General features: G+C 37.4%; 1 protein-coding gene, 1 non-coding gene and 1 pseudogene across 3 annotated transcripts; all 3 read right to left on the bottom strand.

Moving 5' to 3' along the window:
• Window positions 1-7,699: 7,699 nt before the first annotated feature.
• Window positions 7,700-7,771, bottom strand: TRNAW-CCA. Its single transcript has one exon. It is a non-coding gene; the product is annotated as a tRNA-Trp (tRNA).
• A 6,789-nt stretch (window positions 7,772-14,560) lies between these two features.
• SLC9B1 (solute carrier family 9 member B1) lies at window positions 14,561-59,526 on the bottom strand. 2 transcript variants are annotated; one of them, XM_040237763.1, is made up of 12 exons: window positions 59,453-59,526; window positions 58,821-58,890; window positions 56,062-56,200; window positions 41,108-41,278; window positions 39,592-39,734; window positions 38,371-38,498; window positions 31,528-31,703; window positions 26,062-26,168; window positions 25,063-25,212; window positions 17,271-17,379; window positions 16,597-16,733; window positions 14,561-14,601 (listed from the first exon to the last, which is right to left on the bottom strand). In XM_040237763.1, exons 2-12 carry the CDS (start codon window positions 58,887-58,889, stop codon window positions 14,593-14,595), a joined length of 1,338 nt encoding a protein of 445 aa, XP_040093697.1. In that variant the 5' UTR covers window position 58,890; window positions 59,453-59,526; the 3' UTR covers window positions 14,561-14,592. The 2 variants fall into 2 exon arrangements, with proteins under 2 accessions (XP_040093697.1, XP_040093695.1); XM_040237761.1 differs by lacking the exon at window positions 14,561-14,601 and adding an exon at window positions 15,029-15,369.
• Window positions 48,914-49,942, bottom strand: LOC120861877 (annotated as a pseudogene).
• Window positions 59,527-61,329: the final 1,803 nt, after the last annotated feature.

Raw genomic sequence — 61,329 nt, 5'->3', positions numbered from 1 at the left:
TCTTGGACTGCAAGAGTCAAGAGTCCAAACAGTCAATCCTAAAGGAAATCGGTCCTGAATATTCTTTGGATGGACTGATGTTGAAGGTGAAGCTCCAATACTTTGGCCACCTGATGCCAAATGCCTGATAGAAAAGACCCTGATCCTGGGAAAGATTGAAGGTGGGAGGATAAGGGGATGACAGAGGATGAGATGGTTGGATGGCATCACTGACTCAATGGACATGAGTTTGAGTAAGCTCCGGGAGTTGGTGATGGACAGGGAAGCCTGGTGTGCTATAGTCCATGGTGTGGCAAAGAGTTGGACACGACTGAGCTACTGAACTGAACTTCACTTTCGTGGGAAGGACAACAGCTCACACTGACAGTCTGTCCAGTCTATATTGGCTTTTCTACTCTATATCATAAATTAATCCAAAGAAACCTGGGCCATCTGGACATTCTATAGAATATCATATATGTTCGCTTATTGATCAGTTCAAACAGTCTAACTAAGAAGTAGTAAGTAGGCTGGACACCTGTGACATATACATCCCTGAGAATAAGAAAAAACTCTTTAAAGATTAAGGGACCTGCCACATCAGTAACAATTTTAGGTGGATCCAATAGTCTGGAGTAGGTTTAAACTAAAGGACAAATTATTGCATGTCACATTCCCAGCACAAAGAAGGAAGTACAATACCTCACAGGCCTCTTTGGTTTTGGGAGGCAGCATATTCCATAGTTAGAAATACTGTAGGGAGTGCCCTCAGACAAAAGAAACTATGTGGTCCAAATTATACTCCACCCAGAGGGCAGTACATATCCAATGACTACTTGACTGGAATTCAGATTAATTGTTGCCAACAGAATTTTCAGTAATATGCTGTTAGGGAAAGAAAAATAAAACTTGGAGACAAGCAGATACAGAGTGAAGGCTGTTGGTGAGAGGACAGAAAACCCTGATGATGCCGCCACTGAGGGCCACTGAAGGTCAGAGGGTTATCTGAGTAGAAAGCAGCTGAGAGAGCTGGATCTGAGGCCCAGACTGGGGCGCTGGCGCTAATGATATATCTGGACTTCAGTTTTTCCATCTGGAAGAGGAATGAGGTCAGACAAAACGATCATCACATGTCTTCCAGTTCCTGTACTCTGTCATTCTAAAGGCCTCTGTGAAACATACATACAGCCCTGAGGGACAGTGCTTTAAACCTGCAACTGGCTTACTAATGGAAGATTATTCAGTGCTACATACAATTATCATAACCTAGAGAGTCCTACATGGTAAATAATTCTTATCTGTAAATCTCAGTTCACAGTAACTCATATGAATAAGCACAGCACAAACTTAATATTTAGCTTGTATTAAAAAATAATATGGCATTAACAACAATGCTCTTACCAATGGAGTATAATGTATAAATTAACACAGTAGCAATAGTATTAAATGTAATAGTCATTCCTTCTCTAATACAACTGAACATCACCTCGTCCATTCCTTCATGAAAAGCATTTGTTTTCCTTGATCCACACACTCCTTCCATATGTCTTTCCTTCTGCAGTGGATGTTGGATTGAGTAGTATACACTGCTACACTCAAGATGCAAGCAAAGTAACATGCCAGAGTTATGTTCTGGATCTAAACAGTTCATCTCAAAATTCACAAGGAAAATAATCAAGTAAAGTACTAGGGGAAAAATGGCACTGAGGGTACCTGGCTCAACCAGATAATAAAACATACTATACCTACGATAATTAAACAATACATTAAAAAGACATACACCATGATCAACTGGGATTTATTCCAGGGATGAGAGGATGGTTCAATATCTGCAAATCAATCAAGGTGATATACCACATTAACAAACTAAAGAATAAAAATTATACAATCATCTCAATAAATGCAGAAAAGGGTTTTGACAAAACTCAATATTTAAGATAAAACTCTCCAAAGGGACAATAGAGGAAACATAACTCAATATTAAAAATGCCATATATGAGAGGAACCTGGCAGGCCAAGTCCACAGAGTTGCAAAGAGTCAGACATGACTTAGTGACTAAACAACAACAACAATGATAAATCCATAGCTAATATCATACTTAAGAATGAAAAGTTGAGTTTTTGGGAATAGCAACAAACAGTACTACATATAAAACAGATAAACAACAAGGATCTAATAAATAGCACAGGGAACTATAATCATAGTATTGTAGTTAATAATCTCATAGGCTATTTTATAATAACCTATAAGGGAAATAAATGTATATACATATATATATACATTCTTATATAGTAAATATATATACACACACATGCATGTATGCTAAGTTGCTTCAGTCATGTCTGACTCTGTGAGACTGCAGCCTGCCAGACTTCTCTGTACTTTCTTAAATATAATAAATAAATAAATATATATATTATTTTCCCTTACAGGTTATTATAAAATATTGATTGTAGTTAAATAAATATAAACAGGACCTGAAGCTGAATGTGGCTCAGATCATGAGCTCCTTATTGTAAAATTCAGGCTTAAACTGCGGCCAGTAGGGAAAACCACTAGGCTATTCAGGTATGACCTAAGTCAAATCCCTTATGATTATACAGTGGAGGTGAGGAATAGTTTCAAGGGATTAGATCTGGTAGACATAGTCCCTGAAGAATTATGGATGAAGGTTCATAACATTGTACAGGAGGCAATGACCAAAACCATCCCCAAGAAAAGAAATGTGAGAAGGCAAAGTGTTTGTCTGAGGAGGCCTTACAAATAGCTGAGGAAAGAAGAGAAGCAAAAGGCAAAGGAGAAAAGGAAAGATAAACCCAACTGAATGCAGAATTCCAGAGAGTTACAAGGAGAGATAAGAAGGCCTTCTTAAATGAACAATGCAAAGAAATAGAGGGAAACAACAGGATAGGAAAGACTAGAGATCTCTTTAAGAAAACCGGAGATAACAAGGGAACATTTCATGCAAGGATGGGCACAATAAAGGACAAAAATGGTAAGGAAGAAGTAACAGAAGCAGAAGAGATTAAGAAGAGGTGGCAAGAATACATAGACAAACTATACAAAAAGGTCTTTAATGACCTGGATAACCATGATGGTGCGGTTACTCACCTAGAGCCAGACTTTCTGGAATGTGAAGTCAAGTGGGCCTTTGGAAGCATTACTATGAACTAAACTAGTAGAGGTGATAGAATTCCAGCTGAGCTATTTCAGATCCTAAAACATGATGCTGTGAAAGTGCTGCATTCAATATGTCGGCAAATTTGGAAGACTCAGCAGTGGCCACAGGACTGGAAAAGGTCAACTTTCATTCCAATCCCAAATAATGGCAGTGCCAAACATTGTTCAAACTGCTGGACAATTTTGCTCATTTTGCATGCTAGTAAGGTTATGCTCAAAATCCTTCAAGCTAGGCTCCAGCTGTACATAAACTGAGAAGTTCCAGATGTACTGGGTTTTGAAAAGGCAGAGGACCAGAGATCAAATTGCCAACATTCTTTGGCTCATAGAGAAAGCAAGAGAATTTCAGAAAAATATATAGTTTTGCTTCATTGACTATTCTAAAGCCTTGACTGTGTGGATCACAACAAACTGGAAAATTCTTGAAGAGATGGGAATACTAGGCCACCTTACCTGTCTCCTAAGAAACCTGTGTGAGAGTCAAGAAGCAACAGTTAGAATCTTACATGGAACAACAGACTGGTTCAAAATTGGGAAAGGAGTACATCAAGGCTGTATATTGTCACCCTGCTTGTTTAATTTACATGCAGAGTACATCATGAAAAATGCCCGGCTGGATGAAACTGGAATGAAGATTGCCAGGGAAATATCAGCAAACTCAGACATGCAAATGATATCACTCTAACGGCAGAAAGTGAAGAGGAATCTTTTGATGATGGTAAACAAGGAGAATGAAAACGTGGCTTGAAACTCAACATTTAAGAAACTAAGTTCATGGCATCTAGTGACATCACTTCATGGCAAATAGAAGCAGAAAATGTTGACGCAGTGACTGATTTTACTTTCTTGGGCTCCAAAATCACTGTAGACGGTGTCTGCAGCCATGAAATTAAAGACACTCCTTGGAAGGAAAGCTATGACAAATCTAGACAGAATATTAAAAAGCAGAGACATCACTTTGCCGACAAAGGTCTGTATAGTCAAAGCTATGTTTTTTCCCAGGAGTCATGTACAGATGTGAGAGCTGGACTGAAAATAAGGCTGAGCACTAAGAATTTATGCTTTCGAATTGTGGTGCTGGAGGAGACTCTTGAGAGTCCCTTGGACGGCAAGATCAAACCAGTCAATCCTAAAGGAGATCAATGGGCATGAATCTGAACAAACTCCAAGAGACAGGAGGACAGGGGAGCCTGGCGTGCTGCAGTCCATGGGGTTGCAAAGAGTCTGACACGTCAGAATTAGTGACTGAACAACAGCTATATGTATAAATATACATATGTAAATAAAACAGAATTATTTTGCTATATACATAAAACACAATATTGTAAGTTAACTATATTTGTATTGTAAAACAGTGGTGCCAGGAAAACTGGACAGTTACATTACTTTGCTGACTAAGGTCCATCTAGTCAAGGCTATGGTTTTTCCTGTGGTCATGTATGGATGTGAGAGTTGGACTGTGAAGAAGGCTGAGCGCTGAAGAATTGATTCTTTTGAACTGTGGTGTTGGAGAAGACTCTTGAGAGTCCCTTGGACTGCAAGGAGATCCAACCAGTCCATTCTGAAGGAGATCAGCCCTGGGATTTCTTTGGAAGGAATGATGCTAAAGCTGAAGCTCCAGTACTTTGGCCATCTCATGCGAAGAGTTGACTCATTGGAAAAGACTGTGATGCTGGGAGGGATTGGGGGCAGAAGAAGAAGGGGACAACAGAGAATGAGATGGCTGGATGGCATCACGGACTCGATGGACGTGAGTCTGAGTGAAGTCTGGGAGATGGTGATGGACAGGGAGGCGTGGCGTGCTGCGATTCATGGGGTCGCAAAGAGTCGGACACGACTGAGCAACTGAACTGAACTGAACATGTAAAAAAATGAAATTAGAATATTTTCGCACAGCATGTACACAATAAATGAAAACTGATTAAAGACCTAAATGTAAGCCAGAACTATAAAACCCCTAGAGGAAAACATAGGTAGAACATTCTTAACATAAATTGTAGACGTACTTTTCTGGATCTGTCTCCTATGGCAAAGGAAGCAAAAGCAAAAATAAATAAATAGGACCTAACTGAAAAGCTTTTGCACAGCAAAGGAAACGATTGATTAAACAAAAAGACAACCTACTGACTGGGAGAAAATACTTGCAAATGATATGACTGATAAGGGGTTAATATTAAAAATACATAAACAGCTCATGCAACTTGTGGGCAGGAGACCTAAACAGACATTTTTCCAAAGATGTAGATGTAGATGGCCAAAAGGCACATGAAAATATGGTCAACATAACTAATCACCAGAGAAATGCAAATCAAAACCACAGTGAAATATTACCTCATACATGTCAGAACAGCTATCATAATAAAGACCACAAATAACACATGTTGAATAGGATATGGAGAAAAGAGAATGGATGTACATGGTTGGTGGGAAGGTAAATTGGTGCAGCCACTGTGGAAAACAGTATGGAGGCCCCTCAAAAATCTAAAAATAGAGCTATAGTACATATAACCCAGCAATTCCACTCCTGCGTATATACCTGAAGAAAATGAAAACACTAACTTGAACACTACCCCAGTGTTATTTATAACAGCCAAGATACAGAAGCAACCTAAGTGTCTACCAACAGATGAGATAAAGAAAATGTACATACATGCAATGGGGTACTACTCAGCCATGAAAGAATGAAAAATTTCCACTTGCAACAACATGGATGGTCCTGGATGGTATTATGCTAAGAAGTCAGGCAGAGAAAGACAAATACGGTACATTATCATGTATATATGGAATTAAAAAAATAAACTAGTGAATATAACAAGAAAGTAAGTAACAGACTCACAAAGAGCACAAACTAGTGGTTATCAGTGGGGAGAAGAAAGCAGAGAGGAGCAACATAGGAATATGGGATTAAGAGGTTCAAACAACTATGTATAAAAAAATGTGCTACAAGGATTATTGTACAGCACAGTGAATATAGCCAAAATTTTATAATCATTATAAATGGAGTGTTAGCTTTAAAGTTTTGAATCGCTATGCTGTATATCTGAAACAAATACTATAAATCAACTGTGCCTGAATAATAAAAAAAAGAAATGCTGGAAAACTATATTCCAAAGAAAAGAAAATGTAATATCTCTTAAAAACTCATTTTAATTTTTGTCCCTTTTCTTTTAAGACACTAAAGCTAACACCCTATCCATGGGATGTATGTAGGAATTTAGGGAGGCTACCCTTGGCAGTGGAAACAGTGTCAGACTTTATTTTTTTGGGCTCCAAAATCACTGCAGATGGTGATTGCAGCCATGAAATTAAGACACTTACTCCTTGGAAGGAAAGTTATGACCAACCTAGATAGCATATTAAAAAGCAGAGATATTACTTTGGCAACAAAGGTCCGTCTAGTCAAGGCTATGGTTTTTCCAGAGGTCATGTATGGATATGAGAGTTGGACTGTGAAGAAAGCTGAGCGCCGCAGAATTGATGCTTTTGAACTGTGGTGTTGGAGAAGACTCTTGAGAGTCCCGTGGACTGCAAGGAGATCCAACCAGTCCATCCTAAAGGAAATCAGTCCTGAATATTCATTGGAAGGACTGATGCTGAAGATGAAACTCCAATACTTTGGCCACCTCATCTGAAGAGTTGACTCACTGGAAAAGACTCTTATGCTGGGAGGGGTTGGGGGCAGGAGAAGAAGGGGACGACAGAGGGTGAGATGGCTGAATGGTATCACCAACTTGATGGACATGAGTTTGAGTGAACTCCGAGAGTTGGTGATGCACAGGGAGGCCTGGCGTGCTGTGATTCATGGGGTCACAAAGAGTCGGACACGACTGAGTGACTGAACTGAACCCTTGGCAGAGTGGTGGGAGAATATTTCAGACAGCCCTCAGGATGTCAGGAGGAAATAAAAGCAACTCCTAGGGTCAAGAAGAGATAGAACAGGGCCCCCAAGGAGAGAAAGGAGGGAAGAATGCTTCTTACAAGGTTAGAATTCAATGTATGATGCAGTCCCAGCTCAGAACTATGGCAAAGACACTACCTGTGTCTCCTGTTTGACACAGAACTGTTTCCTCCACAAGCATACATTTGAGTCAGAACAGATGTGTCTTGCCTCAGAGTCTTGCCCAGCAATGACCCAGCCATCATATTAAGGGGAACCTGCACGGTCAGTGCTCTGAGCCTTCACGTGTCAAACTGTTTGGTCTCTAGGAAAGATGATATCAAATCCCAAGTCCCACAGGTGGTGCCTAAGGAGACCACTAGGCACCAGAGGGATTGCCTGAGAGAAGGCCCCTGCACTGGAACTTTGGGGCTGAACTGGGGCACTCTACAGTACCTGGAACTGGGGACAGAGGGAAGCAAACATCTTTGTTATGAAAGAGACCAAGGTGAGGTGAGGTGAGGTGAGGTGGAGTCGCTCAGTCGTGTCCAACTCTTTGCGACCCCGTGGACTGTGACCTACTAGGCTTCTCTGTCCGTGGACGATGGGATTCTCCAGGCAAGAATACTGGAGTGGGTTGCCATTTCCTTCTCCAGGGGATCTTCCCAACCCAGGGATCGAACCTGGGTCTCCCGCATTGGAGGCAGACGCTTTAACCTCTGAGCCACCAGGGAAGCCCGAAAGAGACCAAACTGATATCAAAGGTCTTCATTACACATGGAAAACTAGGATTAAAAAAATTCATGAAGTGAAGCCATATAAGAAGATGGAAAGAAATGAATATTTGTTATCTTTATATTTAAAAAGAAATGACAAATTATGAAAAAGTTTGTTTTAGCTTATATTTAGATTAGGCTGCAAATGCAACTCTTTTTAAACCCTTTGAACAAAGAATAAATCAAATGTTAAGTTGGCAGGCATAATTTTACTGAATAGATTGTTTAATTGTGTGATATAACACCTTTGATTTTGCTTTTGACTTTCATGGCACAATCATTAAGAGGACATTTTTGCAAAAAAAAAAAGGGCTATAAAACTACTAAAAATATTCTGGCATTAGTAGATAAACAAATAAATCAATGGAGTAGAATAAAACTTCAGAAAAAGACTCATGTATATATGGAAATTTAACATTAATATATGATAAAAAAGAAGATATCCCAAGTCACAGGCAGAAAGGGGTATTTTAATAAGTGGTACTTATTATGGTTGAATTGTGTCCCCCCAAGAGATGTGTTAAATCCTAACCCTCAGTGTCTCAGAACATGACCTTATTTGGAAACAGGGTTATGGCAAATAAGAAAAGATTCATATATTCAACTGTATGAAAGAAAACTCTTTTGCTTAACAACAACAAAATGCACCATTAGCAAAAGATAAAAAAAAAAAACCTGGAAAAATATCTGTAATTTATATCACAGACAGTTGGTTATTTTCTCCATGTAAAGATCTTTTAAAATAGAAAAGAGCATTTTCTCAGAGTCTGATGAATGGACACAGGAAATGAACAGATAGTTTACCAAAAAAAGAAAGGCAAACAGCTTTTGAACCTATGAAATGATGCCCATTCATAACCAGAGACTTAAAGTTATACTGAAATACCATCTGTCATTTATCAGATTGGCAAAAATCTCAAAGTTTGAAAATAAATGCGCTTGGTATGACGCCAGAAAAGATTGCCCAAGTGTGCGCGCACACACACACACACACACACACACACACACACACACACACGTATATATGCTTATATTCATTCATTGTGGGATTATTTATAATAGCAAAAAACTGGAAAGAACTACCATCAGTAGAGGGCTCCTTAAACCAATTATGACCAAGTCACAGTGCAGTTCTATTTAGCGGTAAATAGAAATGAGGATAATTTCTATGTACTTATGTGGGACAGAAAAGTATGCTGCCATTTGTATAATAAGAGGGGGATATATTTCAAAGATTAATACATATTTGTTTATATTTGATGAAATACTGGAAGAAGAAACTAAAAACTAAATAAATGAAATATAGTGGAATTCTTAAGGATAGGAAAAGAAGCAAGAGTTCTCCCAAAAAGCCTATTTAGACAGTTTTGACTTTTTAAACCATATATTCCAAAACTGTATTTAAATTTTGTTTAAAAGGACATCTTAGAACAGGAAGCGAATGGAAATAAATGAATCAAAGTGTGTATATATATATATATGCCTATACATACACTTTCTTTCGGAGAAGGCGATGGCACCCCACTCTTTAGGAATTACATCAAATGATTTTAAAATACAGTACTCTTACTGAATATCTTTGATGAGATATAGTCCAGGAAAGGAACAAAATAAACTACAAAATATCTTAAACTTCATTCATGATTTTATTGTAAGTAATAATACTGGTATTGTAATTTTGAAAAATTTTAATAAGATGAAACTAATTAATATTATGTTAATATTATTAAAAATCAAGATATTCAGTATAAGAGAAAAAAGATAAGTTAGGCAAAAGCCCTTATAAAGGTACATTTGAATTAGAAATATCAAACTGATCTCTTTTATAGCTTTATTTTTTTTTAATGATTTGAAACTATGATGACAGGAAACATTAACATATCTAGTCATCTTATGGGACCTATGTCCTATGTATGCTAGCCACATGTGCAGGCATGCTAAGTCACTTCAGTCATGTCTGATTCTTTGCGACCCTATGGACTGTAGCCTACCAGGCTCCTCTGTCCATGGGATTCTCCAGGCAAGAAAACTGGGTTGCCATGCCCTCTTCCAGGGAATCTTCCCGATCCAGCAATAGAAGCTGAGTCTCTTGCACTGAAGGCAGATTCTTTACCATCTGAGCCATGCTTGACTCAGGTATATGTCCTAGAATTATATATATTTTTTTAATTTTTATTTTTACTTTATTTTACTTTACAATACTGTATTGGTTTTGCCATACATTGACATGAATCCACCACGGGTGTACATGAGTTCCCAATCATGAACCCCTCTCCCACCTCCCACCCCATATCATCTCTCTGGATCATCCCCATGCACCAGTCCCAAGCATCCTATATCCTGTATCAAACATAGACTGGTGATTCGTTTCTTACATGATAGTATACATGTTTCAGTGCCATTCTCCCAAATCATCCCACCCTCTCCCTCTCCCTCAGAGTCCAAAAGTCTGTTCTACACATGTGTGTGCTGTCTCGCATACAGGGTCATCATTACCATCTTTCTAAATTCCATTAACCAGTATTGAAAGGATTTTGACTAAATATAACCAGTGCTATGAACTATATTCTAAAATCATCAATAATATTAAAAAAACACTTTTATTCTATAGTTCATATTAAAAGTATAATGATTTCTAAAACATATATTCCTTAGCATTGTTTACTGTAGAGGTCTAGATACAATGATACTCTAGCAATAGTGAACATCTTTGGTCTTCAGATTTTGTTTTTCAACATACCCATCCTCATGGAAAGATACCAGTGTCTTTTGGAGAATAGTTGATTCCAGGTCTGGGTAGGGAAAATGCAATATAAATCTAGACAGATTGTTATGCCTGAAAGGAAGAAAGCATTCAGACATTATGGTACCATGTCTTAAGAATGCAGAAACCAGTGTGAAGGGACCCAAGGACCATTATTTGGGACAATTTGAAAATAAAAATATAATGATGGGGTGAATGAAACACACTGCATATTTAAAAATTGTAAGTTGACATGAAAAGAATACAGGGGACTTCTGGCTCTAGCGATGATGATATAGCAGCAAGTGCTAAACAATCATCAGCCACAACCTGCATCAAAAGGAAATCCAGAAAAGAGAGGACATACACATCCGTACAGCTTAAGGTCCGTCTAGTCAAGGCTGTGGGTTTTCCAGTGGTCATGTATGGATGTGAGAGTTGGACTGTGAAGAAAGCTGAGCACCAAAGAATTGATGCTTTTGAACTGTGGTGTTGGAGAAGACTCTTGAGAGTCCCTTGGACTGCAAGGAGATCCAAGCAGTCCATCCTAAAGGAGATCAGTCCTGAGTGTTCACTGGAAGGACTGATGTTGAAGTTGAAACTCCAATACTTTGGCCACCTGATGCGAAGAGCTGACTCATTGGAAAAGACTCTGGTACTGGGAAAGATTGAGGGCAGGTGGAGAAGGGGACAACAGAAGATGAGATGGTTGGATGGCATCACTGACTCAATGGACATGGGTTTGGGTGGACTCCGGGAGTTGGTGATGGACAGGGAGGTCTGGCATGCTGTGGTTCATGGGGTCGCAAAGAGTCGGACACAACTGAGTGACTGAACTGAACTGAACAGCTGATTCACTTTGCTGTACAAGCTAACACACATTGTAAATGTTATCATTGGACATCCCAATAAAAATTAAAACAAAAACAACAAAACTCCCCAAACACTCATCAGCCACAAACACACACAAAACTGGGAAAGAAATTAGCAAAATATAAAAACAAGTGAACGTTCTATAAAACCGTGGGAGAAATAATTTTCAGCAAAACACAAAATTTTAAGCATTCCTCTAATTTTATAATTTTTTACTGTGAAATAGTTGCTTCTGTTTTAAATAACAGAATTGATGATGAAGCAAGGAAATGTAATTTGGATGAAAAAATTCTTTAAATTTAATAAAAATTCCTTAAACAGCAAAAAAAAAATTAAGGAATAAACAAAAATACTGTAAATCTATAAGGAACAATATTCTTATATTTATTTATATAAACAATAATGTGTACATGGTTAACTGGTTGCAACTTTTAAATAACATTAATAAAGTCAATTTTTATTTTTCTAAATAGAAAATTTTAAATTCAAATTATATATGCATATCAGCAAGATTGTCTTAAAAAGTAGAATGTTTTGGTCTAATGAACACATAAAACACATGATACACTAAATCTATAGAAAAACCTATAAATCAAAAAATGACAGTTTTCCCCTTAATTAAAAACATGTCCTCATTCTGAAAATGGTTTATTATATCTTTGTTTTTTACTAAGGTCAACTTTCTATTTTAAAGCCTAATTTTCATATAAATATAAAATACTATCTTATGGATATATTTTCATTTTCTTACTAGTAAAAATGATATGCCCTCATGATTTAAACATTAATCAAAATACTGGTGCAGTTTACATTTTTAAAATGTTACTACTAGAATTACTTCCCTGGTGGCTCAGATGGTAAAGCGTCTGCCTACAATGCAGGAGACCTGGGTTCAATCCCTGGGTCGGGAAGATCTCCTGGAGAAGGAAATGGCAACCCACTCCAGTACTCTTGCCTGGAAAATCCCATGGACGGAGGAGCCTGGGAAGCTACAGTCCATGGGGTTACAAAGAGTCGGACACGACTGAGCAACTTCACTTCACTTCTTCACTAGAATTAAAATAGTTAAAAATGAGGCATGGAGTCATAAGTGTTCTAACATGCCAAAGTATAGAAGATGCTACTAGAATAGTAGCTATTATCTTCTCCCAAAATTATCTGGGCGTGTTTCCACTTTGGGCAGCTTTAGTGATATATTTTATGAAAAGTCTTAGTAGGAACAGATACATAGTTTTGGTTGCCTTAAATTACAGTTGCTTCACTTTGTAAATTTATGGGTAAATTTCATATTCTGTACTATTTAATACCTTGCTTATATAGATGAGGGAGGAGGGAAACCAAAGTAATGTTTAGTCCCTATATTTGGCTTTTGCCAAAGAAATGTGAACAATTTCTTAAAGGTTATTTATAAAGGCTGTTTGAGAAGATTTTACATGATCCTTTAAATTTTTAAACGGAAAACCTTGAAAATCAATTGAAACTGTATGTTGATTGTGATGGGTTCTCTATATAGCACACTTCATTAGTTGCTACAGTTGAAAGATTATTCTGTATTACTGATGAAAAGAAAATCTCATGTGAAGAATGGTCCACTAATCTTTCATTTCTGCAGGCTGACCTCAATTTCTACATTGTTTACACTAACCGAAAAATCAACAGTTTATTTCCATTAGGATTTAATTTTATATCTGTAAATAAGTATTACACACAGTGTTTCATTTAAAAACTATTAAAACAGACTGTCGTTTTATGGGTCAGTTCAGTTTAGTCGGGCTTCCGTGATAGCTCAGTTGGTAAAGAATCCGCCTGCAATGCGGGAGACCTGGGTTCGATCACTGGGTTGGGAAGATCCCCTGGAGAAGGGAACGGCTACCTGCTCCAGTATTCTGGCCTGGAAAATTCCATGGACTGTATAGTCCGTGGGGTCGCAAAGAGTCGGACACAACTGAGCCACTTTCACTTTCAGTTTAGTCACTCAGTCGTGTCTAACTCTCTGCAGCCCCATGGATTGCAGCACACCAGGTTTCCCTGTCCATCACCAACTCCCGGAGCTTCCTCAAACTCATGTCCATTGAGTCGGTGGTGCCATCCAACCATCTTGTCCTCGGTCATCCACTTCTCTTCCTGCCTTCAATCGTTCCCCACATCAGGGTCTCTTCTAATAAGTTAATTACCACAGTTCAAAAGCATCAATTCTTCCGCACTCAGCTTTCATTATAGTCTGACTCTAACATCCATACATGACTACTGGAAAAACCATAGTTTTGACTACATGGACCTTTGTTGGCAATGTCTCTACTTTTTAATATGCTGTCTATGTTGGTCATAGCTTTTCTTCCAGGGAGCAAGTGTCTTCTAATTTCATGGCTGGGGTCACTATCTGCAGTGATTTTGGGGCCCAAGAAAATAAAGTCTGTCACTGTTTCCATTGTTTCCCCATTTATTTGCCATGAAGTGATGGGACCGAATGCCATAATCTTAGTTTTTGGAATGTTGAATTTTAAGTCAGCTTTTTCACTCTTCTCTTTTACCTTCATCAAGATGTTCTTTAGTTCCTCTTCACTTTCTGCCTTAAGGGTGGTTCATCTGCATATCTGAGGTTATTGATATTTCTTGTTGCAATCTTGATTCCAGTTTGTGCTTCATTCAGCCTGGCATTTTGCATGATGTACTCTGCACAGACATTAAATCAGTAGGGTGACAACATACAGCCTTGATGTATTCCTTTTCCAGTTTGGAACCAGTCCATTGTTCCATGTCTAATTCTAACTGCTACTTCTTGACCTGCGTACAGGCCAGGAGGCAGGTAAGGTGGTCTGGTATTCTCATCTCTTTAAGAATTTTCCACAATTTGTTGTGATCCACACAGTCAAAGGCTTTGGCGTAGTCAGTGAAGAAGAAGTAGATGTTTTTCTGGAATTCTCTTGCTTTTTCAATGATCCAACAGATGTTGGCAATTTGATCTCTGGTTCTTCTGCCTTTTCTAAATCCAGCTTGAACATCTGGAAGTTCCCAGTTCACGTACTGTTGAAGCCTAGCTTGGAGAATTTTGAGCATTACTTTGTAGTGCATGAGATGAGTGCAATTGTCCATTTGTTTGAACTTTCTTTGGCTTTGACTTTCTCTGGGATTGGAATGAAAACTGACCTTTTCCCGGGTCATTTTAAGGGTACTGCAGAAGAAATGTAAGAGTATTGCAGAAGAAATGTAAGTCTAACTTTGATTCTTTTATTAATTCAATCAGTCACTAAAACTAGAAATTAAAATTCATTTAGTTGACCCACTTAAAGTTGCTTTGTTTTATTTTTGTCAATTCTTTTTCCTTTTTCTGGTAATCTTTTCTAACTGAATTACTAACCTGATGAAGAGTTCTCCTATTTAGAGACTTATGCTATCTTATCTTTCTTACATTAGGTTCATTTAATTTTTGATTGTTTTTAGTTTGTATTATGACAGTAAATCCAACTTGACAGATTTCTTTAACTTTCCTAGGGTATTTATGCTTTGTTCTTGAAATACATAAATACTAAGAAGGTATTTCTATTTTATATTATCTTTATTAAATTAACTTTGGGATAAAAAATCATAGGAATCTTCTGTAGTCAAATCATATATTTATTAAAGCTTTGCTTCTATGTACATTCTTCACATATGTGTACCTTTTAATTTTTCTCTTATGTAAGAGAATTCATTAAGAGAAGCAGGCAAGTGATGGCAAATCAACTTTTTAATGAAGTTCTAATCCTGATAACTCCATTTTCACTTTGCTTTTATCATAGCGAGTGAGTACTTTAGGTCCCAGAATGCCAATAATTAGAGCTCCATTTGGAGCTGTGATCAAGATGGCTAAAAAGGCTACTGTCATCACATCCTTCGAATATGATTCCAAATGGGGTGCACTCATTCTTGCTTTTTCAAGAGCCAGAGGACCTAATACAGCCTATATTTAGAGGAGAAAAAGATGAGGCATAAAGAAAAATGCTAAATGGAGTTAACATATAGTAAAAATAAAGAGCTCTGTTAAAACAAATACTACCTAGTACTAGACTACTAGAAAAGAGACAAATGTTAAGGAATTTTGGTAAATGACTCATCAGTTCTATGTTCTTCTTAGCAAATATATCTGGAAGGAAAGTGAAGTAGTGACAAACAGCTGATTTTGTGTTCTTATCATCTCAGCTTTCCCCTAAGTATCTTTTTTGAGTGCTCACAATACTTTTGGAATCTTAGGAGTTCAGATGAACCAGAGTTTTGCATATTTGCCTTTACCATGAACCACTAGGTTCCTGGCTACAAAAAGACAATATAAAATGCTAAGGTTTCTTATGGTTCTTTAGGATTTTGTCGTCCATCTTCTCCTTGTTCTTCCTACTGGGAGCAGTGTGATATAGTAAAACTGACAAGAGTTTTGGAATTTATAACTTGCCTAAAGTTGTAGGCAAGTAACTTGTTATTCAAAACAGGCAGCCTTGTCCCAAGGACCTGCTTTGCTTATCATGACATAGATTTGTGTTGCATGGAAACTCACAAGCTTCTGTTTTGGAGTAACAGTAGAGAAAAGAATTTCAGGAAATCAGAGAGCATAACTACAAAGTTTCCTTTTTCTCTTTCTCGCTTTCACTCATCATTCAGCATTAATTTTTGTAGGCATACAGAACTTATTTACTGTATACCTACTGCATGCTAAGTGTTAAGTATTAGGGAAAAATAACAACAAAAACAAACAAACACTTCTTATCCTTCCTATATATTTTGGTTGAGAGATTCAGTCATGCAAATTAAATATATAATTAAAAATAATACATATGCATTTATGTATGGTAGAATGAGTGGCAGGGGTAGGAAAGATATTTTAAAAAGAATCAATGTGTCTCTACTTTAAAATCCTAACACTTGACTCTATAATATTCAGTAAAACATAAAAATTCAGTTTTCAGAAATACTCTTATTTTAAATTTTGGGAAAACAGAAAAATGTTTTCATAAGTTTAGCAAGTATTTGTCATTAAAAGCACAGTGTTTTAAATATTATGTTACTTTTAATTAGTAGTTATGATCAATCAAGCATTTAAAAAGACTAATAGCCCAAATTTTGTGACTAGTTTTTTTTTATTTAGAATTTTAAAAATCAACATTAAAATAATTAGAATATCTTAATATACTCTTACCTGGACTGTAGCTTTTGGCATCCATGATAAAGCAATAAATATTTTCTCCTTAAAATTAAAACCAGCACAAGACATCAATACAAATGTAAACGAAATTCTAACCAATAATGCCAAACTCATGGTACCAACAAAAAGGCCTGCAACAGAAAAAGATAAACGGTATTTGGGAAGAAGTGGTTCTTTATGCCTAGAAACATAATTTGCAAAAGTGTTGAAAACATTTTTTAGGGCTACTGTCTCTCTATATCTGTATTAAGTAAAAATAATAATCATAAAAATAAAAATACGATTGAGGCTTCTATGTAAAGTACAAGAGATAATCTGATGATGGAGGTATGATGAAAAGTAAGATAAATTACATTTATTTAATTCTGAGCTAACAGGCTTTGAACTTTTACTATAAATGAAAGTATTTAGAAAGTGCTGCTGGTATCTAATATTTCCCTTCAGAAAAAAATTCTAATTTCTATTTCCTCAGATCACTCAGGGAAGATATTCAAGGTTGTCTTTGGTTACAAAGACCATACAGGGTAAAGGAAGAATAAATGCATATTACAACATGAGCTTCTAAAGGTCCTTGTAGCATTCAAAGACATATTGTAAGTAAAAATAAAAATTACTGTTTTCTTAAATATTTTTAAATCTTACATTTTTGTGCCTCTAATCATTCTTACCAATAGCATTTGATTTAAGAGATGCAACAGATACTTCTGCTCCAACCAAACCAAAAAGAAGAGGTTGGAAAATATCCCACGCAGTTCCAATAATTTTTTGGACTCTAACCTGTAGAGAAGAGTAATACATTTTCAGTTATTGTGATGAATAAAAGTATTTGCATTTCAGACATGTAAAAGTTCTCAATATTTAATAAACTTAAGATATTTTATTTGCAGAAGAAATTTTAAAACAATAAAAATTAAATGAATAGGTTAACTCTTTTATACAAACAGAATTTGATTAAAAGACATTTACAACACAATAAAAATATTAGTTGGTAATTTTGTCACGGAACAAAAAAGATACTATTTGGCAATTTTATCCTTGGCGTTCCATACATGTTCTGATGGTGCAGTAAGAGTTCTACCTTTTGTTTGTGAGGCAACTGAGCAGGGATAGAACTACATCATGCCTGATGAGAACATATTCAAGCTCATTCAAATATTTTAGTTCTCAAAAGTGAGTTGGGGAAGAGCTCCACTCAGTTATCCTGGGACCAAATCCCACGAAAATGAATCCTGATATGTCCTAAACTACTAGGAAAAAAATTCTGGTAATCTGCTAGGCCTGCTTCCAAATGACCCATATTAGAAACATGAACCAAACCAAAATAGGTAATAGATTCTCATTTGGTTGCCTCCTTGACTTCCCTTTCTGGGAATGAATCCCTCCCAGTGCTGCTTCCACAATTACATGGTTACAAGAAACACTCCCACTGACATAAAAGTACTGTGGCTCTTTTCCAGGAAGTTGGATGAGGAAATTTTAGTCTCAATCTGTGTATATCCATTTTTTTTTCCCCAAACAGGAGGAGATTCATAAAACGTTCATATCCTTTGAGGCAAAAACTATTTTCATAACTACTCCCCTTATGACTAGGTTTTCTGGTTACTGCTTATAAAAGTAAGTTTGAAAAATGAAATAACAAAAGAAAACCAGTATTCTATCTTCTTCACAGCACATTATCCTATTTGTTACTTATTTAATCTTTAAAATCTATTTATTCTTTACTCTTTGATTTTCTTTATCATGTAAAGAGATCAAGTAGTTTTCATTTTATTTGTAATTTATTATTAGTCATTTAATTTCCTCTATAATTATGACTTTATCAGAATACTAAACAGATTGGGAACTTCTTAAGCTGATTCTAAAATTTATCTAAAAAAGAATATGGACAGGAACAGTTAAGAAATACTTTAAAAATAGGTACAATAAGAGGGAATCTTCTATACTAGATTCTGAGACATAAAACCACAATGATTAAGAGTGCTATTGCATAGGAATAGGTGTTTAAAGAGACTTCAGAAGTAAATATATATATATCAATGAATTATTGGATTAATCAATAAATAATTTGACAAAATTGACTATGCAATTCACATGCATATATATATGTATATATGTATGTCTATGAATATATATATATGTAAACAGATGCATGTACATCCTTACCTCACAACATTCACAAAAATAAATTCCAGATGAAGTAGAGAGCTAAATGCAAAGCAAAACTACCAAAGTATTCAATCAGTTCAGTTCAGTCGCTCAGTCGTGTCCGACTCTTTGTGACCCCATGAATCATAGCACGCCAGGCCTCCCTGTCCATCACCAACTCCCAGAGTTCACTTAAACTCATGTCCATTGAGTCGGTGATGCCATCCAGCCATCTCATCCTCTGTCGTCTCCTTCTCCTCCTGCTCCCAAACCCTCCCAGCATCACGGTCTTTTCCAATGACTCAACTCTTTGCATGAGGTGGCCAAAGTGCTGGAGTTTCAGCTTTAGCATCATTCCTTCCAAAGAACACCCGGGACTGATCTCCTTTAGGATGGACTGGTTGGATCTCCTTGCAGTCCAAGGGACTCTCAAGAGTCTTCGCCAACACCACAGTTCAAAAGCATCAATTCTTTGGTGCTCAGCTTTCTTCACAGTCCAACTCTCATATCCATACATGACCACTGGAAAACCCACAGCCTTGACTAGACAGACCTTTGTTGGCAAAGTAATGTCTCTGCTTTTCAATATGCTATCTAGGTTGGTCATAACTATTCTTCCAAGGAATAAGCGTCTTTTAATTTCATGGCTGCAATCACCATCTGCAGTGATTCTGGAGCCCCCAAAAATAAAGTCTGACACTGTTTCCACTGTTTCCCCATCTATCTGCCATGAAGTGATGGGACCGGATGCCATGATCTTAGTTTTCTGAATGTTGAGCTTTAAGCCAACTTTTTCACTCTCCACTTTCACTTTCATCAAGAGGCTTTTTAGTTCCTCTTCACTTTCTGCCATAAGGGTGGTGTCATCTGCATATCTGAGGTTATTGATATTTCTCCTGGCAATCTTGATTCCAGCTTGTGCTTCTTCCAGCCGAGTGTTTCTCATGATGTAGACTGCATATAAGTTAAATAAGCAGGGTGACAATATACAGCCTTGACATACTCCTTTTCCTATTTAGAACCAGTCTGTTGTTCCATGTCCAGTTCTAACTGTTGCTTCCTCACCTGCATATAGGTTTCTCAAGAGGCCAGTCAGGTGGTCTGGTATTCCCATCTCTTTCAGAATTTTCCACAGTTAATGTGGTCCACACAGTCAAAGGCTTTGGCATAGTCAATAAAGCAGAAATAGATGTTTTTATGGAACGCTTTTGCTTTTTCCATGATCCAGCGGATGTTGGCAATTTGATCTCTGATTCCTCTGCCTTTTCTAAAACCAGCTTGAACATCTGGAAGTTCTCAGTTCATGTACTGCTGGGTCTGGCTTGCAGAATTTTGAGCATTACTTTACTAGCGTGTGAGATGAGTGCAATTGTGTGGTAGTTTGAGCATTCTTTGGCATTGCCTTTCTTTGGGATTGGAATGAAAACTGACCTTTCCCAGTCCTGTGGCCACTGCTGAGTTTTCCAAATTTGCTGATGTAGTGAGTGCAGCACTTTCACGGCATCATCTTTCAGGATTTGAAATAGCTCAACTGGAATTCCATCATCTCCACTAGCTTTGTTTATAGTGATGCTTTCTAAGGCCCACTTGACTTCACATTCCAGGATGTCTGGCTCTAGGTGAGTGATCATACCATCGTGATTATCTGGGTCGTGAAGCTCTTTTTTGTAGAGTTCTTCTGTGTATTCTTGCCACCTCTTTTAATATTTGCTGCTTCTGTTAGGTCCATACCATTTCTGTCCTTTATCGAGCCCATCTTTGCATGAAATGTTCCCTTGGTATCTCTAATTTTGTTGAAGAGATCTCTAGTCCTTCCCATTCTGTTCTTTTCCTCTATTTCTTTGCATTGATCGCTGGGGAAGGCTTTCTTATCTTTCCTTGCTATTCTTTGGAACTCTGCATTCAGAGGCTAATATCTTTCCTTTTCTCCTTTGCTTTTCGCTTCTCTTCTCTTCACAGCTATTTGTAAGGTCTCCCCAGACAGCCATTTTGCTTTTTTGCATTTCTTTTCCATGGGCATGGTCTTGATCCCTGTCTCCTGTACAATGTCACGAACCTCCATCCATAGTTCACCAGGCACTCTATCTATCAGATCTAGGCCCTTAAATCTATTTCTCACTTCTACTGTATAGTTATAAGGGATTTGATTTAGGTCATACCTGAATGGTCTAGTGTATTAAATGATAATATAAAGATGATATAATGTTCATAATCTCATGATCTTGGGTGAAAAAGTCCTTCTTAAACAAGATAAAGACCCAAAACCAAAAAGAAAAAACTGACAGACTTGACTATAGGAAATTTTACTGCCATACAAAAGACATCATAAATGAAGAAAAGCAAAAATTAAACACAACATGTAGATGACAAAGAATTAGTAGCCCTAACATATAAAGAAACTCTATACATTAGGAAGAAAAAGGCAAATAAAGCAGTTAATAATGGGCAAAGAATATGAATAGGTGGTTATAAAAGAATATATGAATAGAAGCTTGTTGTCACTGTTTAGCCACTAAGTCATGTCTAACTCTTTTGTGACCCGTGGACTGTAACCTGACAGGCTCCCCTGTCCATGGGATTTCCCAACCAAGAACACTGGAGTGGATTACCATTTTCTTCTCTAGGGGATCTTCTTGACATAGGGACTGAATCTCTGTCTCCTGCATTGGCAGGTGGATTCTTCACCACTGAGCCACCAGAGAAGCCTGAATAGAAGTTTCAGTCAGTTCATTTCAGTTCAGCTGCTCAGTCGTGTCTGACTCTTTGCGACTCCATGAATCACAGCACGCCAGGCCTCCCTGTCCATCACTATCTCCCGGAGTTCACTCAGACTCATGTCCATCGAGTCCGTGATGCCATCCAGCTATCTCATCCTCTGTTGTCCCCTTCTCCTCCTGCCCCCAATCCCTCCCAGCATCAGAGTCTTTCCCAATGAGTCAACTCTTCGCATGAGGTGGCCAAAGTACTGGAGCTTCAGCTTTAGCATCATTCCTTTCAAAGAAATCCCAAAATAGAAGTTTACTTCACTACTAATCAGAGAAATATAAAGAATAACAATGTTATAAAGTTTCTTACCCATCAGGTTGTTAAAAAAATCATTGATCATATCCAAAATTGTTGATGGGTTTAGGTATTAAGGGACTCTCCTACACTGTTGGTAGTAAACAGTATAAATAAAATCTTTTAAGGGATAATTTGGCAATGTGCTTATTCACTTCAGTCATGTCCAACTGTTTGTGACCCTATGGACTATAGCCTGCCAGGCTCCTCTGTTCATGGGATTCTCCAGGTAAGAATACTAGAGTGGGTTGCCATTTCCTACTCTAGGAAATCTTCCTCACCCAAGAATTGAACCCACATGTCCAGCATCTCCTGCACTGGCAGGCAGGTTCTTTACTACTAGTGCTACCTGGAAAGCCTAATTTGGCAGTAACCACCAAAATAGAAATGTACCATTTTTAAATTCAGTCAGTCCATTTTTAGAAATCTATTCCTACAGAAGTATTCATATGGTTGCAAAACCACATATGAATAAGACTGTTCATGGTTGTGCCGTTTGTAATAACAAAAAATGGAAGTGATCTACATGTCTACAAATAGAAGAGTGTTTAGAGGAAATGATCTGGGAAGGGGATTTGATATTTGGGGATGGTGAGGGAAAAGGAGTATTTCTCATTTTATTACATACGTGTACCTTCTTATTCTTAATTTTTTTAAAATATAAATTTATTTATTTTAATTGGAGGTTAACTACAATATTGTATTGGTTTTGCCATACATCAACATAAATCTGCCACGGGTATACACATGTTCCCCATCCTGAAACCCCACCCATCTCCCTCCCCATACCATCCCTCTGGGTCATCCCAGTGCACCAGCCGCAAGCATCCTGTATCATGCATCGAACCTGGACTGGTGATTCATTTCATATATGATATTATACATGTTTCAATGCCATTCTCCCAAATCGTCCCACCCTTGCCCTCTCCCACAGAGTCCAAAAGACTGTTCTATACATCTGTATCTCTTTTGCTGTCTTGCATACAGGGTTATCATTACCATCTTTCTAAATTCCACATATATGCGTTAATATACTGTATTGGTGTTTTTCTTTCTGGCTTACTTCACTCTGTATAATAGGCTCCAGTTTCATCCACCTCATTAGAACTGATTCAAATGTATTCTTTTTAATGGCTGCGTAATACTCCATTGTGTACATGTATCATAGATTTCTTATCCATTCATCTGCTGATGGACATCTAGGTTGCTTCCATGTCCTGGCTATTATAAACAGTGCTGTGATGAACACTGGAGTACATGTGTCTCTTTCAATTCTGGTTTCCTCGGTGTGTATGCCCAGTAGTGAGATTGCTGCGTCATAAGGCAGTTCTATTTGCAGTTTTTCAAGGAATCTGCACACTGTTCTCCATAGTGGCTGTACTAGTTTGCATTCCCACCAACAGTGTAGGAGGGTTCCCTTTTCTCCATACCCTCTCCAGCATTTATTGCCTGTAGACTTTTGGATAGCAGCCATTCTGACTGGTGTGAAATGGTACCTCATTGTGGTTTTGATTTGCATTTCTCTGATGAGTGATGTTGAGCATCTTTTCATGTGTTTGTTAGCCATCTGTAAAGACTCCACCAGAAAATTACTAGAACTAATCAATGAATATAGTAAAGTTGCAGGATATAAAATCAACACACAGAAATCCCTTGCATTCATATACACTAATAATGAGAAAATAGAAAGAGAAGTTAAGGAAACAATTCCATTCACCATTGCAATGAAAAGAATAAAATACTTAGGAATATATCTACCTAAAGAAACTAAAGACCTATATATAGAAAACTATAAAACATTGGTGAAAGAAATCAAAGAGGACACTAATAGATGGAGAAATATACCATGTTCATGGTTCAGAAGAATCAATATAGTGAAAATGAGTATACTACCCAAAGCAATCTATAGATTCAATGCATTCCCTATCAAGCTACCAGCGGTATTTTTCACAGAACTAGAACAAATAATTTCACAATTTGTATGGAAATACAAAAAATCTCGAATAGCCAAAGCAATCTTGAGAAAGAAGAATGGAACTGGAGGAATCAACCTGCCTGACTTCAGGCTCTAGTACAAAGCCATAGTCATCAAGACAGTATGGTACTGGCACAAAGACAGAAATATAGACCAATGGAACAAAATAGAAAGCCTAGAGATAAATCCATGCACCTATGGACACCTTATCTTTGACAAAGGAGGCAAGAATATACAATGGATTAAAGACAATCTCTTTAACAAGTGGTGCTGGGAAAACTGGTCAACCACTTGCAAAAGAATGAAACTAGAACACTTTCTAACACCATACACAAAAATAAACTCAAAATAGATTAAAGATCTAAACGTAAGACCAGAAACTATAAAACTCCTAGAGAAGAACATAGGCAAAACACTCTCCGACATACATCACAGCAGGATCCATCTCCCATCTCCCAGAATATTGGAAATAAAAGCAAAAATAAACAAATTGGACCTAATTAAACTTAAAAGCTTCTGCACAACAAAGTAAACCATAGGCAAGGTGAAAAGACAGCCTTCTGAATAGGAGAAAATAATAGCAAATGAAGCAACTGACAAAGGACTAATCTCAAAAATATACACGCAACTCCTTCCACTCAATTCCAGAAAAACAAACGACCCAATCAAAAAATGGGGCAAAGAACTAAACAGACATTATTCTTAATATTTTATGAGCATAGTTTCATATATTAATTGCATAATTAAAATAAAAGTTATATAATCATATTGCATTAAACTTGGGAAAAAGACTAATGTGATCACTCAACTTCTGATTGCATTTTAGTGTATTTCCAGTTCCTTTTCTTGAGTATTTTACTTCCTTGATTGATTCATTCACCTTGAAGATACAAACTTATAGAACATCTTCCTAGAATTAATATTTCTTTTTTAGTTTTTTTCTTAATAGACATATTTTACTGAAGCATAGTTGAGTTACAATGTTTCAGGTACACAGCAAGGTGATTCAGTTAGACATATACACATATATTATTTTTCAAATTATTTTCCATTATAGGTTATTACAAGAAATTGACTATAGTTTCTTGTGCTATACAGTAAGCCCTTGTTGCATATCTATCTTTTAATCAGAAATCTAGCATTCTATTAATATTAAGTCAAACAATTGGAATCAAAATGGCATATATTTTTTAATAGAGTAAGATTTCTTAAATGTCCATTCCAGATGTAAAAAGTACAGTTATTTTATCTTTTAAAAAATGGTGTATAAAAATATTCACCTTTTCTTTGGACCAACCTGTCCCTGCAGTGATACTCAATGCTAGTGTGCACAATCCTCCAGCTGTATTCATACCAAATTGATGGCTGGCTAAGACAGCAGAAATAGACATACTCAAAATAAAAAATGCTCTCTTCACTTCAAGTTTTTCCTAGAATTAGATAGATATTTGGAAATTAATTTACATTAAATATATAATTATTATATTATCTATCATTTATTACTGACCCTTTGATACCATGTCTTTATATGCTATATCAAATAACATCTAAAGTTTGACTTTATTTCTCACCACATATTTTAGCAGACTTGTGACAAAATTTGCAACAATTAAGTTTCATTTTCTGCCACATCTCTGATACTACCGTCAGTAAAATGGTTATAACACTTTAACTGTAAGAGAAGAAGGAAAGAAAAGAGACCCATATAATCTGTAGTTCCACATAACAAATCCAAAGAATTCTTAAAAATAAATGTCTGAGTATCTTTTTAGCTGAAAGAATAACTACAGGGAAATTAAGATGGAAGTTACAGAAATCAAAGAGTAATGGCATGTCTTTTAGGGCAGGAAAGAGTTGATAGTGTTGCCTTATTCAAAGGGAGAGGGAGAAAATTTAAGTCAGAAAATATGCAGAAATAAATGGGAATATATTTCTCCCAAAATGTTCAATGGAATGTCTGAGGGAAAAAGATAAGGAAAAAAAGTCAGGAGTCAACAGGCAATTTGGTGAAGAAAGAAGTGGGACAAAATGGAGAAGTTCCTCTGAGTTAAGTACATTTTTCTGATATTCTCTGTGTAATAAGGAAGCAGAGACTTCAGATTAGGGCCACTGACCTGGATCAATGACAACTATGCTCAGTTTTAAGCAGAGAATAGGCATTGGAGGCTACTTTTGGAGAAAGAAAACTAAAGATTAAAGTATTTCATGGATCAAAAGTTCAAATTTTTGAGAGAAATGTCTAATACTGTACTTCCAAATAAAGATTATTTTTTATTTACCTGATCGATACTTGGAAAATGTCGAGCAAACATTCCCAAAACAATTCCTAAAAGCACACCAAGAATTACATCCCGAAGAGAGGATAGGATGTTACTAGATATGTTACCTGTAAGGGCACACAATAAGAAAAACATGTCATAGAGAGGTATTTTCATATAGCCAACAGAGTAGGAAATCAAATGTAGGTGATTCATAAAGAAAGGTATGTTATTACAGAATAAATACACAAAAATGGACCTTTAAAGTTCACACTCATGAAAACATGCAGATTTATTTGATAAAAGTGTACTCTCCAGTGATTTAATATGTATACACAACTCAGAAATGTTCATTGAATAAACAGGCCAGAAAACAAAGAAGAAACCACAATGTTCTTCCCTTACACACCCAACCTAAAAGAGCCAGGTCAATAGAAGAATGCATAGAGACTGACAGAGGAGTATCTCTGGCTAATACATGGCTAATAATGTTATTCTCTGCTATTCTATTATGGCAAATGATTTAAACATAAAAAGGACAATTTAATAATAATAACAACATAAAAAAGATTTATCCCAGGATCAATCCTAGGAATATTCAAGGATCAACTGATTTTCCAATACATTTTATGTTTTCTGCATACATGTAGTTTTATTGTAATACATTTAAAAAAATGATCTAGAGTCACACAAAAAAGTCTAGTTGTGTTCTGTGTTTTCAGCTCAATACAAAAAGTATTAAATATACATATGTTAGAAATATTTTCCCATTAAAAATAACAAAACTGTAGGGTGACAACAGCATGATACTAGAATGGGAACTCCAGAATCGTGATCCCCCCCCAGAGACACCAATTTAACACCAACATACAGTCTAAAAGGCTTTATGCTCATTTAAAAAGTTATAGCAAGAGAAAAGCAACTCATCACATAAAAGAGAATGCCCATAAAATTATCAGAGGCTTACAGAGCAGAAGAACTTCCCTGGTGGCTCAGATGGTAAAGAATCTGCCTCCAATGCAGAAGACCTGGGTTTGATCCCTGAGTTGGGAAAATCCCCTGGAGAAGAAAATGCCAACCCACTCTAGTATTCTTGCCTAGAGAATTCCATGGACAGAGGAGCCTACTGGACTACAGTCCATGGGGGTCACAAAGGGTCACGCACAACTGAGCAACTAACACTTAACACAGCAGAAACCTTATAGGTCAGAAGAAGGCAGGATGACATATCCAAAGTGTTGAAAGAAAAAAATGCCAACCAAGAATAATATCCCACAAAACTGTCCTCCAAAGTGTAGGTGAAATTAAGACTTTCTCAGATAAACAAAGGTTGATGGAGTTCATCACCACTAGACCTCCTCACAAGAAATCTTATAGGGAATCCTTCAAGTGTAAATAAAAAGATGTTAGCAACACACAAAACTACCACACAGTTGCACTTATCTCACATGCTAGCAAAGAAATGCTCAAAATTCTCCAAGCCAGGCTTCAACAGTACATGAACTGTGAATTTCCAGATGTTCCAGATGGATTTAGAAAAGGCAGAGGAACAGAGATCAAATTGCCAACATCTGTTGGATCACTGAAAAAGCGAGAGAGTTCCAGAAAACCATATATTTCTGCTTTATTTACTATGCCAAAGCCTTTGACTCTGTGGATCACAGCCATCTATGGAAAATTCTTAAAGAGATGAGAATACCAGACCACCATACCTGCCTCCTGAGAAATCTGTAGTCAGGTCAAGAAGCAACAGTTAGAACTGGACATGGAAAAACAGACTGGTTCCAAATCAGGAAAAGAGTACGTTAAGGCTGTATATTGTCACCCTGCTTATTTAACTTATATGCAGAGTACATCATGAGAAATGCTGGACTGGATGAAGCACAAGCTGGAATCAAGATTGCTGGGAGAAATATCAATAACCTCAGGTATGCAGATGACACCACCCTTATGGCAGAAAGCGAAGAAGGACCAAAGAGCCTCTTGATGAAAGTGAAAGAGGAGAGTGAAAAGTTGGCTTAAAACTCAACATTCAAAAAACTAAGATCATGGCATGTGGTCCCATCACTTCATGGAAAATAGATGGGGAAACAGTGGCAGACTTTATTTTTGGGGGCTCCAAAATCACTGCAGATGGTGACAGCAGTCATGAAATTAAAAGACGCTTACTCCTTGGAAGGAAAGGTATGACCAATGTAGACCGCATATTAAAAAGCAGAGACATTACTTTGCCAACAGAGGTTTGCCTAGTCAAGGCTATGGTTTTTCCAGTAGTCATGTATGGATCTGAGAGTTGGACTATAAAGAAGGCTGAGCACCAAAGAATTGATGCTTTTGAACTGTAGTGTTGGAGAAGACTCTTGAGAGTCCCTTGGACTGCAAGGAGATCCAACCACTCCATCCTAAAGAAAATCAGTCTTGAATATTCATTGGAAGAACTGATGCTAAAGCTGAAATTCCAATACTTTGGCCACCTGGTGCAAAGAACTGACTCATTTGAAAAGACCCTGATGCTGGGAAAAGACTGAAGGTGGGAGGAGAAGGGGATGATAGAAGATGAGATGGTTGGATGGCAACACTGACTCAATGGACATGAGTTTGAGTAAGCTCCAGGAGTTGGTGATGGACAGTCCATGGGGCAACAAAGAGTTGGACATGACCGAGCGACTGAACTGAACACAAAAGCATGTAAATATAAACCTCCAGTAAAGTTAAATAGATAGATGAATTAAGAATCCAGTAATACTGTAATGGTGGTGAGGAAATCACTTTTAATTCTGTTAGAGAACTGAAGATAGAAGCACAAAAAATAACTAATTATAAAATTATTTTAATGTATATACAATAAAATGTGTAATTTGTTACACTGGTAACAATAGGTGAGGAAGGTGAGAGAGGAGTAGAAAAGTAGATTTTTTTGTATGCAACTGAAGTCACTATCATTTTAAACAGATTACTATAACTTTAAAGATGGAAAAAGATATTCCATGCAAATGGTACCTCAAAGAGAGCAGGGGAAGTCATACTTTCACCAGCCAAGACAGACTTTAGGTCAAATACTGTCACAAGAGATAAATACAGGATACTGCATAATGGTAAAAGGGCCAATTGACTCAAAAGGTAAAGTGAGATCTCAGTATCTACCAAGTTCCAACATACAGATGTTTTGAAGATCTAATGTATATAATAAAACTTAAAGAGTTCTTAAAATTTCAAGAGACACTTTACAGTTATGTGGTCCAAGAGGATTTTTTAAAGCATATACCTGCTTGGTTTTCACTTTTTTGGTCCTCTTCAAATTAGGTTTGGTCTCCTGTAGCCTGTTCCCCTAGCATCTTATACTATGTAATATTTATTCCACCTTTAATTATTTGTTTAAGATAATTTCCTTGAGAACACAGGCTACATGGCCTTTTCTGTTTGCTGTGTTGGGAGGCAGTATAGAATAGTACTTAAAAGTGTAGGTCTGAGGTCAGACTGCCAGATTTCCATATTGGTTCCCTACTCTGACTTTAAGCAAGTTACTTAATCTCTGTTCCTTAGTTTCCTTATCAGTAAAATGAGCATAACACTGTTGTGATTAGTGAGCTGAAACATCTACAGAACTTACAGCAAGTACCAAGCAATTGCTCAATAAAAACTAATACTGTTATTCACTGTTAATCCTCAGCATTTGATACAGTAGCTGGTGGAATGGAAGAGGAGCACAAAAAATATTTTTTGAAAGAATGACTGATATCAGTCATGAAGGAGAAGATTGCCAGATCTGACAATAAAAAATTTAGGTCTTCTGAATGGCAAAAAAAAGAGAGATAAAGTTAAATTACAAAAAGCACAGGATATAAAACAAATGGTTTATCATTCTTAATTTTAGGCACAATCAGAGTCTTAACAAATCAAAACAACAAAAGATGAACATGCTTACAGGATATAGGCAAAATATTTCAAGAAAAGTAATCTCTAAGAAATTTCAAAATGATAATAGACAATAAACATGAACATTAAACATCACTAGTATTCAAAGTAATTCATTTAAAGAGACCTATCAAAGTGGCTAAGGTAAAAAGTACTAGTAAATATCTAATTTTGAAGAAGGTGAAGAGAAAGTGGCATGCTTGTGTATCCTGGTGGGACATGATATTGTGGCAATATATTTCAAAAATCTTATTGTGTTATATCTTTTTTAACTTAACAGTTTCTCTTGTAAGGTTAATAAAATATTAAGCACAACTATTCAGCTGTAAGATGTTCAACCAAGCATTTTAATAGCAGATAGTGGTGTCAATTTAAATTTTCAACATGTCAAGTTGAATGTCATGCAGCCACTCAAATATGATGGAACCAATAAAAATGTCATAGAAACATATTTACATATAAATTAGATGTTTGTAATACACAGTTAAATTGAAAACAACTCAAGTTATAAGTAAGTATGGTTAATGTTCACTAATTTTATAAGAATTTTGGGAGGGAGAGAAAGCAAGCTAGAGATAGATGTGGAGAGGGAGAAAAGGAGAAGTCTGGGTGGATGTACATCAGAAGATTAAGAATATTATTCCTGGGGGGTCTTCCCAGGTGGCAAAGTGGTAAAGAATCCGTCTGCCAGTGCAAGAGACACAAGTGATGTGGGTTCGATCTCTGGGTTGGGAAGATTCTCTAGAGTATGAAATGGCAACCCACTCCTGTATTCTTGCCTGAGAAATCCCATGGACTAAGGAGCCTGGCGCTGGGCTACAGTCCATGCGGTCACAGAGTCAGACACGACTGAGCACACACATGCACACATGACTATAATAGATTTCATTCTGATATTTTCTTTTTTTCCTTCTTAGTCATTTATATCTTGTGATTTTAAGAGAACCTATATATATATAACCTTTCAACTTTAAAATGTTTTGGTGCTTCGGTTAATAATACAGAAGACTGGACTTCATATATTGGCAGATAATTAAAGTATTATTAAATGTGGAATGTTCACTTCTGCAATCTCTAAGTGACATTCAACACCAAATGTCTCCCTGGGATTTAGAATTGGTACAGGATCTTGTCCCATCACTACCAAAAGGACACACAGTTGTCCATACTCCACACATTTAAGTTGTTTAATAACAGAACCAGTTATTTAAAATGATAGCCAGAAAGGTACATCTCCAAATTATCTACTAGATATATTAGTAGAACGAATAATATTGTGGCCTAAATTTTTCTACTGAAAACTGATAAAATTCCAAAGCAAAATGAGCGGATAAATGGTAATAATATGGTCTATAAAATTAATTGGAATATTTGGTTATTAAAAGGAAATCATTTGTATTAAGTAGTGGTATCTTAACCCATTGAAATTCCTTTTGTGGGCTAGAATGAGCTTTCCATGAAGAATAAAAACATGTTAAATTGAAAAGTCTTCATCAATAAATGAAGGAAAGTTAGAAAACTTGTTTAAAGAATAAAGAAAGCACTGAATTACACGGTAGCTGTTTTGTTTACCTGAGGAGAAAACTATGCTGAAGCATGCATTGAATCCAGTGATAGCCAAGATGTCATCCAAACTGCTGGCAGCTATTAATAGGGTTGGAATGCCTTTCTCAACACCATATCCCTTTTCTTGCAAATGTAGCATGGAAGGGACAACAACAGCAGGAGAAACTGCACCGACTACAAAACTGAGAGAAAAATCTTTGAAAACCAATTTAAAAACATCCTTTTAATGAAACAGTGCTTTAAAATAAATTGTACAACCAATATATTAATCCTGATGATGACTTTGAAAGTAAAAATTCTGCTTTTGAGTAAATGTCATTTAACAATGGACAAAATTCCCCAGTGGCTCAGTGGTAAAGAATCTTCCTGCAATGCAGGAGACGCAGGAGATGTGGGCTTGATCCCTGAGTCTGGAAGATCCCCTGGAGGAGGAAATGGCTACGCACCCAGTATTCTTGCTGGGAAAATCCCACGGACAGAGGAGCCTGTCAGGCTATAGCCCATAGGGTCGCAGAGTTGGACGTGACTGAGCACACACACAGATACTCACATATTCTCTGGCGCTGTTGAAATTTGACAGAAATTCTGTTCACGATGTTAGGTCAAGCACAGATTGCTGCCTCTACCTCCATCTCAAAACCATTTGAAATAAAGATATGAAAATAATAGGAGAGTCCATAAGCTAGCTAGAAAACAAGATGGGAATCTTCAGTGGACAAGAAACTAAGGGTGTCCCAGGAAGATAAGAGACAGGTGGCTTAGGGTTGAAAAAGGAAACTATAAGCCAAAATGCATATAAGACTGCTACAGAAGATATGGTGTATTCTAAAGAGGCCCCAAGCCCAGAAATGGCAGATGCTGGGAGTAGGAGGGACCTCTGAGGAAACTGGTGATTATGTAGAGTACTGCTATAAGAATGGTCAGTAAGATGTAGTCTCCACACCACTTCTATCTCTTGAACAAGTAAGTCAGTAAGGAAGATATCTGTCCAAAAGAAGGAATAGTATAAGCACATAAGTTACAAAGGCAAATGGGAAAATTTCTGGGCTGATGACACCTGTGAGGAATGGAGAAATTCCTGCTCAGGATACTTTGTTGGTGCATCCCATCTACAACCCTGCCTTGTCTCTTCCACTTTCACCTCCTCAATGCTACAGTAACTATGTGGAGTGATGCACGTGGTCCCTACCAGAACCCTCTAATCAGGCCAGTGCACACATTCCCCAGCTGCTGCTTGTTGACTCCTAACCACTAACACCAGCAGCTTTGTGGGAGCCTTGCACTCCTAACAGAAGCTTACCTACTAATGCTAAGGAGATGCCCCACTTCCCCGTTCCAGACAGCTCCTGCCAGTGACTGACTGATGTGAGAGTCTAACAGTTCAGTTCCTTTGCCTCTGGCTGTACAACCTCCCTGGTTTACAGACAAAATTTCCTGAGGGACTCAGGAAGAACTTAGAATTCTCTGAAAAAACATATTTGCCTAATTCAGTGGTTCCTGAACTTTACTGCACATTGGAACAACCTGGTCTACTATTTATCTGTTGCTGCTTAACAAATCATGCCCAAATCTAGAAGCTTAAAACAACACATATTAACTCACAACCTCTGTGGGTCAGCAATCTGGATATGAATTAGCTGTATACCTCTTCCTACTCAAGGTCTCTCATGAGGTGAGTAGGAGAAACCCTGATCTCAGGTTTATTCACATGGCTGTTGATAGGTCTTCAGTCTCTTGCCTTGGGGGCTTCTCCACAGGGCTGCACCCAACATGGCAGCTTACTTCCCCCCAAGAAAGCAATTAAAGAGAGTGCAAGAGAGAACAAGGAAGACAGAAGCCATTGTCTTATGACCTAATCATAAAAGTAATATCCTATCTCTTCTTCAGTATTCCATTGATTAGAAGCAAGTCAGTAAGTTCAGCCCACATTTAGGAAGAGGGTCTTATACAAAGGTTTAAATATCAGAAATCAGTGATATCTGAGAGTTATCTTACCATTTACTTGGGGATTTAAAAAAAAATGCTGATGCCTGAGTCACATTCTAAGACACTCTGATCTGATTTAGGATGGAGTTTGATCTGAATACTGGGATACTGTAAAGTTTTTCTAATTGTAAAAAATACGTAATATAAAGTTAACCTTCTTAGCTATTTTTATGTGTACATTTCAGTAGTGCTAATGATATTCACATTATTGTTTAACTTAGAATATTTTCATCTTGCAAAATCAAAACTCTATAACTGAACAGTACCCTTTCCCCTCTCACCCAAGCTCCTGACAACCACCATTCTATTTTCTGTTAAGATGATTTTGAAGACTCCAGATATACCAGTGGAATCGTACAGTGTTTGTTCTGACTTACTTCACCCAACATAGTATCCTCAAGGTTTATCCATGCTGTAGAATGTGACAGGATTTCCTCTTTTACAGCTGAGTAATATTCCTGTATGTGTGTGTATTTTCTTTATCCATTCATCTGTCCATGGATATTTGAGCTGCCTCTACCTCTTGGCTACTGTGAATTATGTTGCAATGAATATGAGTGTGCACAACTGAGCGACTGAACTGAACTGAACTGAACTGATAATACTTCCAGTTCTTTGGGATATATACCCAGAAGTGGCATTGCTGGATTAAATGGTAGTTTTACTTTAAGTGTTTTGAGAAACCTCCAAACTATTTTCCATAGGAATAGTCCATTTTATATACCCAATAGCATTGTATGAATATTCCAGTTTCTCCACATCTGTGTCAATGCTTGTTATTTTCTAGTTTATTTTTAATAGTAACCATCCTAATGAGTATGAGGTGCTATTTCCTTATTTGCCTTTCTCTAATGATTATAAATGTTGAGCACTTTCATATGCTTATTGGCTATTTGTATATCTTCTTTGTAGAAAGGTCTATGTAAGTTTTTTGCCCACTATATAGTCAGGTTTTTAAAATTTGCTGAGTTATAGGGTTTTTTTTTAAACATATTTTGAATATTGATCTCTCTCCAGATATATGGTTTATAATTATTTTCTTCCATTCTGTGTGCTGCCTTTTCATTGTTTCCTTTGCATGCAAAAATTTTTAAGTTTCATGCAGTTCCATCTATTTTCACTTTTGTTGCTTGTGCTTTTAGTGTCATATCCAAGAAATCATTGCCAAATTCAATGTCATGAAGTTTTTACATATGGTATGCTAGATATAATATTCTTGGTTGGCTGGGGCTTTTTTCTTTTTCTTTTGGCATTTTGAATATATCATCCCATTCCCTTCTTGCTTGCAAGGTTTCCATTGAGAAATTTAACTATTATCTTACAGGATTTCTTGCTTTTCTTTCATTGTTTTTAAGATTCTCACTTGTTGTGATTTTTGACAGCTTGAGTATATTTCTCAGTGTAGGTCTCTTTGGTTTTATTTTAATGGGAGTTTTTTGATCATTTTGAATTTGTATGTCCATTTCCTTCTTCAGATTTGGAAGCTTGGGGCTATTATTTCTTCAAATAGGCGTTCAAACCATTTATTTCTCTCTTCTCTTCTGAAACTCCCATAATGGGTAACTGGTCCATTAAATGGCATCCCACAAGTTCCTCAGTATCTCTTTACTCTCCTTGTTTTTCATTTTGCTCCTCTGATTCTGTAATTTCAAATGACCTATCTTCAAGTTCACAGATTCTTTGTTCTGTCTGATTTAGTCTGCAGTTGATCTTCTATAGTCAATGTCTCATTTAATTGTATTATTCTACAGGTCCAGAATTTATTTTTGGTTCTTTTTTTTACCGTTTCTATATGTTTGTTGGTATTCTCACTTTGTTCATGCATTATTTTCCTGATTTATTTTAGATGTCTGTGACATCTTTGAGCTTACTGGGCCTCTTTATGATAGTTATTTTGAACTCTTTGTTGAGTAACTGATACATTTCTATTTGTTTAAGGCTGGTGTCTGGAGTTTTATTTTGTTCCTTTGATTGAGCCCTAATTCCCTGTTGCTTTGTATGTCTTGTTGTTTTTTAATCGAAATTTGGGTTTTGAAAAAACAGCCACCTCTCCTGGTCTTTATGGACTTCATCACTAGGGAAAGACCTTCATCAATCAACCCAGCTAAAGATTCTGGAAGTCTCTCAAACTTTTCTGGAATGTGCCTTCTCTGGGCTTTGGTGCATTATATCCAGCTGGACTTTGGCCTTTTCCTACTCCAGAGTATCCCAAGTGTCCAGTACTGCAATATCTCTGGAGTATAGCAACACACAGCACTTACCTTTGTTCTCAGTGGACCTCAGACATCTAAAATGTGCCACTCGCTTTTCTGTCAGTGCTCCAAGTCAGATGAGACAGAACCCAGTCCCTTGGTTGCTTCTTAAAAAGCCAGAATGCAGAACAAATGTTCTAGCTTTTTCTTTTCCTCTTGAGGGAGAAGCCAAATGTTGGGTGTTTCCTCCTGATAGCCCTTTGCTGAGCAAGAGGGGCATGGGGTATGATGGTTAAGTGCAATATAATGTTCTAATTGCTCCAATGTGCCTTTTCTTGGCCTTGTGCTTGCATGGAATGCTATAACCTCTCAAGTGGTTTCTAGAGTTACATAAAGGTAATCTGGTCCTCACATTGCTATGATACTGTCTTCATGTGGGAAACTGAGGCTGGAGTTTCCTATTCTGCCATCTTCACAACATCACTCCTCTAATTACTCAGATTTTCAAAAGCTCCCCAGGTGATTTTAATTAGTAGCAAAGTTTTGGAACAACAGACTTTTCCTACACTCCTATCTGGCTTTCTTTATTCAGAAGTTTCTACTGAGAGCTCCCTTAATAAATAATCTGCATAATAATCTTAGTGAATTCTCTGGCAATCCTGTGGTTAGGACTCAGTGCTTTCTTTTGCTGCAGTGGCCTGCGTTCAATACCTGGTTGGAGAACTAAGATCCTGAAAGCCACGTGGTACAACTTAAAAAAAAGAAAGAATCTTAATCTCAGTTTGATCTTCTAAGGAAACTTGCTTGGTAGCATGAGTGGCCTATTCTCTGCAAGAAGACAACAGCCAACAGGTAAAATAATCACAAATTAACAGTAAGTTTCAACTTAAAAAATTAGTACCCATTAAATTATCACCAAATATTTGGGGAAAGTCAATACTTTGAATTGAGGCACCGTATTAATTAAATGGAAAAATTTACACCTGAGGAAAGAGATATACTAAAAAGTGAATAAGAATGTGACTTCAGAATAACTATAAATATCCTCAGAATCACGAAAGTACACTGTATCTGTTCATAACATTTAACTATTATTCTTAGAAATTAATTGTCAAAATTAAATAAATAAATAGGTGATACAGACATAACAGTAGAGTGACTGAAAAGGCTAGAGAACTAAGCAGAGAACATTTTCCACTGTGTACTGCAAAGGCAAATAGATGAAAAGTATAAAGAAAAACTAATAGATATGGAGAAGGGAGTTACAAAAGGACAAAATAAAAGAGAACTAAGGAGAGACAGAAGATATATTCAAGACCTGGAAAAAAATAGATAAACAATCCTTTGATTGATTGAAAGATCCCACTAAATATTGAGTAGATCAAAATTTTAAAAGAGTCACCTAAGGATACCAAAAATTGTTAATTTAGTTAGAAAATGCATACTGGGAACCACTGGAATGGGTAAGTGGAGGCAAAAATTAAATGGATTGAAAAATGAAAACAAATTGAAGATATAGAGATAATAATCATAGACTATTATTCTGAAGAACTTGGACATGAAAAGAAATAGATGATAGATAATAATAGATGGGACAGGATCTAGGAAAATAGTGTTTGCTTGTTTTAGTTATAATATCTACATAAAATATTTTTCACATACATAAAATACATATGCTATACATAATACATACATATTATATATATGTGCACATATAGTGTACAAGGAAAAGGCCATTAGATTAATTAAAAAATAGAGATAGGGACTTTCCTGGTGGTCCAGTGGTTAGGAATCCGTCTGCCAATGCAGGGGACAAGGGCTTGAATTCTGGTCTCAAAGGTCCCAAATGCCACAGAGCAACTAAGCCTGTGCAGCACAACTACTGAAGCTGCGTGCCTCTACTACTGAAGCCCACACACTTACAGCCTGTGTTCTGCAATAAGAGAAACCACAGCAATGAAGCCTGTGCACTACAACTAGAGATCAGTCGCCAATAGCTGTAACTTGAGAAAAGACTACATACAGCAAGGAAGACCCAGCAAAGCCAAAAGATAAAAATTAAAAAAAAAAAACAGGGCTTCTCTGGTGGCTCAGTGGTAAAGAAATCCATCTGCCAGTGCAGGAGATATGGTTTTGATCCCTGGTCTGGAATATCCCACATGCCACGGAGCTAATAAGCCCACGCACCATAACTACTGAGCTTGTGCTTGAGAGCCCGAGAACCACAGCTACTGAGCCCTTGTGACACAACTACTGAAGCCTGTTTGCCCTAGAGCCTGTGCTCAGCAACAAAAGAAGCCACTGCAATAAGAAGCCTGTGCAACTAGAGAGTAGCCTCTGCTCTCCACAACTAGAGAAAAACCCACACAGCAATGAAGATCCAGCACAACCAAAAAAATAAATAAAAAACTGGAGATAGATTACAATATAGGAGAAAAAATAAACTGATAAAGTGAATTATCTTAGCATTAAACACTTAGGAACTATGAATATTTGTCAAGGATATAGTAGATTTAGGACATGGGTCTATTGCTGACAAATTGATTTCCAAGATTCTCTACCACAGTAAAAAGAATTTTAATGATAAACTTTTCTATACAATATTCTGAATATTTCAATAACCAAACATTTTAACTGAATATTTTCATAGAGAAAAATGAGAAAAAGTTACCCCAACAGAAATCCCCACTGCCAGGGAAAATTCATAAGGAAGTGGGAAATAACAGCAGTTGAACAAGCCTCCATTAAACATGGACCCACAGACAATCTGAAACAAACTCGCTTCAAATTCTTCAAAGCCTGAAATATAAACATACTTACACTTAGACAAGCTTGTAGTGGCCAATAATAAAATTATTTTAAGCAAATATTGAATTATATAATCTTTTTTGAGTAATAATCTTATTAAATTAAATCTCTCAGATATTCCATGTGCTTTAAATGCTAATACAGCTCATTTTATATGTCATCATATATTGGATTATAAACTACTTCATATATTATAAAATGCTGTTCTATTTTAATTATTAAAATGACTCAGTTTTCTGTGATTAAATAAATATTTCTACCTTCTTTAATCTTCCTAGTAAATAGTATAATGAAAGTATCCTATAGGTTTGTTTCCATCAGTTAACTTTTAGGGATGAATTGTGTGATTAGTGTCATAATTATAACATGCCAAAGGAGAAAATCACATAAAAAATGCATAATTAACTAAAAAGGGAAAAATTTCAAATTTTCTCATTGGTTCAAATTTTTTACTGGATAATATAATAACTTATCACTGTCTATAATTATTTATGCTTTTCAAATACTTTCACCAATCTTATATATTTGCCACATTTGTTACATCCTGGATAGCTGTTATATTTATGAATATCCATCTTTAAAAAACTAATTTATGATTCCTTGATAGTAATATTTTAAGAAATATTTTAAAAGATTAGCTTTTATAAAAATATAATCAGGAACATAGTTCTGTGGGAAAAATTCCTGAAAGAATAATATTATTGAAATTCATAATCATTCTGAAAAAACAAAACAGAAGCAATAACCTTTTATGGGATGACCTTATCCTCTGTTAACTGAAAAGTAAAGAGCTCTCCACAGAAAAGCCACAACTCCAAAATAATACAAATGTTGCATAAGGGACATCTATCTCTATGTGAATAATTAAAGACTATTACTAATAGAGATTTATACCACAGTGATTTCATATTAGTAATATGATCAGATGTAGACACCAAGGCGCCAATATTTCTGCAAAATCTTTGTTCTTTGTCTTAGTTTTGCTCTACCTGAAACAACTATAAGAAAAATTCTGCCTATTTTTCTCTTCCATCACCCTCTAATATTTAAAGTAACCATATTCAAGGTGTAATTGGAAATCTACCTGTGGATCGAGTCCAAGACCAGCTCGTACTAGAATAATGGTAAGGGCAGTATTTCTTAAAGTTGAAGACAGTTCATTACTAATATAGGTGATATCACTGAGGAATGGAACATTCCTAACGCCAAAGCCAGCCAGTAACATCCCTTAGAAGAAAAAAAATAAACCATGTCTGATTCAGTTCATTTTTCTAAGACAGAAAACAGAAATGTTTAATATCCCTTCTTCAAACACGCTGTATCTTTCATTACTTTGGTGAAGGATAGGTTACATACAAGTAGAGGAGACAGCATAAAGGAATGGAGATAGAAATGATATATCTCAATGGTGTGAAACAAGTAATTCAGTATCGATGGAACATTAAGGACTAGTTGGGAGTGGGGAATGGGCAGGAGGGGCCAGATCATGGAAAGCTTCCTTTACTCCCTACTTTCCCCGGTTTTGGCAGAGTAAAGCACTGTGGGTAAGTTTTAGGCAGGAAGTGAGATAACAAGTGTTGCATTGTCTATGTGATGGTATTGGTAAATGAGATAGACATAAAACTAAGGAGGGACCAGAAAAAAGGCTCTGCCATAGTTCATGGAATGGTTAGAAACTAATAGCCTGAGCTAGGACTAGAGTGGAAGCTTTAGAGAAGTGGAAAAGAGATCCAGTAAATACTTGTGAGGTGCTAAAGGGTGTTATGAATACAGAGAGGGTGTTAGAGATGGAGTGATTACCTCTTTTGGCAGTAACTAAATATTAGAATGTATTGAATACTTAGAAGATATAAAATACCTCTAAAAGATGTTTTTCAGCTAATTTTCCTCTTGTGTACCTGGAGAGTTACATAACAATGGTGATGAAGAAATAGGGTGTAACATTGTTTAGGCAGATGATATACCAATGAATATACATAGTGGAGATGCCCAAGGAACTCACCCAAGAACTATAAAACATTTTGGTGCCCTAGTCACGATAGTATTTGAATCTTGTAATGGTATTTGAGGGCTTCCCAGGTGGCTCAGTGGTAAAGAATACATCTGCCAATCAGGAGACGCAGGTTCAATCCCAGGGTTGGGAAGATGCCCTGCAGTAGGAAATGGCAACCCACTCCAGTATTCTTGCCTGGGAAATCGCATGGACAGAGAAGACTTGTGGGCTACAGTCCATGGGATTGCAAAGAGTTGAACATGACTTAGTGACTAAACAATAACACATTTTATTTGAATTAGGTTATCTATAGAAAAATTCAGTTTCTTTCAAATTTTCCCTTTTCTATAAAACATGTAAAAGTTAATTTTAAAATGTCCTATTAAATGATAAAGCAACAACAATCATATATTGAGCATATTTAAATTATTTAAAAATATATTTCAGGAAAAATCTGTGTATATACACATATATGGTAAGTACACATATAAAAAAGCTATATAGATCATATTACATTGAAATAGTTCTAAATTATATCTACTCTGACTAGAATATAGTCATAATTTACATATAGTTAATGACAAATAAAAGCTAATTATTCACTTACCAAGGAGAGGAGGAATTTCAGGCACTGAAGGTAGTCTAATGTTTTCCAAAAGTTTCCCCCCAATAAGGGCACAATAAAAGATAACTAATAGTCCAAATAAACTTCCATTAGGAAGAACTTCAGGGCCTAAGAATGCCCAGACTACACACCATATCATAAAAAGTATACCTCCTGAAATATAAAAAAGCACATATTGATATATCTATCTAGACATAGATAATATACAATTGACATGAATCATATATTACAAACTCTTTGTCAACTTAAAAGAAGTATTTTTATTAAGAAATATTTTAAAACTATATATGAATACTTAAAAGTGATAAACTTTCCCATACCACTTTTTAAAAATGTCATAGCAATATGATGAGGTTTACTTCATTTTATATCTTACAGTAGTTTTTCATGAGGAATAAGGTGATTGGTCATAATATGAATTCTCAAATTTATTGAAACTCATAGTGGCATGGTGCCACATTTTTTAATGGCAGCAAACTAAATATCTATATTGAATGGATAACTCAGTTGGTATTTGATACAAATTATTAAAGGGGATAATATGTGAGGTCTGATGGCTGGGCTCCCCTGGTGGCTCAGACAGTAAAGAATCCACCTGCAATGCAGGAGACCCAGCTTTGATCCCTGGGTCAGGAAGATTCCCCTGGAGGAGGATATGCCAATATACTCCAGTATTCTTGCCTGGAGAATCCCAAGGACAGAGGAGCCTGGCAGGCCAGTCCATAGGGTCGCAAAGAGTCAGATACATACACTGAAAGTTTAGCTCCCATGTATCCTTTCTTTTAGGCAGTTACTTGAGGATGTACACTAACAAAACCAGGAGGAAACCAGCAAAGGTGAAAGATTTTAATCTTGGAAACAGGGGACTGAAATCAGGAGAGCATTGAAAGCTCTAGAATACAGTTTTGCACAGACCTAGAAAACAACCACAAAGGTGGAAGCAGAAAAATGAAGCCTCTGGGAGGAAAGTCTCCAAGAATAAGGAGGAATTTTTTAAAGTTTACAAAACTACGGAACAAATCAGTGGTTGCCAGGGGATTCCAGGATAAAGGAGGAATGAATAAGCAGAGCACAGGAAAATTTTAGAGCACTGAAATTATTATGTATGCATATCATTAAATACATATGTTAAAACCCAAAGAATGTACAATATGAAGAGTTAGGGTTAGGGTTATAAGTCATGTGAAAGTTACGTACAGCATGGTGACTACAGTTAGTCACACTGTATTGCCTTTTTGAAAACTGCTAAGAGAATAGATCTTAAAAGTTTTCATCCCAAGAAAAAATATTTTAACCATGTATGACAGATGTGGTGACAATTTTGCAATATGTACAAATATCAAATCACTGTTATGCACCTGAAACTAATCTAATGTGTTAAATGTACTTCAATTTTTAGACATTTTCAGACAAATAAAAGCTGAGAGAATTAACTGCTAGAATAACTACACAACAAGAAATACTAAAGGAAGGTTTTTAGGCTGAAGGTAAAGTATACCACATGGAAGCTCAGATTGCCAGAAAGAAATGTAGAGAATCTGAGAATATGTGGAAAAATATAAGGGATTGTTTTAACTGAAAAAAAGGAAAAGACTTTTGCCTTTTAAGTAAAAATAATACAAATGTAGAAGTAAAATATATGATAAGTCTAGCACAAGAGCAGAAATGCAGTTCATTTTAGTCGCTCAGTCGTGTCCGACTCTCTATGATCCCATGAACCGCAGCACGCCAGGCCTCCCTGTCCATCACCAACTCCCGGAGTTCACCCAAACCCGTGTCAATTGAGTCGGTGATGCCATCCAGTCATCTCATCCTCTGTCGTCCCCTTCTCCTCCTGCCCCCAATCCCTCCCAGCATCAGAGTCTTTTCCAATGAGTCAACTCTTCGCATGAGGTGGCCAAAGTACTGGCGTTTTTCAGCTTTAGCATCATTGCTTCCAAAGAACACCCAGGACTGATCTCCTTTAGAATGGACTGGTTGGATCTCCTTGCAGTCCAAAGGACTCCCCAAAATTCTGGCAGTTATGGACAAAGCTGTTATAAACATTTGTGTGCAGGTTTTTGTGGGCAAAATGTTTCAGCCCATTTGTGTAAAAAAATACCAAGGAGAGTGACTGCTGAATCACATAGTTAGAGTATATTAAGTTTTGTAAAAAACTGCCAAACTGTTTTCCAAATTGGCTGCACCATTTTGTGTTCCTAGCAGTGATGAATGAGAGTTCCTGTAGTTCTATCTCCTCACCAGCATCTGGTGTCAGTGTTTTGGATTTCTGGCTATTCTAATGGATGTATAGTGGTATTTTATTGTTGTAATTTGCAATTCAGTAATGACATATGATGTTGGGAACATTATTATATACTTATTTGCCATCTGTATATTTTCTTCAGTGAGGTGCCTGAAGAATTTTGTCCATTTTTAATCAGGTTGTCTGTTTTCTTATTACTGAGATTTTAAAGTTCTTAGTATATTTTATTTACAAATAGTAAATGCTAGAGAGGCTGTGGAGAAAAGAAAAGCCTCCCACACTGGTAGTGGGAATGCAAACTGGTACAGTCACTATGGAGAACAGTATGGAGGTTCCTTAAAAAACTAAAAAAAGAGCTACCATACAATCCAGCAATCCCACTCCTAGGCATATATCTAGAGAAAACCATATTGAAAAGATACATACACCCTGATGTTCACTGCAGCACTATTTATAATAGCCAGTATATGGAAGCAATGTAAATGTCCTTCAACAGAGGAACAGATAAAGAAGATGTAGTACATAGACACGATGAAATAGTATTCAGCCATAAAAAAGAATGAAATAATGTCATTTGCAGCAACATGGATGGGCCTAAAGAATGTCATAATGAAGTAAGCCAGACAGAGAAAGACAAATATCATATGATATTACTTATATGTAGAATCTTAAAAAGACTACAAATGAACTTATCTACAAAACAGAAAGAGGAGGGGATGGCAACCCACTCCAGTGTTCTTGCCTGGAGAGTCCCATGGACAGAGAAGCCTGGTGGGCTGCAGTCAGACATGACTGAAGAGGCTTAGCACACGTGCAAGCACAGAAGAGAAATAGAGTTATAGATGTAGAAAATAAACTTGTGGTTACTGGGGAGTAAGGGTGTGGGGAGGGATAAAGTGTAAGATTAGGATTGATATACACATACTACTATTAATATACATAAAATAAATAACTAATAAGGACCTATAGTATAGCACAGGGAACTCTGCTCAATACTCTATAATGGCCCATACAAGAAAACAATTTTTAAAAGAGGGGATACATGTATATGTATAACAGATTCACTCTGTTGTATATATGAAACCAACAGAACATGGTAAATCAACTATAACCCAATAAAAGTTAAAAAAGTAAGTTCTTGGTATGTTTTGTATAGTTATTTGTTACAAAACAGATGTGTTTTGTAAATATTTTTTTCCCAGTTTGTGGCTTGTGTGCTCAATCTCTTGACATTATTTTCACAGAGCAGAAGTTTTCAATGTTAAAGAAATTCAACTTACCAATTATTCATGGATTTCCTGTTTTTCCTAAGTAATCACCATAACTAAGGTCATCTAGATTTTCTCCTGTGTTACCTTCTATGAGTCTCATTGTTTTGCATTTTACATTTAGGTCTATGATCCACTTTGAGTTAATTTTTATCAAGGGCATAAGGTCTGATCTAGATTAATGTGTTTTGCATATGTATGTCCAATAGTAGACCTACCATCAGACTATCCTTCTTCCACTGGGTTGCCTTTGCTGCTTTGTCAAATACCAGTTGACTATGTTTATGTGGAACTATTTCTGAGCCCTCTATTCTGTTTCATTAATATATGGACTTCATGTTAACCAAATCACACTGTCTTGATTACTTCAGTTTTATAGTAAGTCTTGTAAGTGAGTAGGGTCTGTTCTCCAATTTTTAATTTTTCTCTTTCAATACTGAGCTAGTTGTTCTTGGTCTTTTGCATATCTATATAAATTTTAGAATGAGCCTATTGATATCCATGGAACAACATGTGGGAATTTTGACTGGAGTTACGTTGAATCTATAGATCAAGTTGAGATGAGCTAACATCTTAACAATATTGAGTCTTCCATGAACATGGAAAATCTATATACATTTAGCTTTTTCTTTAAATTCTTTCTTCAGAATTTTGCAGTTTTCCTCACGTAACTATTATACATATTTTGTTAGATTTATATGAAGGTATTTCATTTTGGGGAATACTAGTGTAAATGGTGGTATGTTTTTCACTTCAAATTCCATTTGTTCATTGTTGGTAATTAGGAAAAAAAACTCCTGAATTTTGCATATTAACCCTGTATCCTGCAATCTTATTATACTCGCTATTTAGTTGTTACAGGAGTTTTTTTCCCTTGATTGTTTGGATTTTCTACACAGATGATCATGGCATCTGTGAACAAAGGCTGTTTTATTTCTTCTTTCCCAATCTGTATGCCTTGTATACCCTTTTAACGCTTTTCTTGTCTTACTGTATTAGCTAGGACTTCCAATACAATATTGAAAAGGAGTGGTAAGAGGGCATTCTTACAGACAAAGCTGTTTTCTCAAGATTAATTATGATGGCAGCTGTAGATTTTTAGTTGATGTTCTTTGTCAAATTGAGGAAGTTCTCCTCTGTAATTTGCTGAAAGTTTTTATCATGAATGAATGCTGGATTTTGTCAAATGCTTTCCCCACATCTATTGATATGATCATGTGATTTTTCTTCTTTATCTTTTTGATGTGATGGATTACATTGTCATTTTCAAATGTGAGCCAAACTTGCATACCTAGGATAAATCCCACATGGTTGTGAAGCATAATTCCTTTTATATGTTGTTGAGCTCTATTTGTTAATAGAGAATTACATCATTGAGAATTTCTGCATCTATGTTCATCAGAGGTACTGGTCTACAGTTTTTTTTTTTTTTTTCCTGTAATGTCTGGTTTTGGTAGGAGAGTACTGCTAGACTCATGAGTTGGCAAGCTTCCCTCTGCTTCTATATTCTGGAAAAGACTGTAGAAAATAGGTATAATTTCTTCCTTAAATGTTCAGTAGAATTCACCAGTGAAATCATCTGAGCCTGATACTTACTGTTTGGGGAGGTTATTAATTGTTGATTCAATTTCTTTAACTGACATAGTGTTATTCCGATTACCTATTTCTTTTTGTGTAGTACATTTTGGCAAACATGTCCTTCAAGGCACTAGTCCACTTCTTCTAAATTATCAAATTTGTGGCACAAAGTTGTCTGTAATATTCCTTTATTAACGTTTCAATGCCCATAGGATCTATAGTGAGGTTCCATTTCTCTGATATTAGTGATTGTATTTTCTTTTTTTTGGAGAAGGAAATGGCAACCCACTCCAGTACTCTTGCCTGGAAAATCCCATAGACAGAGGAGCCTGATGGGTTACAATCCATGGGGTCACAAAGAGTCGGACACGACAGCAACTAAACAGCAACAACGTGGAAGCTTAGATGGATTTTTAGATTTTTCTTCTTTTCTAATATATGCATTAAATGCTATACTTTTCCCTCTTAGCACTGTTTTCAGTGTATCCCACAAACTTTGGTAAGTTATAGCTTCACTGTAATTTAGCTCAAAATATTCAGAAATGTCTCATGAGGTTTCTTTTTTGACTCATTTGTTGTGTAGAACACATGTTATTGGTTAATCTCCAAGTATTTGGGGATTTTCCACCTGCCTTTCCATTAACAAATTATACTTTAAGTCTACTTTGGTCTGAGAGCATACATTGTATGATTTTTATCTTTTAAGTTTATTAAGGTGCATTGTATGTCCCAGAATATGGGGCTTCTTCAGCCTCTCTATTCCAAGACACAACATTACTGAAATTAGGCCAACTAATAACTCTACAATAATCTCCAAGTACTTAAGTGAAAGGAAGAGTCACAGGTCTCCCATTTTAAATCAAAAGTTAGAAATGATTAAGCTTAGAGAGGAAGGCACGTTGAAAGCCTAACCCATAAAGGCCCATGATGGGCCTCTTTTACCATTTAGCCAAGTTCTAAATGCGAAGGAAAGGTTTTTGAAGGAAATTAAAAGTGCTATTCCAGCAAACATGCCAAGGAAGATACCCTAGAGAAGGAAATGGCAACCCACTCCAGTATTCCTGCCTGGGAAATCCCATGGACAGAAGAGCCTGATGGGTTACAATTCATGGGGTCACACGACTTAGCAACTAAACAGCAACAAGGTGGAAGCTTAGATGGATTTTCAGATTTTTCTAAACAACAAAAAATATGTTGATAAGGAAATTAAACAACCTTATTGCTTATGTGGAGAAGGTTTTGATGGTCTGGATAGAAGATGAAACCAGCCACGTGTGTGTGTGTCTGTGTTTAGTCCTGTCTGACTCTGCAGCCCCATGGACAGTAGCCCTCCAGGCTCCTCTATCCATGGAATTTTCCAGGCAAGAATACTGCAGTGGGTTGCCATTTCCTACTCCAGGGAATCTTCCGAACCCAGGAATCAAAACTGTGTCTCTTGTGCCTCCTGCACTGACATGCAGATTTTTTACCACTGTGCCACCTGGGAGCCCTCAAACAAGCCACAACATTCCCATAAACCAAAACCTAATAGAGCAAGACCCCATCTCTTTCCAAGTCTATGAAAGCTGAAAGAGATGAGAAAGCTGCAGAAGAAAATTTTGCAGCTAGTAGAGGTTGGTTCATGAGTTTTAAGGAAAGACACCATCTCCATCACATCAAAGTGCAAGGTAATGCTGATATAGAAGCTGCTGCAAGTTATGCAGACTATCGAGCTAAAATAATTAAATGACAACGACTAAATGAAACAACAGATTTACAGTGCAGATAAAACAGTCTTCTATTGGAAGAAGACACCATCTAGCACTTTCATGGTTAGAGAGGAGAAGTCAATACCTGGCTTCAAAGGACAGGAGTAACTTAAGGGCTAATGCAGCCAGTGACCTTAAGTTGAGGCCAATTTTCATTTACCATTCCAAATGTCCTAGGGCCCTTAAGAATAATGCTAAATCTAATCTTGAAAAACAAGACCTGGGTGACAGCACATTTGTTTACAACATTTTTTTGTTTACTCAACATTTTAAGCCCCCTGTTAAGACCAACTGCTCAGAAAAGATTTCAAAATAATACTGTCCATTGACAATGCAAGAGCTCAGTTGGAGAGATAAAATGTATTCTTGTCTCCCCACACAACATCCATTCTGCAGCTCATGTATCAAGGAGTAGTTTCTCGTTTCAAGTCTTCTTATTTAAGAAACACATTTTATTGATGCCATTGATAGTGATTTCTCTGATGGATCTGGGCAAAGTAAATTGAAAAGCTTCTACTCCTAAAAAGGATTCACCATTCTAGATGCCATTAAGAACATTCATGATTCACTGGAAAAGGTCAACATATTAACATTCACAGGAGTTTGGAAGAAGCCGATTATAGCTTTAAATGGATAACTTTGAGGGGTTCAAGACTTTAGTGGGGAAAGGAACTGCAGATGTGGTGGAAATAGCAAGAGAGCTAGAAGTGGAGCCTGAAGATGTGAAGGAATTGCTACAATTTCCTGATAAAACTTGAACAGATGAGGAGTTGCTCCTTATGAATAAGCAAAAAAAAAAAAAAAAAAAGGTGGGGGGGGGGGGGGGGGGGCTTGGTTCTTAAGATGGAAACTACTCCTGGTGAAAATGCTGTGAATACTACTTTTGTACATCTGAGTTTCTGACCTATATCATTTCCTTCTCTCTGAAAAACTTTTATTTATTTATTTATTTTTAGAGTCAACAGTGCATTTTATTATACATCTTAGATTTATACATTTCATATATGCTTTTAAAGCTTAAGTTCAATACAAAATAAAAACTGTATATGCAGCAGTGGTTCTCAGGCACAGAATTTAGGGGGAGACTGGAGCAATCATTTTCCCTAGCACACTGTGAATAGTGTGTTATGCGCCACAACAGTGGAATGTTTCCTTCTCGCCTAGCTGCCTTTTTTGGCTGGATTTTATTACAGTGAACAGCTTTAGAAGGTATGATATTGCTAACAGGAAACAAGAAGGCTTAAAATTTGATAACCTATATTTTCTTGAAGTCTTTAAGAGCTAAACGATCCCCTTTTCTCCTAATAGATCTCCAAGGTCACCTAATGAAAATAATATTGTCCATAATTCTATTTGGAGCATCATCAGCCTAAGAACCACTGCTCATGGTTATTCAATGTCTTCTGGCCTCACAGGATGAGGTAATGGTATGATGGACTTCTTCTCAGTGTCCCTGGATAGAGCTTTCCTCATATCGTAAGCGTCCTCGTCAGGCTCCCCATTGCTCGCTGAATAGTAAGTACTCTATGACTGTCCTGTACACGCTGTAGCCCAGCTGCTTGTACATGTTGACAGCAACTTGTTTAGACACTCTTACAAAGAGATCAACAAAAATCCACCCTTTCTTTCTGAAATTTCCTCAAATAACTCCATAAGTTTAGCAGCCAAACCAAGGCGCCGAAACTCCGGGGTAACAGAAAGAGCTGTGACATGCCCGTGCCATTCTTCCCTCGCCACTGAGCCTTCTGCTTTGCCCATGATATAACCCATTAACTCGCCTCCAGGGGCCTCTGCAACGATGAAGTACTCTGGCCAGTGGGCAAGGTACTGTAGGTAAAAAGGAATCCCATAAGTTTCTGTAAGTGGATCCAAGTTAATGTTGTTGAAGCGAAACAGGTCGTCGCATGTAAAGGCCCGGAGCGTGGTCATCGCGTCGCCGCGGCCGCGGGAACCGGTTCGCAGAACCACCGCACTAGCTCCGCCGGAACTGAAAAACTTTTAAAACTTTTGCAAGGCAGGTATACTGGCAACAAATTCTCTCAATTTTGTTAATCTGAGAATGCCTTTATTTATCTCACTTTTGAAGGATAATTTCATAGAATACAGTTGGTGTGTATGTGTGTTTTGCCTCAACACTTTACATATTTCACTCTCTTTTTTGCTTACATAGTTTCTGAGAATAAACTGGATGTAACTTTTACCTTTGTTTCTCTATAGGTAAGGTGTTTTTTCCTCTAGCTTCTTTCAAGATGAAAGATAAATTTCATTTTCTCCAGTTTGAGTATACTACACAGTTAAGTATAGTTTTTGAAGTTTTTTAAAAATAACTTATTCTGCTTCATGTACTCAAGCTTCCTGGATCTATGGTTTGCTATTTGACATTAATTTGGAGGAAATTCTCAGTCATTATTACTTCAAATATCTCATCTGTTGTTTTCTTTCTGGCATTCCTATTACCCATATGTCACAACGTTTGTAGTTGTCCCATCGTTCTTGGATATTTGTATTTTTTTCCCCAATTTTTCCTCTGCTTACCAGTTTTGAAAGTTTCTACTGACAAATCCCAAAGCTCAGGGATTCTTTCCTCAGCTGTGTATAATCTCCTAATGAATCCATCGAAGGCACTCATTTCTGTTAGAGTTTTTAGTTTCTAGCATTTCTGTCTCGATTCTTAGCATTTCCATCTCTCTGTATTACCCATCTTTACTTACATGTTGTCTACCTTTCCATTGGAGCCCTTAGTCTATCAGTCAGAGTTGTTTTAAATTCATGGTCTGATAATGCCAACACCCTTAGCATATCTGGGTCTGGTTCTGATGCTTTCTCTGTCCCTTCCAACTGTGTTCTGTGCTTTTTAATACATGCTATATATTTTTGTTTAAAGGGGAACATGATGTCCTGTATAAAAGGACCTGTGGTAACATGGTGGTTAGCTGTAGGGGAAGAAGAAGAGTTCTCTAGTCCTATGATTAGGCCTCAGTCTTTTAGTGAGCCTGTGTCTCCTGGACTAGAAATTTCACGAGTGCTCCTCAGGGTGTTTTTTTTTTTCTTGTCTCATCCCCTTAGGTTGTGTGGGATGGCTAGAAAGGGCTGAAGTTGGGTATTTTTCTTCTCAGTTGGTTAGGCTAATAAAGTCCCTAGAGGTTATACTCTGATAAAATAATTTCTCTGAGGGCAGTTCTTGTTAAACACAGAATGCTCTGTTGCTGAAAGTAGTTACCTTTTCTCTCCTCTTGACAGAAAGATCTTGGAGGTAAAACTCACATAAGAATATTCCCCCAACACCACAACAGGGCTACCCTTGGAGTCATTAACTGTCAGACTTGCCCACATTGAGCCTCCAGCTAATTTGTTAATTACATTTTATGTTTTGCTACCCTCAGCTATAGAGGTTTCTGCTCTGTTAAATTATGACTCTCTGTATCAACCTCAGTTCAGTTCAGTTCCTCAGTCATATTTGACTCTTTGTGACCTCATGGACTGCAGCATGCCAGACCTCCCTGTCCATCACCAACTCCCAGAGTTTACTCAGACTCATGTCCATTGAGTTGGTGATGCCATCCAACCATCTCATCCTCTGTTGTCCCCTTCTTCCTCCTGCCTCCAATCTTTGCTAGCATCAGGGTCTTTTCAAATGAGTCAGTCTTTGCATCAGGTGGCCAAAGTATTGGAGTTTCAGCTTCAGCATCAGTCCTTCCAATGAATATTCAGGACTGATTTCCTTTAGGATGGACTGGTTGGATCTCCTTGCAGTCCAAGGAACTCTCAAGAGTCTTCTCCAACACCACAGTTCAAAAGCATCACTTCTTCAGTGTTCAGCTTTCTTTACAGTCCAACTCTCACATCCATACATGACTATTGGAAAAACCATAGCCTTGGCTAGACAGACCTTGTTGGCAAAGTAATGTCTCTGCTTTTGAATATGCTGTCTAGGTTGGTCACAACTTTTCTTCCAAGGAATAAGTGTCTTTTAATTTCATGGCTGCTATCACCATCTGCAGTGATTTTGAAGCTCCCCCAAATAAAGTCTGACACTGTTTCCACTGCTTCCCCATCTATTTGCCATGAAGTGATGGGACCAGATGCCATGATCTTCGTTTTCTGAGTGTTGAGCTTTAAGCCAACTTTTCCACTCTCCTCTTTCACTTTCATCAAGAGACTCTTTAGTTCCTCTTCACTTTCTGCCATAAGGGTGGTGTCATCTGCATATCTGAGGTTATTGATATTTCTCCCAGCAATCTTGATTCCAGCTTGTGCTTCATCCAACCCAGTGTTTCTCATGATGTACTCTGCATAGAAGTTAAATAAGCAGGGTGACAATATACAGCCTTAACATACTCCTTTTCCTATTTGGAACCAGTCTTTTGTTCCATGTCCAGTTCTAACTGTTGTTTTCTGACCTGCATACAGATTTCTCAAGAGGCAGGTCAGGTGGTCTGGTATTCCCATATCTTGAAGAATTTTCCACACTTTGTTGTGGTCCACACAGTCAAAGGCTTTGGCATAGTTAGTAAAGCAGATATAGATGTTTTTCCAGAACTCTCGTGCTCTTTTGACGATTCAATTTGATCCCTGGTTACTCTGCCTTTTCTAAATCCAGCTTGAACATCTGGAAATTCTTGGTTCACATACTGTTGAAGCCTGGCTTGGAGTATTTTGAGCATTACTTTGTGTGTGAGAGATGAGTGTAATTGTGTGGTAGTTTGAACATTCTTTGACATTGCCTTTTTTTGGGGGACTGGAATGAAAACTGACCTTTTCCAGTCCTGTGGCCACTGCTGAGTTTTCCAGATTTGAGTGCAGCACTTTCACAGCATCATCTTTTAGGATTTGAAATAGCTCAACTGGAATTCTATTGCATCCACTAGCTTTGTTCATAGTGATGCTTCCCAAGACCCACTTGACTTCTCATTCCAGGATGTCTGGCTCTAGGTTGGTGATCACACCATCGTGATTATCTGGGTAATGAAGATCTTTTTTGTACAGTTCTTCTGTGTATTCTTCCCACCTCTTCTTAATATTTTCTGCTTCTGTTAGGTCCATACCATTTCTATCCTTTATTGCACCCATCTTTGCATGAAATGTTCCCTTGGTATCTCTAGTTTTCTTGAAGAGATCTCTAGACTTTCCCATTCTATTGTTTTCCTCTATTTCTTTGCACTGATCACTGAGGAAGGCTTTCTTATCTCTCCTTGCTATTCTCTGGAACGCTGCATTTAAATGCATATATCTTTCATTTTCTCCTTTGCCTTTCGCTTCTCTTCTTTTTACAGCTATTTGTAAGGCCTCCCCAGACAGCCATTTTGCTTTTTTGCATTTGTTTTCCTTAGGGATGGTCTTGATCCCTGTCTCCTGTACAGTGTCATGAACCTCTGTCTGTAGTTCTTCAGGCACTCTGTCTGTCAGATCTAATCCCTTGGATCTATTTCTCACTTCCACTGTATAATTGTAAGGGATTTGACTTAGGTCATACCTGAATGGTCCAGTGGTTTTCCCTACTGTCTTAAGTTTAAGTCTGAATTTGCCAGTAGGGAGATCATGATCTGAGCCACAGTCAGCTCCTGGTCTTGTTTTTGCTGTGTAGAACTTCTCCAACTTTGGCTGCAAAGAATATAATCAATCTGATTTTGGTATTGACCATCTGGTGATGTCCATGTGTAGAGTCTTCTCTTGTGTTGTTGGAAGAGGGTGTTTGCTATGACCAGTGTGTTCTCTTGGCAAAACTGTATTAGCCTTTGCCCTGCTTCATTCTGTACTCCAAGGCCAAATTTGCCTGTTACTCCAGGTAATTCTTGACTTTGTACTTTTGTACTCCAGTCTCTTCATTCTTTCTGGAGTTATTTCTCCACTGATCTCCAGTAGCATATTGGGCACCTACCGACCTGGGGAGTTCATCTTTCAGTGTCCTATCTTTTTGCCTTTTCATACTGTTCATGGGGTTTTCAAGGCAAGAGTACTGAAGTGGGGTTTGCCATTCCCTTCTCCAGTGGACCACATTTTGTCAGAGCTCTCCACCATGACCCGTCCGTCTTGGGTGGCCCTACACTGCATGGCTCATAGTTTCACTGAGTTAGACAAGTCTGTGTCCATGTGATTAGATTGTTTAGTTTCCTGTGACTGTGGTTTTCATTTTGTCTGCCCTCTGATGGAGAAGGATAAGAGGCTATGGAAGCTTCCATATGGGAGAGACTGACTGAGGGGGAAACTGGATCTTGTTCTGATGGGGGGGGCCAAGTTCAGTAAATCTTTAATCCAATTTTCTATTGATAGGTGGGCCTGTGTTCCCTCTCTGTTATTTACCAGAGGCCAAACCATGGTGGCTTCCCTGGTGGCTCAGATGGTAAAGCGTCTGCCCGCAATGCAGGAGACCTAGGTTTGATCCCTGGGTCAGGAAGATCCCCTGGAGAAGGAAATAGCAACCCACTCCAGTACTCTTGCCTGGAAAATTCCATGGATGGAGGAGCCTAGTAGGCTACAGTCCATGGTGTCACAGAGTCGGACACAACTGAGAGACTTCACTTTCACTCTCAAAGTATGGTGGAGGTAATGAAGATAATGATGACTTCCTTCAAAAGGTCCCATGCATGCACTGCTAAACTCGGTATCCCCAGCCCTGCAGCAGGCCACCACTGACCCACGCCACAACCAGAGACTCCTAGATACTCATGGGCAAGTCTGGGTCAGTCTCTTGTTGGGTCACTGCTCCTGTCTCCTGGGTCCTGGTGTGCACATGGTTCTGTTTGTGCCCTCCAAGAGTCTGTTTCCCCAGTCCTGTGTAAGTTCTGGCGGCTCTATGGTGGGGTTAATGGCGACCTCGTCCAAGGGGGCTTATGCCCTACCCAGGTCTGCTGCACCTAGAGCCCCTGACCCAGCAGCAGCCCACTGCTGACCTGTACCTCCTCAGGAGATACTCACACACAGTTCTGTCTCAGTCTCTGTGGGGTCTCTGGGTCCTGGTGCACACAAGGTTTGTCTGAGCCCTCTGAGTGTTTCTGGCGGGTATGGGGTTTGATTCTAAACGCATTTTCGCTCCTCCTATCTGTATCAATCTGACTATCCCTAATTTTGGGGCAGATTTGCCCTGTGACCTCAGTTCTTGGATGGAACTAAGAAGAGTTGATTTGTTGAATTTTCAATTTGTTCAGCTCTTTATTTGTTGTTAGGATAGAGTGATGATGTTGGATCAGAAACTGGAAGTATCTGGGATATTAACCTTTTACAAATATTTGGTGACAATGAAATGCTCTAAAATTTTAGTAGGGAAGCTAAGTTTTATACAACTTTTAAAGGCAACACCTGTTTGAAAATTTGGGGCTTAAGTTTAATAAGAACATTAATATTGCCAGAAGTATAATGTTCCTTCTAGCTACCTTAAAACTAAATGTCAAAAGTAGGTTTTAAATAAAAATCTATTAATTGTTTCTAATTTCCAAAATTTGACATTAACAGTCATGACAAATACTAAAATATAGGATCTGTTAAGCAGTTGTTATATTTGATACATTCAAGGAACTATTTCCTCTTTGTCCATGTATTGCTTATAAATACAGCTGCTCATCTGATTTGGAGTATATAGATTAAGCAGCGGCTTTGTTGGCTTATTGGAGAAGGAAATGGCAACCCACTCCAGTATTCTTGCCTGGAGAATCCCCATGGGCAGAGGAGCCTGGCAGGCTACAGTCCATGGGGTCGCCAAGAGTTGGACACAACTGAGTGACTTTCATTTCACTTCATTTTGTTGGCTTATATTCTGCTGCTGCTGCTGCTAAGTCGCTTCAGTCGTGTCCGACTGTGCGACCCCATAGACGGCAGCCTCCCAGGCTCCCCTGTCCCTGGGATTCTCTAGGCAAGAACACTGGAGTGGGCTGCCATTTCCTTCTCCAATGCATGAAAGTGAAAAGTGAAGTGAAGTCACTCAGTCATGTCCAACCCTCAGCGACCCCGTGGGCTACAGCCTTCCAGGCTCCTCTGTCCATGGGATTTTCCAGGCAAGAGTACTGGAGTGGGGTGCCATTGCCTTCTCCGGGCTTATATTCTAATATTTATCAAATTCACATTTCTCATTTTCTATCCATTTACATTTCTTATTTCACATACCATTTGTAATAGCTTTATTCAATGTTCCTTGTGGAGGACAAGAGCCCTTCTTTTCCATCTGTGGTTTTGTTTCCTCTGTTTCTGGAAAGATGATTTCCTTAGTTTCTTCATGTTCATTAGCACTGGTAGCTTTGAGGATCTGAAGTAAAACAAAAAGCTTTTTAAGAAATATACTTTCTTTTCTCCTACACTGTTGGTGGGAATGCAAATTAGTACAGCCACTATGGAGAACAGTGTGCAGATTCCTTAAAAAACTGGAAATAGGACTGCCTTATGACCCAGCAATCCCACTGGTGGGCATACACACCGAGGAAACCAGAACTGAAAGAGACATGTGTACTCCAGTGTTCATCGCAGCACTGTTTATAATAGCCAGGACATGGAAACAACCTAGATGTCCATCAGCAGATGAATGGATAAGAAAGCTGTGGTACATATACACAATGGAGTATTACGCAGCCATTAAAAAGAATACGTTTGAATCAGTTCTAATGAGGTGGGTGAAACTGGAGCCTATTATACAAAGTGAAGTAAGCCAGAAAGAAAAACACCAATACAGTATACTAACACATATATATGGAATTTAGAAAGATGGAAACAATAACTCTGTATGCGAGGCAGCAAAAGAGACACAGATGTATAGAACAGTCTTTTGGACTCTGTGGGAGAGGGAGAGGGTGGGATGATTTGGGAGAATGGCATTGAAACACGTATAATATCATATATGAAACGAAACTCCAGTCCAGGTTCGATGCATGATACTGGATGCTTAGGGCTGGTGCACTGGGACGACCTGGAGGGGTGGTATGGAGAGGGGGGAGGGGGGGGTCAGGATGGGGAACATGTGTATACCTCTGGCAGATTCATGTTGATGTATGGCAGAACCAATAAAGTATTGTAAAGTAATTAACCTCCAATTAAAATAAATAAATTTATATTAAAAAAAGAAATATACTTTCCCCCACAGAGTCCAAAAGTCTGTTCTTTACATCTGTGTCTCTTTTGCTGTCTCACATATAGATTCATTGTTACCATCTTTCTAGGCGAGGGTGGGATGATTTGAGCGAATAGCACTGAAACATGTATATTATCATATGTGAAATAGATCGCCAATCCAGGTTCAATGCAGGGTGCTCAGGGCTGGTGCACTGGGATGACCCTGAGGGATGGGATGGGGAGGGAGGTGGGAGGGGGATTCAGGATGGGGAACACATGTACACTCATGGCTGATTCATGTGAATGTATGGCAAAAACCACCACAATATTGTAAAGTAATTAGCCTCCAATTAAAATAAATAAATAAATAAATAAGAAATATACTTTTGTACAATTTTATGAGTGTAAGAAACCACCAAATCTCATAACTAAATTCACATTATTATTGTGAACATGGAAAATTAGATGAGCAGCCCTATTTACAAGCACTAAGTGGACAAAGAGGAAATAGTTCCTTAAGTTAGCTAGAAGGAAAGTATCAAAGTTATTTAAACTGGATCACGACTAATCTGTTGGAGTTCTGATGTAGAAATCTTCCTCTGGAAGTCTGTCCAATAGAACCATATTATTTTAAATTTTCTTATTTCAGAATTTATAATAAATTTACATAGGTTAGAATGAAGTCTTTATCAGTTCAGTTCAGTCACTCAGTCGTGTCCGACTCTGTGTGACCCCATGAATCACAGCACGCCAGGTCTCCCTGTCCATCACCAACTCCTGGAGTTTACTCAAACTCATATCCATCAAGTCAGTGATGCTATCCAGCCATCTCATCCTCGGTCGTCCCCTTCTCCTCCTGCCCCCAATCCCTCCCAGCATCAGGGTCTTTTTCAATGAGTCAACTCTTCACATGAGGTGGCCAAAGTACTGGAGTTTCAGCTTCAGCATCAGTCCTTCCAACGAACACCCAGGACTGATCTCCTTTAGGATAGACTGGTTGGATCTCCTTGCAGTCCAAGGACTCTCAAGAGTCTTCTCCAACACCACAGTTCAAAAGCATCAATTCTTCGATGCTCAGCTTTCTTCACAGTCCAACTCTCACATCCATACAAGACCACTGGAAAATCCACAGCCCTGACTAGATGTACCTTTGTTGGCAAAGTAATGTCTCTGTCTTTTTAATATGCTGTCTAGGTTGGTCATAACTTTCCTTCCAACGAGTAAGTGTCTTTTAATTTCATGGCTGCAATCACCATCTGCAGTGATTTTGAAGTCTTTATAGATAAAAGTAATTAAAATCAATGGTGAGTATTTTAAATATTTTTAAAAAGGACTTTTTTGACTTAAAAACTGTAGAAACTCTGATTTTAAAAGTAAACAATTTATAATTCTAATTATGACCAATTATTATTTAGTAAAACAAGATCAACAAAAGTTGGTCTAATGACTTAAATCTAATGACTTACTCTATACACTTGCAAATATGAAAATCTGGGTCTCTTCACATGTACAGCAGAACATTTTAATTAATTTACATTTTTCTTTACCTCTTATACTCTACTAAGTTTATTCTGGACATGGCAAGAAATAATAAGCCAAATTTCTATTATTCCTAAAATCTGCTTTATTTCCAAAGTAATCTACAGTCACCTCTTATCATGTTTTCATTCCTTTTCTTAGGGCCTATTAAAACTAGTTATTTTTAAATGACCACTTCTCATTTTTAAACCAAATATATGAAAGAACTTATTAACTTTAAAAATAAATTTTAATGTTAGATAGCTTTTTACATCATATGTTACAATATAGTTTTAAGCCTTTACCTCAGGAGTTGTAGATGACTGGACATTTTTATCCTCCAAGTGTTCATTTTGTGGTTCTTCAGTGTACATGCTAATATTTAAAAGTAATTTAAAAAAAAAAAAAGAAAAAGACTATAAATCCATTTGTAAGCAAACACAGTTAAGTGGGATTAATTTGTTACCATAAAGTTTAATCACAGTCAAGTCAGATATCTGAATAGGCTAAATAGTCCAAATAGTTATTTTTAAAGTTATTAAACAAAGTCATGTGCATGAGTTCTAAAAATCGTAACACAAAAAATTTAATACTTCTCAGTAGCTCATAATCCTGGGCCATAACTTAAAAGCATATATTAGAAAACTCAGTTCTTTATTTCATGCACTGAACTAGTTCATTTGAGATAATTTCCATAATTGATTAACTCTACTCAGTCAACTCCTGCAAAAAGATTTAAACTTAAAACCTACATCTATCAGCATAATGTCTTTATACGTGGTCCATTAGAAAGGTCTGTAGGTCCAACATTTAAGCAAAATAAAATAGCTTTTATTCTGAATAAGAATTAACTAGGAAAAAAAAGAGTGAACTAGAACCACATCAAGGGAAGAATTATTTCTGGAAAAGCTTATTTTAAAATATCTGTTGTTTCTACCTTCTCTGTGATCTTTGCTTCTTTGAGGGAGAGTATCTTTGCCTTAAAAATATCTTTCAATTCTTGAGTTACTGTTGAGGACAAAATTAAAGATTTCAAGTTTTAATTTTAAGTACTTGATAAGAATGTGTTTCAAGTATCTATTTTTTTTAAAGGCAAACAATTTTAATAATGAAAGTTTTTAATGAAATGGAATATTAACATCTGAGTAAACATTCAGAAAATGAAGACCACTGCATCCGGTCCCATCACTTCATGGGAAATAGATGGGGAAACAGTAGAAACAGTGTCAGACTTTATTTTTCTGGGCTCCAAAATCACTGCAGATGGTGACTGCAGCCATGAAATTAAAAGATGCTTACTCCTTGGAAGGAAAGTTATGACCAACCTAGATAGTATATTCAAAAGCAGAGACATTACTTTGCCGACTAAGGTCCATCTAGTCAAGGCTATGGTTTTTTCTGTGGTCATGTATGGATGTGAGAGTTGGACTGTGAAGAAGGCTGAGTGCCGAAGAATGAATGCTTTTGAACTGTGGTGTTGGAGAAGACTCTTGAGAGTCCCAAGGATATCCAACCAGTCCATTCTGAAGGAGATCAGCCCTGGGATATCTTTGGAAGGAATGATGCTAAAGCTGAAGCTCCAGTACTTTGGCCACCTCATGCGAAGAGTTGACTCACTGGAAAAGACTCTGATGCTGGGAGGGATTAGGGGCAGGAGGAGAAAGGGACGACCGAGGATGAGATGGCGGGATGGCATCACGGACTCGATGAACGTGAGTCTGAGTGAAGTCCGGGAGATGGTAATGGACAGGGAGGCCTGGCGTGCTGCCATTCATGGGGTCACAAAGAGTCGGACACGACTGAGCGACTGAACTGAACTGAACTGAAACCATATGCTAACCCACTCCAGGGTTCTTGCCTGGAGAATCCCAGGGACGGGGGAGCCTGGTGGGCTGTCATCTATGGGGTCGCACAGAGTTGGACATGACTGAAGTGACTTAGCAGCAGCAAACCATATTCTGGGTGCTTACAGCAACCCTATGGACCATAGCCCACCAGGCTCCTCTGTCCATGGGATCCTCCAGGTGTGAATACTGGAGTGGGTTGCCATGTCCTCCTCCAGGGAATCTTCTGACCTAGGGATTGAACCCTTGTTTCTTATGTCTTCTGCATTAGCAGGCAGGTTCTTTACCACTAGCGCCACCTGGGAAGCCCTGAATTTTAATAATGAAAATTTTTAATGAAATGGAATATTAACATCTGAGTAAACCATATGCTGAGTGCTTACATATATTCTCACTTTAATAAAGCAAAATATTAGTGTTTAAAATCCTACAAGAGGGGAAGGGAGGCTTAAGAGGATGGGGATATATGTATAATTATGGCTGATTTATATTGTTATACAGCAGAAACCAACACAACATTGTAAAGCAATTATCTTTCAATTAAAAAAAATAAAGTCCTGTAAGGAATCATAACTGAATTTATGCCACTAAAACAGAAAATAACATTTATTTTAAAAATATGATGAAACAAATTAGATCTCTAAGTCCTTTTAAAGTAGAATTTCATTTTATTTCAAGGGAATATCAAAATTATTAGACTGACTACCTGTCATTAGCTGTTAGACCAAAGCTGAGTGTTAGTAAGCTCTGTGATCAAGAAATGTGGTCAATCACTTAAGCTGGGTCAAGTTCTGAAGGGATAGGCTGAGGGTTCAGTTCAGTTCACTTCAATCACTCAGTTGTGTCCAAATCTTTGTGATCCCATGGACTGCAGCACACAGGCCTCCCTGTCCATCACCAACTCCTGGAGTTTACTCAAACTCATGTCCATCAAGTCAGTGATGCCATCCAACCATTTCATCCTCTGTCG

Source organism: Oryx dammah, unplaced genomic scaffold (assembly GCF_014754425.2).
Source record: "Oryx dammah isolate SB20612 unplaced genomic scaffold, SCBI_Odam_1.1 HiC_scaffold_3, whole genome shotgun sequence".
Taxonomy (NCBI): domain Eukaryota; kingdom Metazoa; phylum Chordata; class Mammalia; order Artiodactyla; family Bovidae; genus Oryx; species Oryx dammah.
Note: the sequence above shows the minus strand (reverse complement) of the source record. Positions and strands in the feature narration are given on the sequence as shown.

Coding starts and splice junctions, on each gene's coding strand:
- SLC9B1 (XM_040237761.1), bottom strand. CDS start 58,889: ATGTACACTGAAGAACCACAAAATGAACACTTGGAGGATAAAAATGTC. Junction 31,704..38,370: donor CAGTGGGGATTTCTGTTGGG/GTAACTTTTTCT, acceptor TTTTTCTCTCAG/TTTTGTAGTCGGTGCAGTTT. Junction 26,169..31,527: donor CAGCATAGTTTTCTCCTCAG/GTAAACAAAACA, acceptor GTGCCCTTACAG/GTAACATATCTAGTAACATC.